Genomic DNA, 72089 nt, shown 5'->3' on the forward strand with positions numbered 1-72089 from the left:
AAAACTAATCCAACTCCGCACCCGGAAGCTACATGTAATAAATATCATGTGACCGATGAATGGGATGGTAATTAAAGGGAACCCGTCAGCAGGTCCAGTACCATTTTATTTGCTGTTTATTTAGTCTTTTTGTTCACCTGAGGCAAAGATTGTTGGCTCCCCTCTAGCTCCTTGGGCACATGCTCCACTATGCACCTAGGTAAGCCGCTGGTTTATATGAGCTGTATACAATGGCGCCGTAATCTTATGGGTGAGAACAATATGTCAACATATTCTACCTTAAAGTGATTTGGATTAAGAGTAACTAATACGTGATTAGGAAATCCTTGCTTTGGTTATGCTCAGTCCTAGGAAGCCTAAGACTTATTGTACTGAAGGGGGCGTCACTGGCCCAGATGACCTAGGCACCTGAATCTTGAACCACCGATCCCACACATTCTGCTGCCTGGAATCCCCATTCTATTGTAACATGAATGAATTCAGCTATTACCTTAAGAGGGTTGGTGAGGTCGGCCATGTGAACCGCTCTTGCCGGGCACATAGCAATGCTCGATAAGAAAAATTCCATTGTGTGAAAACACATTTACCAGCTACCATTCATGACACTAAATATATCTCGTGGCCGATTACAAATCACATTCCATCATGTTCTCACCCAATGCACTTTCTATTTAGGAAATGTCCCAAAGAGATAGCTGAAGGTGTCAAGAGGCCACGTGCATGGTGTCAGTGGAATTGGTAGCATGCAATATGGCTTATGTTCAAAGTCAGGGTGTTTAGAACCAAAGTCTTGCCCATATACTTCTCTGTGGGGCTTTATAAATGAAGTTATTATTATTATTATGATTATAATATTATTATTCTGGAAAACAAAAATATCAAATTTGGACTTTTATAGAAACTAATTCTGTATATTAGGTCGGCTCTATGTGTGGCTGTATGCAGTTACAATCTTCTTAGTCAAATTAGGTGTTCGGTACATCGATGATATTTTTCTTTATTTTCTGATATTCCAAAAGTTCTATTGTCTCTATTTTGGGGTTTGGTGACCATATACAGCAATATTTTAATGATTCATCATGCTAGATTACTGGAAATTCAGAACTATTGGACATCACACATACGTAGAAAAACGACAAATACACTGGTATGGACAGCAGGATGCTTTTCCTGGGTAGTCTCCACATAGAGGTAGTATAACAATACAAAGGATCTAGTGTTTTCCTATTAATAATTTACCGTTTTCTCATTAGCTCAATAATATGTAACACAAATTTCTCTGAAATATTGCAACATCTTAAAAAAAAAAAAAAAGTGCACAAGGACGTGCATTAAATGGATAGGCTGTTCCTCCAAGTAAGAGGGGAACTGAAAATTGGAAGCTGAGATTTGCACTGACCTTAAAAAAATGTCCAAATAACCCAAAATGCGTCCCCCCCCCCTTCACCGGCCAAAAACCGGAAACTAAAGATGTGTCCTCCCAATCCATGTATCTTCCTTATTGCGCAGTCCCCCATTTTTATTAGATATATTAGAGGTAGTTGGTTTGATCTTCAGGCAACTGGTGGCCAACACTAGAGATAAGTTAAAGGGGTATTCCGATTTCAGCTGCTGAAGGTTATTCATTGGTTAATAAAAAGTTACACAATTTTCCAATATATTTTCTGTATCAAATGATCACATTTTTCAAGATCTCTGCTTGTAAATGGGAACCTTCATTGCTTACTTTCAGTGAATAAAAGCTGTCCTGGTCAAGTGATGGACACACAGCTGCACAGCTCAATGGTGCCGGAGCCGGAGCCGTGGTTTCCGTTTCTGTCTGTTGTGCACCGTACCCGTCATTTTGCCAGAAGCAATAGAGAAGCAATAGCGTAGTCGACCACGCTATTGCTTCCGGCAAAACGATGGGTCCGGTGCACAACAGAAACAAACGGAAACCACGGCATCGGCTCCATCACCATTGAAATCAATAGTGATGGAAATGGAAACCTCTGGTTTCCGTTTGTGTCTGTTCAGGGTCCCGTTCTGACGGAAAGCTTCGACGGAACGTCAGAACGGGACCCCAACTCAGATGTGAACGAAGCCTAACCTGTAAACTAAAGTTAACATGTTATTATTACTGTACTATAAACAAGTAAAAAAAGAAAATGCAAGAAACAATGGCGTTATTTTTGCTTTCTTTGCATTCCCCCCAAAAGAAACAATAACAATTAATCAATAAATAATATGTAGCCAAAATGTTGCCATTAAAAAACACAACTTGTTCCGCAATAAAATATAAGCCCTGATACAGCTACATGGACAGGAAAATTAAATAAGTTGTGGCTCTTGTGAATGTGACGAGGAGAAACCCCCCCCCCAAAAAAAAGGCTTGGTCTTTAAAGGGTTAACTAGATCTGCGGACGATCACATTAAATCCATAAAAGACCCTTTAAGAAGAGGCTCAGAATGGGCTTTATCATGGGGTTTTCCAAGCCGGTGGGAAGTTTTGTCAGTGATGATGAGATCAGTGGGCTGGGAGTATAGACAGGCTGGGTGTAGCCCAGCACATCACATATATAGAGTGGCACGCTTATACATGGAGCTCAGGCAGTGCCAACCTACGAGTTAGACTTACACATCCAGAACCCCGCACCAGCAGCATTCACAGGTAAGGAAACAATTGTAGGACTTCATCATTGGAAGGAATGCACATCTGTAACATTTTCTTTGTACTGTTTCTTTAAGAAATGTAGCAGTGGTGCAATAGTGTCGCATAGTATCATTGCCATAAAGTACATATTCAGCTCTGCTACATTTAGATTATAATTTATTTTTAAATGCCTAATGCAAAGTCCTCCGCCTTCATCCTATGCCATGATTTGTGGATTTCTGCTGGTGATGCAGCGGGCACTTGAATGCACCAGTCATCAGAATTTCTTGGATGCTTTGTCATGCACTGACTGGACTGTAGACAACATAATTGTACCTGACATACACCTCTCAAATCTTACCTTTTCTCCATTTGCTGTGCGGATAGATGCATTGTATTGCTCCCTGTTATCAGCCAAGGGAGAGGCTGACTGTGGTGTTCATTAATGGGATGACTGGTAAGAAATCCCTGCCCTATGATCCCTACTGTATGTCCAGTATTGTGCTGAGGGCCTCCAGACACATTCAGGGTTCAGTCACACGCGGCAGATTTTGTTGCAGAAATTTCTGCGTTCCATCGATCCGAATAACACTTGCAGAAATCTACGCACCTGCTGCAGAAACAACCACATTCATATGAATGGAACTGAATTTTAGACGCAGAAAATAAAATCTGCCGCTTGGGACTGCAGCCGCACATGCTGACTTTAGCTGTACTGTTCCTTTAAATTTTCTCAACGTGTCTGCCACAATGACCCAGCCTTTGTTTCCAAAATCTTTCCTGTTGCAAAACATTGTATATTTGATGAACAAAGATCAAGTGTCTGGGAGTAATCACACATTTGAGTGTTTAGGAGTTTGTGAATGACTAAGACCTTAAGTCAAAACTCTATAGTGTCACCCATTTAAAGGGACAGTCCCTATTTTTGACCAATCAAGCAAGGATGTGCCGGCTTCCATAGGATTTAACATACTGTAGTCTATGTATTAAAGCATTAGGGCTTGATGTCCTCAGGCTTAGTAACTTAAGTTGAGATTTGGGTGGAGCCCCGTTAAAATCCAGTATTATATATATATATATATATATATATATATATATATATATATATCTCCTTTACTTTTCTACTTTTTAAACTTATTTTTCTGTTTATTTAGTTTACTCTATGCAATGTAGAAAATATATTTTAGTGCCTGGAAACCATCAATAAGCTGGCTAGCTGCTGTTGACAGATCTGTTTGCATTTTCATTATAATTATGGCATGTTTCTGTAACCAAGAATGGCCATAACACCCAATACTTGTACTAGGTGCTCAGATGTGAATGAACCAACCAGACCCACAAACCATTCACAGCAGGAGAGCATTATAGACTTAAAATACTACACAGAGGCAATTGATAACAGATCCGTCAACAGTAGCTTATTGATGGTTTCCAGGTAACAATAGCCATTTTTTTTTCAAAACTAAGCAGAATATGAAGAAAATCAAGTAAACACAAGCAAAAAGGTAAAGTAGAGATATCACAAAGTTGATGGATCTTACGGTTTTTGACCATAGAGCCAAAATTGTGTGCTGATTACTTTCTTACTTTATCTCTATAGCAGTCGGAGCTCTTTTATTCCTATACAGAGCTCCAAATCCCCTACATAGACATAGACTAAGAACTACATAGTAAAGCTCTGTCTTCCTTCAGCCACCACTAGGAGGCGCTCAGGAGCTTACTTCATACTGTCTGTACATTGTGCTCCATAATAACACAGTATGCAAGAAACTCCCTAGCTCCCCCTAGTGGTGGCTGCAGGCAAAGTGTACAAATACCACGATCTCCCAATCACAGGATTACTATAAAATAATCATATACCCTGTAAGTACAACATAAAATATTAATTAATAAAGCGTCCTCGATTGAAATCCTAAATTAGATTAATAATACACTATTATATTCAGGAACAACCGGTTCCCCTACCGCATTTCACAATCTCATGATATAAGCATAACATTTCTCAAAACATTATTCCCATCCCCCATCGGCAGGTGCCGAGCTATGGACATCATATTTTTTATTTGGAGTGCATTATAGAAAATTTGATTTCTATTGACTTAATCTTATTATAAGAGCAGGATGGTAGAATTGGCAGAGGATCAAGTTTGAGGCAGCCTCAGGTGATTGTGACTGTCAGGCGGTGGTGTGGGCGCTCAATCTCCCTGAAGGGGGAAAGCACACAAGGCCTCATACTATTATGGTTGTATGAAGAGGATATGGGGTTCCTTTAAAACATGCGGTTCACCTCTTTTGGTGCTGGCTGGGACTACCGCTAATTCCAAACACCTAATATCCGGGACCGGGGGTCCGGTGCTTGTCTATTCCTAACCCCATAGGATGTTTTCCCGCACCCTTGATTGCTATGCGGTTGTAAAGTGGGGAACCCACTGATCTATTGATGCCTTAATGGTATTTACAGTCATGGAAATTGATCCAAAAGCGACAAGTTTAGCTCCTTAGATCGCAGCATTAGAATGTGCAACCGCCTATTACACATTATTATGCAACAGACAGAGAAATGCCATCTGAATAGGGCACTTTGCCCCTAAAGGAATCCATAAATCATTGCTTGACTGTTTGATAGACAAAAAATGGCATAATGGCTGTGAGTCTCAAATGTGCTTTTGAACTAGGGGGTGGGGGTGGGGTGGTATGAAGTAATTGCTTATTTGCAAGGGCATGCATAACAATTTCGATAAAGGGAGGAGGGAGCTGCACCAGGGCGGGGGTGGATAGACGGGTTAGGCAATCAGGGGCAGCCAATCTGCACCATTTATGTTTATAGGAATTGGAGCACTGATTTACTTAAAATGGGCCCTGAATCCTCTGCTTATCGATAAAGAGTTAAATAACATCATTCCACCTGCCTTCATCTGCCACTAGAGGGAGCTAACTGCATACAGATTTATACAGCTCTCACTGAGTTTAATGGAGCCTATGACCCTCATTGCCCTGATAATTCTCACTCAGTTCCTGGTCGAAGAAACAAGCTATTTACTTTTCCTAAAAGTGATGGGAAGGTTCAAAGGGTAAAGAAGTACTGGGCCTTCCAATTGCAATATGTTGTTGGGATGTGTTAATGTGCTGTAATGTGCTGGGGGTTAGGCAGATTTTGGCCATGAGCCCTTTACAACTTCTATGTCTAGTGATGGCCTTACAAGACTCTGTGACACAATATAATCATCATATATATATATATATATATATATATATATATATACAGTCCAAAGGTAGATGAACACAGCACTCCAATGGTTTCCAGGAAATCAGGCCATGTGCTCGTTACCTGGGGTTGAATCAATTCCCCAAAGAGATAGACAGAAGCATAGAACACAGCAACGGCACCAGGACTTCAGAGTAGATGAAAGCAAAAAGTGGATTTTATTCACCTCAATACAGCAACGTTTCGGTTCAACAGGAACCTTTCTCAAGCCATAATGAACTAACAGAGTGTCAAATATTTATAGGAGGAGCATACATAAATCAGCAATAAAACAATTACATGTATATTTCCATCAAAACATAAAGAATAAAATATCTCAATCTTGTGACAATGCATTCAAAAAGTGCACAAAGTTCCTCTACTATAGATCATATAGGAGCTATACAGTATACATAACAGGTGCACTAGTAATCATATAAAACACTGTAAACCAAGGCAATTGGAAATGATTGGAAGCAGGCAGAAGCTAATTATAATTAGGCATAATTAAGCAAAGAAGTACTTACTGTACAGCGTTCAGTCTTGCAGGAAATAGGAAAATGCGCCTGACACACTCGTGTGTGTCTACTGCGCATGTCTCAAGATGGCGCCCATACCGGATATTAAATCCGGTGGAACGCATCAGGAGTCACATCGCCACCGCGCATGCGCCACGATGGAGCTTGCGTTCCACCCCTACTGCGCACGCGCTGGCCGGGATATGTTACAAAAATAGAGCAGAGGGATAATTTACTATGGCATCAAATAGATGTTTAAACACACTCTCCATGATGTAGTGGATCACAAGAGCGATCCCCCCGAGAATTATATAGGTTTTAAACCAAATTCTCAAATATCGGGAGGTTAGATCCAAAGTCATACAGACAGATTATTGTAAATGTAGTATAGCACCCCCTAGTGGTAAAAATGTAGATATATGTCATGATAACTCATCTAATTTGTCTGTAGACATCAATAGGGCAGAGTAGAGATATTATACATAAAGGAAAAATGAATATTCCAAAAAGGATATCAAACATTCATATTTGTATGCATGGCAAAAGAATGCAATTCCCAAGATAAGGCTGCATATATAAATGTCAATGCTAACTAACGGCCCATACTAGAAAGAAGACCATAATGGACATACATAAACATGACCAAAGAGGAAGTGCTAACATCCACAACAAAAAAACTGCTTTGGTCTAAATACACATTTTCGGATAGATGCTATTTTTTAATCAGTTATCTCATAGAGGCTTAATGAATATAAATTCTCTCCAGGCGTGACATGAACGTTTTTTGAACATGAAGACTTCTGCCGCTTTCCAATACCATTCCAAAATTGCTTGACATGTGGTTTTGTGTCTAAAACATACGGAAAAAATGTGACAAGAGAAAAAGGAAAATATGTTAATATACATAATATGTGAAATATAAAAACAGAATAAAAGATCTGTATGTTCAAAAAAAGGTCAAAATAAGACCTCAGTTGAAACACACATCATACACACAAATTACACCTTCGAGAACGTCAACCAATCCTATCTCAATGGATCTTTTGAAGAGACTAGTTGTCCCATCCCTATCTCAGATATGTGGGCCACAGGGATATTCGATATTCAACCCCTTAGGAGACATAGTCTCCAATTTAAAAATCCACTCGAGCTCTTTTCTTTTGAGTATCAGACCCCTATCCCCACCACGTCTCAACTGAGGCACCGAATCAATCACTCTAAATCTCAATTGTGATAAGCTATGTTTTTTCTCAACAAAGTGTCTTGACACCGGTAGATCTTGCCTCTTGGTATTAATATTTGATTTATGATTTCTCATCCTGAGACGTACCTCTGTAGTGGTCTCACCCACATAGTGAAGACCACATGGGCAACTCAACAAATAAATGACATAAGAGGATTGACACGTGAAAAAACCTTTTATGTTAATTGGCTGGCCAGTTTGTGGGTGATTGAAGACGCCCCCTTTAATCATGTTGTCACAGATGTTACAACTAAGACATGGGAAACACCCATGTTTCGGAGGTGCCAAAAACATCTGATTTTTCCGATGTGACCCAATATCGGCCTTCACCAAACTATTTTTAATAGTTTTCCCTCTCCTATACGCCATCATGGGCCTCTCCTGGAATTCAGTAACCTTTGGAAAGGCTCTCCCTAACATCTTCCAGTCTCTCCTCAGAATCTCACCAATCTGCGGGCTTAGTGAGGAGAAAGTGGAGATAAATGGTAGTCGGGCATTCTTATCCCTAGCCACCTGACCAACGAGGAGATCCTGTCTATCCAACAATTCAACCTTCCGTCTATTAGAATCCAAGACATAGTCCGGATAGCCCCGATCAGAAAACTTTTTACACATTTGGTCGAGTCTTGAGGATACTCTGTCCTCCTGACAAACTATCCTCTTCACTCTGATCAGCTGGCTATAAGGAAGTGATTTCAGCATTGTGTGTAAAAAGTTTTCTGATCGGGGCTATCCGGACTATGTCTTGGATTCTAATAGACGGAAGGTTGAATTGTTGGATAGACAGGATCTCCTCGTTGGTCAGGTGGCTAGGGATAAGAATGCCCGACTACCATTTATCTCCACTTTCTCCTCACTAAGCCCGCAGATTGGTGAGATTCTGAGGAGAGACTGGAAGATGTTAGGGAGAGCCTTTCCAAAGGTTACTGAATTCCAGGAGAGGCCCATGATGGCGTATAGGAGAGGGAAAACTATTAAAAATAGTTTGGTGAAGGCCGATATTGGGTCACATCGGAAAAATCAGATGTTTTTGGCACCTCCGAAACATGGGTGTTTCCCATGTCTTAGTTGTAACATCTGTGACAACATGATTAAAGGGGGCGTCTTCAATCACCCACAAACTGGCCAGCCAATTAACATAAAAGGTTTTTTCACGTGTCAATCCTCTTATGTCATTTATTTGTTGAGTTGCCCATGTGGTCTTCACTATGTGGGTGAGACCACTACAGAGGTACGTCTCAGGATGAGAAATCATAAATCAAATATTAATACCAAGAGGCAAGATCTACCGGTGTCAAGACACTTTGTTGAGAAAAAACATAGCTTATCACAATTGAGATTTAGAGTGATTGATTCGGTGCCTCAGTTGAGACGTGGTGGGGATAGGGGTCTGATACTCAAAAGAAAAGAGCTCGAGTGGATTTTTAAATTGGAGACTATGTCTCCTAAGGGGTTGAATATCGAATATCCCTGTGGCCCACATATCTGAGATAGGGATGGGACAACTAGTCTCTTCAAAAGATCCATTGAGATAGGATTGGTTGACGTTCTCGAAGGTGTAATTTGTGTGTATGATGTGTGTTTCAACTGAGGTCTTATTTTGACCTTTTTTTGAACATACAGATCTTTTATTCTGTTTTTATATTTCACATATTATGTATATTAACATATTTTCCTTTTTCTCTTGTCACATTTTTTCCGTATGTTTTAGACACAAAACCACATGTCAAGCAATTTTGGAATGGTATTGGAAAGCGGCAGAAGTCTTCATGTTCAAAAAACGTTCATGTCACGCCTGGAGAGAATTTATATTCATTAAGCCTCTATGAGATAACTGATTAAAAAATAGCATCTATCCGAAAATGTGTATTTAGACCAAAGCAGTTTTTTTGTTGTGGATGTTAGCACTTCCTCTTTGGTCATGTTTATGTATGTCCATTATGGTCTTCTTTCTAGTATGGGCCGTTAGTTAGCATTGACATTTATATATGCAGCCTTATCTTGGGAATTGCATTCTTTTGCCATGCATACAAATATGAATGTTTGATATCCTTTTTGGAATATTCATTTTTCCTTTATGTATAATATCTCTACTCTGCCCTATTGATGTCTACAGACAAATTAGATGAGTTATCATGACATATATCTACATTTTTACCACTAGGGGGTGCTATACTACATTTACAATAATCTGTCTGTATGACTTTGGATCTAACCTCCCGATATTTGAGAATTTGGTTTAAAACCTATATAATTCTCGGGGGGATCGCTCTTGTGATCCACTACATCATGGAGAGTGTGTTTAAACATCTATTTGATGCCATAGTAAATTATCCCTCTGCTCTATTTTTGTAACATATCCCGGCCAGCGCGTGCGCAGTAGGGGTGGAACGCAAGCTCCATCGTGGCGCATGCGCGGTGGCGATGTGACTCCTGATGCGTTCCACCGGATTTAATATCCGGTATGGGCGCCATCTTGAGACATGCGCAGTAGACACACACGAGTGTGTCAGGCGCATTTTCCTATTTCCTGCAAGACTGAACGCTGTACAGTAAGTACTTCTTTGCTTAATTATGCCTAATTATAATTAGCTTCTGCCTGCTTCCAATCATTTCCAATTGCCTTGGTTTACAGTGTTTTATATGATTACTAGTGCACCTGTTATGTATACTGTATAGCTCCTATATGATCTATAGTAGAGGAACTTTGTGCACTTTTTGAATGCATTGTCACAAGATTGAGATATTTTATTCTTTATGTTTTGATGGAAATATACATGTAATTGTTTTATTGCTGATTTATGTATGCTCCTCCTATAAATATTTGACACTCTGTTAGTTCATTATGGCTTGAGAAAGGTTCCTGTTGAACCGAAACGTTGCTGTATTGAGATGAATAAAATCCACTTTTTGCTTTCATCTACTCTGAAGTCCTGGTGCCGTTGCTGTGTTCTATGCTTCTATATATATATATATATATATAAAAATCAAAAAAATCAGAGGGGTAAGTCATGGGACCCAATAAAAGCTGTAACTGCTACCTCTACATCCACTACAGGCTGAATATGTAAAGATGTCATTGGCTCTCACTGTAATGATATCTAAGATACTCAGTGACATCACTGGTTCCTATGATGTCACCTATAAGTGAGATATCCAGTGATGTATTTTATTGTATAGGTTAATAACTTAGTGGTTGTTATTGTATTGATTGTCTGAATATCCTATGATGTCACAGGCCTCTATTGTTTTGATTGCCTAAATATGTTACGATGTCACTTGTGCCTATTGTATTGATGGCAGAACATGTGGCGATATCATCAATTTCTCTTGTATTGATCGTCACAATACACAGTGAGATTATTTGATGGTGTATTGATTGGTCACTGCTATCTCGGCATCCCCTATAGCTATAGCTCATATTATAATAATGCACATTTTTAATTTTCTGTTCACTTCCAAGCTCATATCGTGAAGCCCATGTATTTGCCTCATCTGTGGCTTAGCTGTCTTAGTAGATTGCAATGTGATTTATGCAGCACTCTATGAGGTATATCGACGACGTCCTGTGGTCAGTTGCACCCAGAGCGACATCAGTTCACAGCATAATTGGGATGCCGGGTGGAACTGACCATCAAACATGCAAAATCCAACCCTACAAAGATCTGATGACAACCACCAGGCTATAAATGATCTTCTTCATACCTGCGTGTGTCCAATTAATGCTTGATTTGCTTGTTGAGAATACTGCGTGATGGAAAAGTCTGACAAAGCTAATTATATAAGAGGAGCCTAATAAAAGTTGTAATCATGGTGTATAACGGCATTTGCCTCCAGCAGCTCTGTAGTCAACCGCTTGAGGTTACTCGGCCAGGATATGAAATACTAAACAGGAAAACAGTTTTCACTTTTTTTTCATTCTAATGACAGATTTATTGACATGAAAAAAAGCTGGCTGAAGCCACTTTAAACCATTCTTAGTTTTTTTGTTTCCTCTCGTTGTAGTGCATTTCTATACATGAAGAACATTAAATCCACAATGGCTGCAGTGGCACAACTGGTGATGACGGAAAAAAAAAATGGGAAAAAAAGAAACAGCGAAGACAAAGGTCAGAAGAAACATGGCGTCTTAAAGAGCATGATAAATGCCTTGTCGCCCAATAAATTTAAAGGACATAATCAAGAACCGGATGAGACAAAGAAGGAGCCAACAGGTAAGATATACCGTGATAACTGGTCTATATTCGTTTTGTGGATTCTTTGGAGGTGGATTATTAGATTATTGAGGTCGGTCAAATATTGAATGGTTCTCCTGGAGATACTAGGAGGAGAACTATAATATGTGCACTTCTGAGAAGCTGTGGGGTATTGATCAATTCCTTTCTGAGGAAAGAGAGAGCAGCTATAATAAGAATCTTCATTGATTTTAATTGTCATAGTCATGGTACTATGGTGTGGTTGGTCCAATCAGTAGGAACATAATTGTCATGGTAATATTACTATGGCATGTTGTTCCCATCAGTCAGAACATAATTATCATAGTCATAGCACTATGGTATGGTTGGCCCCATCAGTCAGAACAAAATTGTCATGTCATGGTACTATGGTATGGTTGGCCCCATCAGTCAGAACATAATTGTCATGTCATGGTACTATGGTGTGGTTGGCCCAATCAGTCAGAACATAATTGTCATGTCATGGTGCTATGGTATGGTTGGCCCCATCAGTCAGAACATAATTGTCATGTCATGGTGCTATGGTATGGTTGGCCCCATCAGTCAGAACATAATTGTCATGTCATGGTACTACAGTATGGTTAGTCCCCTCAGTAGGAACACAATTGTCGTGTCATGGTACTATGGTATGGTTGGCCCCAACAGTCAGAACATAATTGGCACGTCATGGTAAACCATGCCATGTAAGAACTTTTCCTGTGAGCATCCTGAGCCATCTCAATAATTAGTCTTCCACCTTAAGACAGGACACGTAATTAAACATGGACATGACACCATGGGGTAACTTATCTACTTATGTATATTATTTGTGTCCTAAAATGTGGTCCGCAGATTTAGCATGCACTTTTTTGGCATACCCTATGTGGTATCATCATCCTTAAAGGGGTTGTCGAGGATTAGAAAAATATGTCTGCTTCCCTCCAGAAACAGCGCCACACCTGTCCATGTGTTGTGTCTAGTATTGCAGCTCAGCTCTAGTGAAGTGAATGGGGCTGAAATGTAATACCACACACAACCTGTGGACAAGTTTGGTGTTGTTTTTGGAAGAAAGCAGGCATGCTTTTCTAATCCTGGACAACCCCTTTAAGCAGAGATAAATAGCAGGTGTCTGGACTGTCACTTGTTTATTATTTTCTCAGCAAAATGTTATATGTAATGCCATTGATCTGTGGTGGTGATATAGGATATGATCTAAGAGTATTTGTCTCAAATTTTTTTATTTTTTTTGTTTTTTTTTAGTTGAAGACATAGAAGAACAAATTAAGAAAAATCAGTTGTTGGACGCCAGCAAAAACTTGATTGATCTAGAACACAAGGTTCTTAAGGATCCTCTTCTAGAAGACAAAACCGAGGAACTTGAATCTCTTTATAAGAAGTTAAAGAGCGCAGTAATTCAAGTAATAAAAGACTCAATCACCGAAACAAAAGGGGATTTGCTTTCTCAAGCTGTAAATGCCATCGTGGAACAAGAGAAGGAAGATGCCAAATACGTTTCAGACAATGACTCCACGAAACGCTTACGGCCAAAGCAATGGAAGAAGTCATGGGAGAGCTCCATCAAGTTGTCTGTGACTGAACGAATCGGTGACTTGTCCGAGGTTTCGTCCAATGATTCTCCTTCTTCATCTGTGTCTCAAAGTTTTCTTACTTTGGGAAAAACTTTAAAGCAAGACTTAACTCATGTGGTCACCCATCTGATGGAGCATTACCCCCAGGATTTTGATGTTTGCAACACTTATGCCCAACATTATCATCAGTTTTTAGTATTACAAATGAATTCTGTTACAGAATTTGAACTGGGAGGTGAAGATACCTATTATCTCTTGTGCTGGGTGTGAAGGATGATTTATTTGCTTATATTCTCTGTATGAAATTACATTGTGAATTATCAAGCAGGAGGCCGAATTACTAAGATATGTATTATGTGAAAGTGATGATAATGTTTAAATGATTTAGTTTCATGCAGCAGCGTCTTGTCTGGAGTTCCCACCTTGGTTCTTTTGTAGTGAATAAGAAAGACATTGTTCCTTTAATACAAGTAATGTTGATTTCGTATGTTTTATCTTTGACCTTGGTTCCCATGCGAAGATGGACAGGGAGTGAGATGGGAGTGAGATGGGGGGATGGCAAGTATGCGTGAGGGAAGGTCTCCCCCCCATCTCCACGAGGACATTCTGTCCAAAAGAGAGATAAGAAACCTGTAAACATAATGTCTGAAGAATTATAATGATGTATTTTATTGTATGCTTTTTACTGAATAACAAATATTGTTACATTGTCTCTGATTGGTTTACCTCAAGCCTACACCCCTTCTGAATTTCAGTTTAACAGTTTGAGTTTGGTAATAAATCCTTCAGATGAGAATTTTGAACATTTCAGCGTGACTGTGTGTTTTCTTCTCGTCTCTCGATATATATCGGTGAAATATCCTAATTAGGATTCTGACTAATGGAGTCTGGCCTTGAGAGTCTGTTGGGACTCGTATAAATTTCAGTCTAATATATTTTGAGCGATGGATTTCCACGACAGTAATGGTGCCGATAAAACCCAGGAAGATTGCACGTCTGATAAGCTGTCACTGGAGAGGTCTGGCTTTGCATCTGTGAATTACAAAAAACCGCGGTAGGTAAGGAGCTTATTCTTACACCATTCACACATGTATTGCGTAAGCCTTGGAATCCAGCTGTCAGAACGTCACTTCTATGGACGAGACTCCTTAGTCAGTGGGTTGAAAGATGGATCCAAAAAGGTATGTTGAAGCTTTTTGTGTGATGAAGGATTACAGGTGTGTACGTGATCTTAAACTGTTGATATGAAAGACATGAGAGAATTTTTGCCAGCAAATACATAGTTAACCAGGAAAAATTGTGAGAAGCCTTTGGAATGCAGTAACGTAGCGCATGGCAGAGAGAAGTCGTAACTCACATGTGAAGTATTTGAAATGCAAAGAGTTGTTTTGGACTGTGAGGAAAAAACAAAACTTCTGCTTGCTGCTTTGTTGTAGCGTTATTTGTTATTTAGTTGTGTAAAATTGTTGAGGATTAATAGTTGTTCTGTTACCCGTTTGTCTGGGATTATAGTTGGGAGGTATTGACTGTTTGTAGGTGAGATAGTTGTGAGTAATATCCTGTAGTACCACAGGGGCTTCAATGGTTAAGTCCTGATAATGTAGAATCCAGTGCAAGGAGGAGCAATTGTGTCTATATTGAATTTGCACTCAATACCATTACCCAGTACAATAGGGAAAAACTTTGAATACTGTATTAGAAAATCATTTATATTTTCCTGGCTAATTGCCAAACAGTGATATTGTGTGTAAGGGTCCATAAACCAGTTGTATGCATTGCCAGACTGGCATAAGGTGGGAATCAGTACAGACTGATTTCTAGCACATGATAATCCGGCATATACACTTTGATGTAAAATAACATCCAAGTAATTAAGTCTGTAGTAGTATAACATCAGACCGCTGGATTGAATACCGTTGTAATATAACATCCTGTATTCAATGAATGACCCTGACACTTATCCCAGGTGCCACCTGTGTCGTAGTAGTAATTACAGTAAAGAACATTGGTATTGGCTCAGACCCATAGCCCGTAAAGAAATTATCACCAACATAGATAACAGCCCCCTAAACTACAACCCACAGAGTGAACGGCTGAGCGGGGAGGATAATATATATATGTTACCAAATATAATTTGCATGTGAAACCATTGCAAAGTGCTAGAGGAAAGAGTTTGGGATATATGTTACATCATGGGCTCTATGAACTGAAAGACACACCCCGGCAGCAAGTGTTCTGCATAAGTGAAGTGACCAACTCCTGCTTGAATCAATGGAGGTTCATGAATGTCGATTGTGTTGAAGAATTTGCTCTTGTAATTGTTGATTGGCAGCATTTTGTCTGTTCTTGATGTTCAATCCAGTGAGGGATCAGAGGATCCTGCTGCTAGAATGTCTGGAGGAACGACTTTTGATATCGTATTGGTAAGACAGTCTAGGAGATAGACTGGTCTGAGATATCTGTCGGCAAACGTGGCCTGTTTGCCTGGAGGTGGGGGATTTACCGGAAATCACCCTACTGCTCTCCGACCATGGGGTCAGGAGGAAGTTGGACAAAGATGCTTTGGGGAACTGGTCCCGGCCAACATTAGAATGAGCAAAAGGAGCTGGGGCTTTAATTATAAAGTATGTGAAGGCAAAATAACACACTGAAAAAAAAAAAAAAAATTGTTGAAGAGGCTGGCAGCCGTAAGATGGATGTTTGCATGTGATAAAGACAATGGTTTGTGGAAAGTTGAGAAAAGGAGTGGAGTGGCCAGGACAAGGCATAAGTTAAAAGGACAAAGCAGGTGATTACAGGTGGTTACAAGTAAGATGATGTGAGAAAGGACAATTTAAATACAGGTGTAAATTTTCATTGGAAGAGTGAAGAAAACGGAGCAGCCGGGTACATTGCAGTGACTAACGTGGGTCAGAACGGGGGGAGTGTAATGTGAACATGTGTGATGTGATGAGACATCTGTGTGATGTGTGATGTGTGTAATGTAACATGTGTGATGTGATGTGACATCTGTGTGATGTGTGGAGTGTAACATGTCTGAAGTTTGAAACTAATGGCCACAATAAAAGCAGAACTATATTGTATGTTTCCTATTTTTAACAGCAGTAATGTCTAAAAATGTTAGTGTTTTGTGTATGGGGTTAAAATCAGTTCTACTTTTTTTTTTTTTTTTTTCATTTTTTAATGGAACGTCTTTTATTTTCGCGCAGCGCAGTCGTCTGTAACTACACCAAGCGAGAAAAATATTACAGCCGGCTGGATCTGTTTGTAAAAAGATAAAGCTATACTGCAGATTAATGTGTTATAATGTGATAAGATTTAATGTTGGAATGTTTTAATGTTAATTCAAATGTATTAAACTACAGATATTGTGAGACACGGGGTCTTGAACATGTATGTGCCCCCTTTGTTCCCTATTCTTATGTACAGCTTATTGGTTTGCAGTAATTAATATTACCAGATATATTATTTTCTGTGTTATTGAATAACTAATTACAATTGTTTTGTTTTTGTTTTCACACATGAGGCACGTGCTATGGGGCTGCCTAAATGTTATTTTTGAAAATGTGAGATGTTTTACAGGTAAATGGTTGCAGGTCATTTTAAAGATAAAATGTATTTTTGTCAGGAGAAAGTAATCTTTTTTGTTCCAGGCTGTTGTGTATTACAGGGGGTTAAACTAGTGCCCCCCCCCCCCCCCCAGATAGAGTGTCTAATTTCATTATGTTAATATGTAGTTTTGAACCCTGCTACATTATTTTCGCAGAGTCCAAATAGGAGGGAATGTTGAAGGGACTGATTGGTAGTTTTTGTTTTTTTGTTCTCCTTTTTACAGGCAATTTTATAACCCCTTCACAGCCAGAGGGAGCTATGCCAAGCACTGCCCTATCCCAGTGGCTGAGAAAGGGTTGAAGATTTCCCAATGTTGAAGGGACTGATTGGTAGTTTTTGTTTTTTTGTTCTCCTTTTTACAGGCAATTTTATGACCCCTTCACAGCCAGAGGGAGCTATGCCAAGCACTGCCCTATCCCAGTGGCTGAGAAAGGGTTGAAGATTTCCCAATGTTGAAGGGACTGATCAGGTAGTTTTGTTTTGTGTTTTATTTTGTTTTGAATTAATGAATTTGGTTCTAGGAGATCTACAAAATGTGTATGAGTTTCAAGGCGTAACCCAGATTAAATGTGTATGAGCTTCAAGGAGTAACCCAGATTAAATGTGTATGACAGTAATTTATATTTTGAGGTTTTTATGTGTAGATGGTTCCAGATCCCCCTCCAGCCAATTTACACAGGAGGCAGAGGTGACGTCACTCACAGATGAGTCTTTACAGATTTAGATGGGGAGAAGGCAAAAAAAAAAAAAATATTGTTTCTTTTATGCCAGATTTCAGTAACATATTTTGTTTGTTTTTGTATTAATCAGGTATTTACAGGACCTGGTGGGTGGGATTTACAAGTGTTCTGGATCATCAGATAAATGTGGAACAATAAAACTCCACCCTTTTGAAATGTTCTATCTATATGTGACATGGGTTTCCAATGTAAATTTGTAATGTAGACATACTTTATCATATACAGCATGTGTAGAACAGGATACGAGGCACCAGGTAAATTACCCAGAAACCACTCTCACCTTCTTGTTCATCTCAAGGAGCGGAGTTGAAGGTGCTCGCTGAGGCTGTAACCTGGCAGAAGGTAAGACGGCCGACATTTACACTGACTCTAGGTACGCTTTTGGCATCGCCCACAATTATGGGCCCATTGGTAGTAGGAACTTTATTGGATCATTGGGTAAGCCAATTGAGAGAGCAAGAGAAAACAGAACTGACAACAAGGGTATATGCAGCCAGGTATCAGTAAATTGGCTTGTCCCTGGATACAATAATGCCACCACTAGGTTTGTAGCAGCCGGCATGATGTGCGCACGGCATGACATAGGTAAAACAGCAAAGGTACCTGTGAAAAGTGCAGCCTGGCCAGATTAACAGTCCCAGCGACTGCAGAACATACAACTACCCGAGGTAGACGTGTATGACGCGGTGCTCGTGTGTGTAGACCTGTTCTCAGGGGGGGCTGAAGCCCGGCCTGTATTTAACCCCACTGCAGACGTTGTGTGTAAGTGACAGGGGAACAATGTTATCCCAAGTATTGACCTGATGTTTGTACAATAAGATATCAGCAGTTCTCCAGATGTTATTCCAAAGTTAGTTTGTTTAACAATTGTATTTAAGAAGTGTTGTGGGAATATTAAATATTGAAGTTAAGTTTTATGTAAAGTTCTGGATCAGCCTTAGCATTGGACTATTAGAGTCATGCGTCAGATAAAAGGTACAGAAGTGGAATATTCCCATTTGAAAACATTTTTAGTTATTTGTTTTTTGTCGTTGTTATTGTGAAAGGAAAATTCTGTGCAGTGTTCGTGTCTGTGTGTATGTATATATATATATATATATATATATATATATATATATATATATTTATATATAAAGAAGAAAAATGAGTTTGCATGTATCACTTCTAGTTATTGCTCAATGTGAACGTTTGATGTAAAGATGTTATTTGTTAATGTTTTTCTTCAAATTAATTATTTGATTAAGATCAATTAATGTTTATACAATGAAAAAGTTTGTTCTCCACAGGAAGAGTCCAACTGGGAGCGGAAGGCGTGAGAACCAGATTCTAACAGAATGTGGACGGATAAGGGAACGTGAATCGGTAAGACCCAAGGCACTCTTGATGGCTTTTGCATTGATGGTGTATGACCTCACATAGGCCCCAAGACTGCAAGGATCGATTTGGTGAGATCTAATTGGTATGTCCCAGGCTTTACAGCTGTTGCTGCTAAATTCTGTTAGAGCTGTTTGATTTGCCTACAGAACAGTCCTGGTAGACCGGTGCCAACCTTATCATACCCGCCTCCCACGAAGAGAACAGACCTTGAGAGGCCTCCCCATGCAATACAAATTAGAGTAAGGAAAATTGGTTTGCAACATTTGTCAGATAAACATGTTGAATCTGTGTATATTTTGGTGAGCTGGAAATGTTCCAGGCAATCAGATCAGATCAAGGTACAAATCCTGCTGGAAAGCGTGACACCAAGTGCAAATGAAATGTACCCAATAATTACACATCTTCTAGGTGCCCTGTCCATTGGAACAGAGACGTTTTTCTTATATAAAAGGTGTTTGTTTGATTTAGTTTAAGGGCCTGACATTGTTACGTAGATGTTATCACCAGATTAGTAACAATTGACAAGGGTTGGGGTCCCCGAGCAAGTGGCAGTAAACATGAACTAAAAGATTTTTAATACGATGAACTCCATTACTGAGGTGCGGCAGGAGCAGCCGGAGCCAGTACAACGCGTTTGTCATGAACTGACGGCAGTGTCACAATTCCAAGCAGCCGCCCAGACAAGATAAGAAGACAGATGAGCGGAGGGTTTGTGGGGTCACAATAACACCCCACTAATCCGCCTACGTGGGATCTCACACCAGGCTCACAGCATGAGGTGTTGTGTATAGCCCGGTGACGTAAACTAAAAGAGATGGTGTCTGACAGATGAAAAGGACCAAATCAAGTCGTGATGACATCAGCAAAATTCCAAGTAAAGACCAAAGACCTGAGTGAATCCGTCAGCAGTATCAAGTGTTCTAATCAGAAGACAGGAGAAGAAGAGGACGATGATGTACATGACTTGTCGATACACTGGTGGGACCCCATACCCTAACCGGACATTGGTGATGGCATCATATTAGTTGTGGCCCTATTGATATATTGTTTGAGTTTCATAATCATAATATATCATTTCTGTAATTTAATATGAGAAAAAGGGAGGTTTGTGAAGGATGATTTATTTGCTTATATTCTCTGTATGAAATTACATTGTGAATTATCAAGCAGGAGGCCGAATTACTAAGATATGTATTATGTGAAAGTGATGATAATGTTTAAATGATTTAGTTTCATGCAGCAGCGTCTTGTCTGGAGTTCCCACCTTGGTTCTTTTGTAGTGAATAAGAAAGACATTGTTCCTTTAATACAAGTAATGTTGATTTCGTATGTTTTATCTTTGACCTTGGTTCCCATGCGAAGATGGACAGGGAGTGAGATGGGAGTGAGATGGGGGGATGGCAAGTATGCGTGAGGGAAGGTCTCCCCCCCATCTCCACGAGGACATTCTGTCCAAAAGAGAGATAAGAAACCTGTAAACATAATGTCTGAAGAATTATAATGATGTATTTTATTGTATGCTTTTTACTGAATAACAAATATTGTTACATTGTCTCTGATTGGTTTACCTCAAGCCTACACCCCTTCTGAATTTCAGTTTAACAGTTTGAGTTTGGTAATAAATCCTTCAGATGAGAATTTTGAACATTTCAGCGTGACTGTGTGTTTTCTTCTCGTCTCTCGATATATATCGGTGAAATATCCTAATTAGGATTCTGACTAATGGAGTCTGGCCTTGAGAGTCTGTTGGGACTCGTATAAATTTCAGTCTAATATATTTTGAGCGATGGATTTCCACGACATGGGTGCATAACTATTATCCAAAGTAAGTATAATGATAAGGTGTTCTAAAAGTGTCCTTGTGATGTGTATGTTATAAGAAAACCCAATTGGGCAAATGGCTAGGAAATTTTTTCCAAATTTCGTAATTTTTCATAATTCCTCTGGAGATATGTTTCCTATGTTATGGAATTGCAAGTTGAGCGACTCCCCAAAGGCTGCTGGAGACTGCCGGGGAAGAGCGTGCAAATAAAACCGCAACCTCAAATCTCATAGAGTCTAAGGCTACTCTTATAAGGTTTTCGCCAGAGCCGACCGCAAGGTGGGATGGTCTTTGCTGCATAGAACCCAGGTTGTCTTGGCAAAGTTCAGTGATGTATAAGAGTTGCAATGCAGGCAATACCTGAACAGGAACCAGCCGGGAGCAGATAATCAAAATCGGTAAAAATGGGGTTAACGAGAGACAAGCCGAGGTCTGTTTCCAAGAAATCCAGAAGTCAGAAGTACAGGGAGTGTCAGATCTTGATCAGAACACCAGAAGACTAGGAGTATCACAAGCCTGGTGGAGGAGACAGATATAAATACAACCCCACACCAAATTGGCAGAAAGACAGAGAAAAAAGATAGGCTACAAAGTAAAACAGAACCGACCAGAAGCTAGAACAGTAGTCATGGTGATCTTAAGGGAACAGGCATTTTCCTAACATCATTCTTCTATGGGATCACATAGTGTATCACTTGATCCCTCTCGGCCCTGGTGGAAAACTACAGAACATTGTGCATTTTGACCAACTTTACTCCGAGAAGATGCCGTTATTCAAGTCTTGTATATAATTTTGATGCCACATGGAAAACATAAGATATCCTGCCATGTTTTTCTTCTCTTGGTTATTCTTCCATGGGCATAAGGTCTGATTGTTGGGTGATTTTTCTGGAATGACAACTCTTGGGATGATTGTATGTCGAAGTTTTGTCTCGATAATGAGCAAAACATTACTGAGGTCACTGGAGATGGCAGAACTTCCATATGACACCACAATAGATCTGATTCAAACACCCCCTTTATTAAATACTGTACTTACCTCTTGATGAACAGCTCCTTAGAATAAATAATGACCAAATAAAATATGTCTTATCCCATGGATTTCATAACTAATATTTGTAACAACGTCTAATACTTGGACCCTCTCTATTGCAGCATGATCTTGAAGGACCCAATATTGATTGGACATATTGATGAGTCAAAACTGAACAATCTTCTCTCGCCTGACATTATCAGTAAATTTGAAGACCATTATAGTGCATATGAAATAGTGAGTACTGATAAAGCTACTATGTTGGGTTTTTATGTCTATTTTACGTCTGATAGGTTGTAGATGGGTGTTCTGGACACCCCCGGGGGTAAATATTTATTGTCTTCAAACTCATTGGGCACACTTTGACATGTATGATGAGTGGTATCCACCCCATGAAGGTCACCTTGCTGTCTGTTTTATTTTGTAAGGACTCTGTGAAGACATATATGAACAGAAGTTTGGAAATGGAGGTGGAACGCTGGAAGAACGAGAAAGAACCGGAGATATTGGGAAATTGTCACCATTCTGAGTTACATATTGATATAGTCCAGGTAAATTCTATCCCCTTGTAGATTCAGGGGTGTCTCTTTATACCTGCCCCACTAAATGCCCCGCCGTCTGCAACGAACAAGCTTCGGGAAGACTCCCGTGATGAAGGGTCTTCATACACTACATCTCCTCTTCCATTATAAGCATGAGTAGGAAGGGCAGGTTCTTCATCCAGCTGTCAGGTCCAATAGGGAATCCTTTTTTTGGGGTAAACTTGGATCAGTTTGGTTAGACGTTACAAAGAAAAGAAGAACCGGAAGGAGTTAGGCAGTCACGAGCCTCTCAAAACTCAATGGACTTTAATGGGGTTGTCCTCTTTCCATGAGTGCCTCTCAACACTAAAGACATTAACGGGGGTTTGCTTTTTGGACGACCCCCTTCCATGTACCCTAGTAATGCAGATGGAGCTAATTGAAGGGGTTCCCATAAATAGGATGAATAGCCAGAGTGGAGAGACATTACATAAAGGGCAACTCTTCTTCTGTAGGATCTGGTGACTTCATGGGCAACCCAAAGGAGCCGTGAAGTGTTTCATTTAAAGAACCCTTTAATATTTATGTTCCTAATCGAGATGTCGGACTGGATTACCTTAGTCAATAACTAAATTTTTGCATTCATTTATTTGCAGATTTACAATAGTGGAATCAAGAGAGCAGAAGAGATAAAGGAGGGGATGGCACAAAAAGTATCTTGCTTACTTCCTCACGAGATGAAGGAGTTTTTCAAGGGGTAAAGGAATTATTCATTAAATGAATGGATATTTATGTAGTTTTCTTTTAACTGGCAAGGCATGATGGGATTTGTGGTATTGGAGTAAAGGGAGCGTCATAGGTTTCTTATATTGTGTTGCTTATGATCCAATCCCATAAAAAAAATTTCTAGAAGGGAATTGCTATTTCAAAATAATACACCAAACAGACAATTCCTGTCTCATGCCCCTCCCCCTTTTGCTCCCCATTAGTTTAGCCTGGATTGTTCCTTTAAAGGGGTATTTACATATTATACAGCGATGGCATATTGCAAGGATATGTCATCACTTTATGATCGTTGGGAGTCTGACCTTTGAGACCCCCGTCAATCCTGAGAATTAAAGGCACGCAGTTCTGATTTAGTAGGGGCACCCTAATGAATGAATGGCCATTGGTTTTAAAAAACATTTTCCTTGAGTATTCACCTGAAGATATAATCCGATCCCACAAGATTCGAGCTTTCACCCCTCCCCCATCTTGACCTGCACAAAAGGGGGTGTAGAGTCAGGAAAACCCCTTTACAGCAGAATAATGTTCAAAGGTAGAACAAAGGCTGACAATCTAACCACAGCAGCAGCACACTGCATCAGATATCTCAAATCACTGTCTGTTATGCATCAATAAATCATAAATATTCTCTTTTTATGTAGATATAAGACCAGTCTTGAAGAATTCTTAGAAAAAAATAAGACGCATTCCTTCTATAGGGAGATCGCGATCACAAACCTAAACTGCTGCTACCACTTCAGGTAAAATTATTATTTATTATTACTAGAATTAATTATCAGTCATTATTATTATTATTATTATTATTATTATTATTAGTAGCTGTATTATTAATATTAATTATCAGTTACTTTTGTAATTATCAGTTATTATTATTATTATTAGTAGTATTAATAATAATATTATATATTAGTATTATCCGTTGTTATTATTAGTATTAATAGCTGTGGTATTATTATTAATATTATTATCAGTTGTTATTACTATTATATATTATTAGTATTACTCATCAGTTATTATTATTAGTATTATTATTTATTATTATTATCATCAGTTATTATTATTATTTATTATTATCATCAGTTATTATTTATTATTATTATCAGTTATTATTATTATTATTATTATTTATTATTATCATCAGTTATTATTATAAATTATTATTATCAGTTATTATTATTATCAGTTATTATTATTTATTATTATCAGTTATTATTATTATCGTTATTATTATTATCAGTTATTATTATTATCGTTATTATTATTATTATCGTTATTATTATTATTATCAGTTATTATTATTATCAGTTATTATTATTATCGTTATTATTATTATCAGTTATTATTATTATCGTTATTATTATTATTATTATCAGTTATTATTATTATCATCGTTATTATTATTATTATTATCGTTATTATTATTATTATTTATTATTATTATCAGTTATTATTATTATTATTTATTATTATTATCAGTTATTATTATTATTATTATTATTATTATTATCAGTTATTATTATCAGTTATTATTATTATTATTATTATTATTATTATTTATTATTATCATTGTCAGTTGCTATATCTATTAAACAGATGAATAAAAAAAAAATGTAGGATTTTTTTAAAGCTATTTTAATATACATTTTTGGTAATTTTTTTGTATTTCAGGGAATTTATTGAAAAAAAAGACACAAAGTTTGATCCGGTGATGCAGCAGCAGATGTTGTCCATCATTCTCCAGTGTGAAGACCTCACGTACGCTGCTTTGTTTCAGGAGCTTTTTCTGGATCTGAAGGTAAATTATGACAAACGCACAAAATAAATCCAAATTAAAATAAAAAAGAAATATAATTTTTACATATTGAATTTATAATTTATTCCTGTCCAGACACAATTCAGGAAAATGTCTCAAGGCAGCTCCCTGTGCAGCTACCAGACCATGCAGGACATCGTAAAGATAACCGAGAGATCCGTGTCCGACTTCAAGACGCTGTGTCCCCCCTGCTACAAGGTAAGAGCCCCTATAGCACATCTTACACTTCATTACTGACCATAACTATGAACATTATGAAGTATTTTCAGTTACCTAAGTCCTTGAGTCGTCCGCTTTTATCAAATTATTAAGAATTCAATCTTAAATTTATCAGATTCTGGGAAAGCTGGGTGGAAACCAATATGACTACCATTACCGAGGTTACCATCCAACTTTCCTATACCTGATTGGCAGAGTTGACTTGTTAGTTTAGTGTCCTCCTTCAACTTTTTTATACCGTTGCTTCATTTGGCAGATTTGCCGTTCAGGGTTCTGGAAAAGCTGGGTGACAAAGAGTTGTGGGCTGGGAGTAGTGACGCCACTTAATGTGACTGTAACCTCCTACAAGATCTGTAAACTCCTCTCCTGAAATACTCTGTGCTACTGTGGGAGTGTGCCTACTATGTAACTCTCAGTCTATGACCTTCCACAAGACTGACATACTCCTCTTGGGAAATACTCTGTGCTGCTGTGAACACTTCTCTTTCTTGTATGTAACTCTTATTCTGTGACCTGCCACAAGAGCTGAAAGCTTTAAATAGGGGTTTAACATTCAGGTGGGATGGAGGGCACTGCCAGGCAGGACCCATCGATACGCTGTGGTCATAGTCCAGGGCGTATGCTGTAGATTTCGGTGCGATATTGTGCCTATGGGGGGTCACATGAGATAGAGGTGCGCCCGCGCATGGTCTGCGGTGAGCCCTGGGGACTCGAAGCAGAGCGTGGGTCAGTGAGGGTACATAATATTACGCAATGCCACCCACTGTGCCACACTATACCCATCACTAATCTCTTCCAATTTTATCTCAGGAGATGATCATGAGGATTCATAAGCACCTGGTGAAAGAATATCTTACAAGACTTCTTAAGAGAAAAGTCAGTTATAAGAACGCGCTGCAGCTGCAGAAATTGGCCGAGCAGATCAACGAGAACGCCAATCTGATCCATGTATTCTGTGATGATCATGTAAGTAGTGTTTCCACTTAAGGGGATGAATACTATTGCAATCAACTTGCTCCAATCCCTCTAAAATAAAGAATGAAGCAACTTTGCAAATAGTTTTAATTTAAAAAAAAAATCTCTTACCGTTTGGTGTATACAGCTTCTATTCCGTCCTATGGGTCTCCATGGTTACAGACTACAAACAAACCCTGTGTAGTCTGATCCTGCAGTCAGGATGTGTTACTCCACTTCCCCGCTCTCTCTTCTTGAGACAGAGGAAATAGATAGAAGAGAATTAAACATGCAGGGTCAGACTACACAAGGTTTGTTTGCAGTCTGTCATCATGGAGATACATAGGTCTGCATAGGAACTGCATACAAGAAACACTTGAAGGTTTTTAATCGAGACCGTTTGCTTCATTCTTTATTTTAGATTCATTGGAACGATACACGAAAATGGTTGCAAAATTCTACACACCTTTTAAAATATTTAATACTAATAATAAAAATAATTTCCGATAATTAATACTAATAAATAACTAATAACTGATAATTTATAGAGGTTTTAGGTAAATAAAACGTATTAGCTTTGCGACCTTCTTATATGCTTCTTACATTCTTGTTTACATCCAGGGGCTGAAAATCTAGTATGACCTAGTCCTGCTCACACAGCTGATGGTTCGTTACAATGTATCAATGTAAATAAAACTTCAAAGCAGCAGTAGAAATCTCTCTCCAGTCCTGCACTCTGGACTGTAAGCTTTTGCACATTGTAGCAAACCTTCAGCTGTGTGAGCAGAACGGGGTTTTAGGTAAATATAAAGAATGAATGTTTCCAAACACTTACAGCAAGAATGGGTCTTAAAACTTGATGAGAAAATGGAATATTATACTGTGATTTGGCTTCATTTGCATAAGACTGCGCGGCCCCTTTAGGATCAATACATACAGAGTTTTGTTGCGCTGATTGTGAAGCGGAAACCGCGCAAGAAAACGGCAGAAATCGCCCCGCATTGATTTCAATGGGAGGCAGAGGATTTATTTTTCCCGGGCGGCTTCTGGCCGCTGGCGGTAAAAAAAAAAGCTGCGTGTTCTTTTTTTTTGCCGCAGTTTCCGCCTCTGACCTTTCATTGATAAAACCCGTGGCGCTCGTGTCGTTTCTGAGTGTTTTTCACTACGTTTTTTGCCCGCGGTCCTTGCTTTAGATACAATGGACATGGTAAAAAACACGGGGAGAAAAAAAGCGCAGGCAGCTCAAAATCGGCCTCAAAATTGCTAAAGGAATTCTGCGGCAGTTTTTTTCTGGCTGCAAAAAACTCTGTGTGAATAGGGCTTTACAGTTTTCTGGAAGACGCTCCTTTATTGACACCAGACTTACATGCCATTCCTTATTTTGTGAAGAGTCGTCCACCTGAAGACCGCTCCTGTAGGGCATAGAATAGGGGTCACCCACTCACAACCCCCCTCTAGTAGCCTGGGCTCTGGCACGTTCATGCATTACACAGTTGGCCTTTGGATTGCAGTTGGGTAAATATATGACCCTCGCAGATTGCCCTGGTGATAACAGCAGATCTCTGGGGATTTCTGAAGCCGGACCTGCTGCGATCAGCTGATCATTGGGTTTCCTTCGATCTCATTATGATCCACCCATTTTTTTCTGTGAACTGCCGGACTAGCCATTCAGGTGTCAATTTGCTCATCTCTGATTATTATACAGCAAAGTTTCTGTATTCCAATATTAAAGGGACCTGACATGTGCCGAATTATTAAAATATTCTGGATTATCAGACGATCATAGACGATCTGTGCTTCCGAATTTGTGAGATTTCAGATTGTCAGAAATTATTGGATTTCATATTGAAGGAATTTTACATTATTATGTTATTAGATACAAAGTATCAATATATCCGGCAGTCGAATAATGGATATTTCTTTCTATCGTTTACAGAAATCGGAGGAGGAATGGTTAAAACCGGTAATACCCAAAGTGGCAGAAATTATACGTCTCCAGGACTTGTGCGCCATTCAGCTTGAAGTAGCCACACTGGTTGAAGAATATCCAGATATTCGGTGAGAATAATACACAATGATCCCCGCTGATATTCATTACTGACGTAGTGCAGAGCGTTTCTTGAATTGTTGCACAGAGTATTTTAGGAGTGGAATGTGCTGATCTTGTGGCAGGTCACAGAATAAGAGTTAAATATTATGCGCATGCCCCAGTAGCACAGAGTATTTCAGTAGAGGAGTTTGCCGATCTTGTAGGGGGTTACAGACTGAAATAGTGCTGCTACATAGTGCCAGAAACAGGGTCCCCAGCAGCACAGAGTATTTTAGAAGATGAACATACTGATTTTATGGTAGGTCACAAACCAAAAGTAAAAGCGGGATCTCCAGCAGCGCAGAGTATTTAATGAACAGGATGTACTGGTTTTGTGGGAAGTCATAGACTGAGAGTTACATAGTGGGGAGAGTATGGTCTCCAGCAGCACAGAGTATTTATTGAACAGTCCGCTGATATTGTGTGGGGTCACAGACTGAGAGTAGGAAGAGCAGGGTCTCCAGCAGCACAGAGTATTTCAGAAGAAAAGTGTGGGGATCTTGCAGTGACCTTCCATTTGTGGTGATTTTAAGACTTTATGTTACAGGGTTAGAGCCATTTGAGGAGGGAATTTAAGAAAAGTTGGAGGTCACACAGGAGCACAGAGTATTTTAGGATGTTATCAAATTCTACTTCCCAAAGGCAAATATCAGTAAATGTAAATCTGTGGTATGAAGTCCCCCAAATTTACTATTTGACGTAAATATGGAGTATTGTACTTGGAACGCCTCTAACTTGTTCCAGATGATTCTGCAATCGTACACGGCAGGGCCTCGGTTTTTTACTGGAAATGTCTGTTTTTTTTGGAAATTGATTTTTTGGGAACTAGAACATGAAGCAAAATTCCCCAGAATTCTTAAATGACCTTTCTCCTTCCTGGCAGATTAATCGCACTTCCGCCTTGGTCTCTACTTGCTTTCTTGTATCACATCCAGAGTCCACATTAACCCCTTCTAGCACAGCTCTTCAGAAATTCTAAGGCGCGGCCAAGACAAACACAATTCCTTCTAATGACCTTCACAAGATCTTGTAGCCTCCGGCTACATTTAGAAGGAGCCAATTTTATATAACAATTATTTCTACCAATAATCTTCTAAGTTAAATAACATTGGAAAATTTGCAATTCCGAAGCCCCACGCACTTTCCCATAAACATCTAAATGTGATGAAAAGGGGCGCATGGATTCATAAATATGGCGTTCGTCCCAAATACAATATTGTTTACTGTATTTATGCCAAAAACCTATCATTTTGTCGATAAATATAATAGAAACCAGTGACATCACTGAATATTCAGCCCATATATACACAGTAGGAGCCAGTGACATCATACATATTACGCTGATCAATACACCATCAAATAACCCTCACCATGTGTTATGATTATCGATACAATAGGAACTGGTGACATCACTACATGTTCTGACTATCAATACAATAGGAAGTGGTGACATCACTACATGTTCTGACTATCAATACAGTAGGAACTTGGTGACATCACTACATGTTCTGACTATCAATACAGTAGGAACTGGTGACATCACTACATGTCCTGACTATCAATACAATAGGAACTGGTGACATCACTACATGTTCTGACTATCAATACAATAGGAACTGGTGACATCACTACATGTTCTGACTATCAATACAGTAGGAACTGGTGACATCACTACATGTTCTGACTATCAATACAGTAGGAACTGGTGACATCACTACATGTTCTGACTATCAATACAGTAGGAACTGGTGACATCACTACATGTTCTGACTATCAATACAATAGGAACTGGTGACATCACTACATGTTCTGACTATCAATACAATAGGAACTGGTGACATCACTATGTGTTCTGGCTATCAATACAATAAACCTATCACAATATGGCCTAGTTTTAATGTCCACAAACCATGTGTGGGCAAATTTTCAAAATGCAAAACCTAGAAAAAGTGAAACAGTCCACAAGGGTTTAATGTCACTATAGTATATACTATATCTAGCTAAACCATGATCAAAAGTGACATCACTATATATTTCACCTTTAAGTGGGAGCCAGTGATGTCACTAAGTAGCCTGGATATCAATACAATAATAAGAGCCAATGACATAATTTCCCTGTAGTGGGTGCAGAAATAGAAGTCAAACACCCCTCTGCCACATAAGAAGGCACCACTATATAAAAGGCACATGGTCGGTGGGGGACCCCGTTACATATTTTGCATTGATCCCTCGGAGCTTGACGTTACACTTTTAATCCTATCAATTTACTAGGGACCAGTAACTTAACTCTGTATTGTGACTACAGTAGGACCTGGATATATTGTAACATATTCAGCCAATCAATACAATAGCAACCATTTACATCACTGAAGCATCAACCTTAGAAAACAGTGATGTCATTGTATATTCGCCCTATAATATAATAGCAGCTAGTGATGTCACTGAGTATTCATGACATCAATACAATGAGAGACAGTGAGGTTACATCATACTCAGCCAATCAATACACTAGAGACCAATAAGAGCCAGTGACATCACTTCGTATTCCACCTATCAATACAGTCAGAAAGAGTGACAATCACTGCCCACTGCTGAACTAGGAAGCAGGGCATCACTATTCACCCAAATATGTCACCATCACTTGCTGAATGTTGAATCTGTCTAGCGGTGTAAAGCTAAATAACTGGGAAGATTGGACATACGTGATTGCTCGAGAGTTTAGACTGACAACACATGGGGTGGGAGCGGCGGGTATACTGGTTGTCGCTTAGTCTAGACTTAAAGTTAAATGTAAAGCTTGACAGAAAAGGTGACTCAAGGACTAATGGATTTTTTTGGGGGGAGATTTTTGTTTTTTTTAAATAATATTAAAATTATTATCCCTCATTTACAGGAACAAGCAAATTGAAGCCATTTTGTACATGAAGGGGAACCTTTCCCGACACGACATCAAGTCCATACTGAAGGTGTCTGATACCATCCAACGAAGAACTTTTAGTAAACCTAAACTTTTTGAATTAATCAAAACTTCATGATTGGAGCGGGATCAAAACCTGAGAAATATGAACAAATGGGACATTTTACTATAAGGTATCCAGTTTACATAAGACAGGGCAGGGCAGAGGGGCCTCAGCTATCCTCCTCATATTTGTGTCCGAATTTCAAGGTCTAGTACTGGCCATCGATCATGTCTCATCAAATGACTTCTAGATGTCATCGCACCTTCATTGGCCTCACCCTGGAGGGACCTTAATATTTGTAGCAGTAGTAATCAATGCATTGGGACATTAGTAATCCCTGCAAGGGACTCGCACTGAATATGAAGCCAATTTTATATATGTTTATTTTTACTTCAGTTTTTTTTTTACTGTCGACTATTGTAATTTTTGTTATTTTTTTATATTTTATGAATGTGTATTGTAGTAGATGCATGGTAAGCTACTAAGACTGTATACTATGAATACATATTGGGTGTATAGCTAGTACCCCTACTTGAAATCTACAGTCCTGATTATTAATATTTGCACTTCTCATTTTTGGATTCTGTCACATGACTGATGTTTTTATTATTGCATAGTGTAATTTCCAATAAGCAATGAAACCACTCCAATGCAAAATGAACCGTTCCTTTAAGAATCCTGTTGGATTTTTACAAATGGTGGTTCATTGTCATATATTTGGCTGTTTTTGAATTTTTTTTATTATGTAAAAAGTATTAATGTGCAGTAACCCATGTAACCAATGAGCTGTTAGATTTGATGTATCTAGTACTAGGTGGACAGTTAAAATAAATGCAAGCTGAAGACCTACAAAGTCATTGCACGGTCAATAGCCACAGCCTGTGATCACTTGCTGGTTATGTTCACTACCATGTTATTTAAAGGAATTGTTCAGTTTAGGACAACTTTTTGTTAAATATTCTATTAGGGTATATTTTCTAAAATAATGGGATTCCTTGTAATCTTTATGGGTTTATGGATGAAAACTTCTATTTCAGGCAGAAAAATGAGATGAGTAAAATCTAACCATTTTCTGTAGATTAGGAACCGCTATGGGCTTCACGGCAGGGCCATCCCCTGAAATCTATTGTAGCAGGGTGACAAATCCTGACCATATGCTCTGAAATAGGTTCATATTATTACGCAGTGGTTGTTATAATAACCATATCTATCTGAATGGAATGCATAATTATTATATTATTCTGCATGTATTTTATGTGTGTTATGGTTGTGTGTTATATTATTAGAACTTGTTCATATTGAAGCCAGTGACAAATCGTTGTAACTTTTTATTATTTTTGCAATAAACTGTTACATTTGTTTTTTACTTTTTGCAGTTTGTGCGGGTTTTTCTTTTTATGGAAAAATTTTACATTTCAAAAATGTTATGCCAAAAATAAAATATAAACCGATGGATTGAGAAAGATGATGGTAAACAATATTATGGTTTCATATAGTGGTGTTAGTTAGCAGCGCATCACACAGCGGTTACCCGCCAATCTTACAGCGCCAGCCACGCAGGACCAGCATTGACTAAAGTGCCTGAGGAAGGTCAATGTTTTGACCGAAACGTCGCACGCACTGTCACTGGCTACAAATAAATAAATTAATTACAGCTGTTTCTGTATTTGGAAGTTGGATCTTTGATTATCTGGATTAATAATGGGTTGAGAAGCTCCCACTTTCATGGAGGTGGTTGTCACCATCAAGACCTTAATGCTATGCCTAATGCTGGCGTGGGGCGATGGCGCATAACACAATGAATCCAAGAAAATCAAAGCGAGCATCCATGGCCCTCCCCTTAGGCCAGAATGAAGCATTACACAGTGTATGAGTTTTGCCTGGAGTGTTCCTTTAAATCTGCAATTTAAATCACCTAAAATTAAAAGTCGCAAATAAAATGATGCCCAGACCCTCCATGGCTGAGCATCATTGGACACTTTTTTGTGTAACTCAAGAGACTATTGCACCTGGTATATGCCAAATACTATGTATACTCATAATAAAGTATTCACCCTGTGGGTGGAGGATGGATTATACGGCTCGGAGGACTCATGTGATCATGGCCCAGGGTTCAGTAAAGCCTTAATTTGCCACTACCTGAATTTAATGGTTACAATAGATCCTTTTATACATCATATTTTTAGAAGAATTGATATTTTTTTTCTTCCTCGGAGGAAGTGGAAATGACTTCTGGGTTACTGGAATGTTTAGATGTTGTGTCGGAAATAGGACCTTTATACTGGAAATCGTTATTGACTCTCTAAGAAAAGTCATTAACCAAAGAGCAAGCAGAGTTTATTTACAGTATAACCAGCAGGTAATATTTCTCCACTTCCGCTGACAATGTAACATTACTAACAGAAAGTCTTATCGTGGCTCATTCATCTCTTCTACACAATGCCAGGATGGATGTGTAGAAACCTTACTGATGTGAAGAGAGAAACATCACACATTTTCTTACAACTACTCTAAACTTTCCAGTCTGAAAACACAAGAGCTCATTCACGGTAAATGAATTATTGCAAGGAAAACTGAGGTGTCTCTTATAAGATATACAATGTGACAAGACCGGAATCTGTATAATTTAAAGGGTAACTAAACGTTTGACAAACTTCTGACATGTCATCGTGTCTGTTTGGCGTTTTCTGGATACATTAATTTCCGGAAAAAGCCAAACAGAAACGAAGCGGCTGAGCGCTCACACAAGCAATTCCGCCGCTTCATTTTAGTGATTGATGGGGCTCTCAGTGCTCGGACCCCCACCAATCAAAACTTATGGCATGTCACTAAATTTTCTTAGAACAGTGGGTTGTGCGGGACTTATCCTGTACTGATCCTGAGTTACATCCTGTATTATACTCCAGAGCTGCACTCACTATTCTGCTGGTGGAGTCACTGTGAACATACATTACATTACTTATCCTTTACTGATCCTGAGTTATATCCTGTATTATACTCCAGAGCTGCACTCACTATTCTGCTGGTGGAGTCACTGTGAACATACATTACATTACTTATCCTGTACGGATCCTGAGTTACATCCTGTATTATACTCCAAAGCTGCACTCACTATTCTGCTGGTGGGTCACTGTGTAGATACATTACATTACTTATCCTGTACTGATCCTGAGTTACATCCTGTATTATACTCCACAGCTGCACTCACTATTCTGCTGGTGGAGTCACTGTGTAGATACATTACATTACTTATCCTGTAGTGATCCTGAGTTACATCCTGTATTATACACCAGAGCTGCACTCACTATTCTGCTGGTGGAGTCACTGTGTACATACATTACTGTAGTGACGGGGGTAGGGAAACGGACAAGTGAGCCCTAATCTACCCGCCACTCTGTCCCTGCCTACTTGCAACGACCCGCCCTAGGCGACGGGGTACAACTGGGCGGCGGTCCCTACGCTCAGTAAGTGCACGAGACAAACAGACAAGGGAACACAAAGCAAAGGGAAAGGGGCAGTTGCCCACGGCAACACCGTGAGCAACAAGAGTGGTGAACGAGCCGAGTCAAACCAGGAGTGCACGAGGTACCAAACGCAGAGCAGGAGAGTAGTCAGAAAGCCAGGGTCAGTATGGAGCAGGATCAAATAGATAGAAGCTGTAGCTGGGCCAGGAAACCACACGAGAAGAATCACAAGCAAAGGAGGAACAGGAAAGGCAGGTATAAATAGACAGAGGGTGGGAGCTAGCTCCGTCTGGCCAGGCTGCGATAGGCTCTCCCACTCCTAAGCCTGCCATCCTGAGTGGTGGAAGATGGAGTCAGTCTCAGAGACATAGACTCAGGTGCAGACTGATTACCTATGGGCGTATACACAGAAGTTGTGCCTGGCAGATCCTTTACAATTACATTACTTATCCTGTACCGATCCTAAGTTACATCCTGTATTATACTCCAGAGCTGTACTCACTATTCTGCTGGTGGAGTCACTCTGTACATACATGACATTACTTATCCTGTACTGATCCTGAGTTACATCCTGTATTATACTCCAGAGCTGCACTCACTATTCTGCTGGTGGAGTCACTGTGTACATATATTACATTACTTATCCTGTACTGATCCTAAGTTACATCCTGTATTATACTCCAGAGCTGCACTCACTATTCTGCTTATGGTGTACATCCCTGATGCAGTATCCTTTTATATCCCATGGTAACTGCAAGTCATTTTGCTCTTATGCCTTATAAATGTATACAGAGTAGCTAACAGCCTGGTCTCCAATCGGTTGCGACGTTTGTAAGTTGTCAAGTATTTTTTTATGTGTAGTTACGGCAAATAGAATATCGAAGGATCTGAGACATCATGTGATTAGGGCGTGTACGTGTAGCTTTAGAGAAAGTTTTTATCCAATTAAAGTGCGCCTTTTAAATGTGTCTATGTGATTGTATGTGAGATTTATTGTATTTGACAATAAAGTTCTTTTCTATTCTATTCTATATGGCAGTCATTCCGCTGATGACTCCATCATCGACCAATCCAAACATGTAATGATGAAGTAATAATATGAGTAATAATAGTTTGATGTTATATGAAGGATGACGGGCTGTGTAGCCAAGAGATTCGATTTTAATATACACTCACTATTCTGCTGGTGGAGTCACTGTGCACATACATTACATTACTTATCCTGTACTGATCCTGAGTTACATTCTGTGTTATACTCCAGAGCTGCACTCACTATTCTGCTGGTGGAGTCACTGTGTACATACATTACATTACTTATCCTGTACTGATCCTGAGTTATATCCTGTATTATACTCCAGAGCTGCACTCACTATTCTGCTGGTGGAGTCACTGTGTACATACATTACATTACTTATCGTGTACTGATCCTGAGTTACATCCTGTATTATACTCCAGAGCAGCACTCACTATTCTGCTGGTGGAGTCACTGTGTACATACATTACATCACTTATCGTGTACTGATCCTGAGTTATATTCTGTATTATACTCCAGAGCTGCACTGAGTATTCTGCAGGTGGAGTCACTGTGTACATACATTACATTACTGATCCTGCACTGATCCTGAGTTACAGCCTGTATTATACTCCAGAGCTGCACTCAGTATTCTGCTGGTGGAGTCACTGTGTACATACATTACATTACTGATCCTGAGTTACATCCTGTATTATACTCCAGAGCTGCACTCACTATTCTGCAGGCTTAAAGAGGCTCTGTCACCAGATTCTCAAACCCCTATCTCCTATTGCATGTGATCGGCGCTGCAATGTAGATAACAGCAACGTTTTTTTTTTGTGAAAAACTTTCATTTTTGGCCAAGTTATGAGCTATTTTATATTTATGCAAATGAGCTTTGAAATGGACAACTGGGCGTTTTTTTTCCGTTATGTCCAACTGGGCGTGTATTGTGTTTTTAACTGGGCGTGTTTATGTGTATGACGCTGACCAATCCGTGACCAGTCAGCATCATACACTCCTCAACATCTGCACGCTCCTCTCCTGAAATATTCTGTGCTGCTGTGAACTCTGCTCTTACCATTACGTAGCTCTCAGTCTGTTACCTCTCCTCCACTCCTGTCCTCAATAACACCTTCACATGATTGGCAAGTCACCACCCCGCACAAGGTCCTACTGCACGGCTGACAGCCGTCAGCTGTATAGATAACAGCACGGTTGTGTTGGAAGCGCGCCCTGCTGTGTCTCACATAGCAGCTGGGTGTGTTCCCTTCATCTAGCTGCTACGTTCTATCCTGACCGCCAATGAATTCTCCGTGCGGTCTTCGCAGTGCTGCTACCCCGTTTACCTACGCTGGGGAACCAGCAGCATTTAAAAAAAACAGGATCCTGACCTGTCCACAGAGTTTAAGGCAGCACAGAGTATTTCAGGAGCTGCGTTCTGCTCCCGTAGGTAAACGGGGTAGCAGCACTGTGGCCGTACTGTATGGGAACGGCCACATTGAATTACATAGGTCCGTGGGACGGCCGCTGCTTCAACGGCCGTCCCACGGATGTTTAACACGTTCGTGTGAATAAGGCCTTACGCAGCGGACACACACTGCGTGAAAATCACCGACTGTATAGAAGTGTTATTTGTATACTGTATGGAGGTGTTATTTGTTTACTGTATAGAAGTGTTATTTGTATACTGTATGGAGGTATTATTTGTATACTGTATAGAAGTGTTATTTGTATACTGTATGGAGGTATTATTTGTATACTGTATGGAGGTATTATTTGTATACTGTATGGAGGTATTATTTGTATACTGTATGGAGGTATTATTTGTATACTGTATGGAGGTATTATTTGTATACTGTATGGAGGTATTATTTGTATACTGTATGGAGGTATTATTTGTATACTGTATGGAGGTATTATTTGTATACTGTATAGAAGTGTTATTTGTATACTGTATGGAGGTATTATTTGTATACTGTATGGAGGTATTATTTGTATACTGTATGGAGGTATTATTTGTATACTGTATGGAGGTGTTATTTGTTTACTGTATAGAAGTGTTATTTGTATACTGTATGGAGGTATTATTTGTATACTGTATAGAAGTGTTATTTGTATACTGTATGGAGGTATTATTTGTATACTATATGGAGGTATTATTTGTATACTGTATGGAGGTATTATTTGTATACTGTATGGAGGTGTTATTTGTTTACTGTATAGAAGTGTTATTTGTATACTGTATGGAGGTATTATTTGTATACTGTATAGAAGTGTTATTTGTATACTGTATGGAGGTATTATTTGTATACTGTATGGAGGTATTATTTGTATACTGTATGGAGGTATTATTTGTATACTGTATAGAAGTGTTATTTGTATACTGTATGGAGGTATTATTTGTATACTGTATGGAGGTATTATTTGTATACTGTATGGAGGTATTATTTGTATACTGTATAGAAGTGTTATTTGTATACTGTATGGAGGTATTATTTGTATACTGTATGGAGGTATTATTTGTATACTGTATGGAGGTATTATTGGTATACTGTATGGAGGTATTATTTGTTTACTGTATAGAAGTGTTATTTGTATACTGTATGGAGGTATTATTTGTATACTGTATAGAAGTGTTATTTGTATACTGTATGGAGGTATTATTTGTATACTATATGGAGGTATTATTTGTATACTGTATGGAGGTATTATTTGTATACTGTATGGAGGTATTATTTGTTTACTGTATGGAGGTATTATTTGTATACTGTATGGAGGTATTATTTGTATACTGTATAGAAGTGTTATTTGTATACTGTATGGAGGTATTATTTGTATACTGTATGGAGGTATTATTTGTATACTGTATGGAGGTATTATTTGTATACTGTATGGAGGTGTTATTTGTTTACTGTATAGAAGTGTTATTTGTATACTGTATGGAGGTATTATTTGTATACTGTATAGAAGTGTTATTTGTATACTGTATGGAGGTATTATTTGTATACTATATGGAGGTATTATTTGTATACTGTATGGAGGTATTATTTGTATACTGTATGGAGGTATTATTTGTTTACTGTATGGAGGTATTATTTGTATACTGTATGGAGGTATTATTTGTATACTGTATAGAAGTGTTATTTGTATACTGTATGGAGGTATTATTTGTATACTGTATGGAGGTATTATTTGTATACTGTATGGAGGTATTATTTGTATACTGTATAGAAGTGTTATTTGTATACTGTATGGAGGTATTATTTGTATACTGTATGGAGGTATTATTTGTATACTGTATGGAGGTATTATTTGTATACTGTATAGAAGTGTTATTTGTATACTGTATGGAGGTATTATTTGTATACTGTATGGAGGTATTATTTGTATACTGTATGGAGGTATTATTGGTATACTGTATGGAGGTATTATTTGTTTACTGTATAGAAGTGTTATTTGTATACTGTATGGAGGTATTATTTGTATACTGTATAGAAGTATTATTTGTATACTGTATGGAGGTATTATTTGTATACTGTATGGAGGTATTATTTGTATACTGTATGGAGGTATTATTTGTTTACTGTATGGAGGTATTATTTGCATACTGTATGGAGGTATTATTTGCATACTGTATGGAGGTATTATTTGTTTACTGTATAGAAGCATTATTTGTATACTGTATGGAGGTATTATTTGTATACTGTATGGAGGTGTTATTTAGCATTATATGGAGCAATTATTTCTCATTATATGGTGGTGTTATTTAGGCATTGTATGGTGGTGTTATTTAGGCATTATATGGTGGTGTTGGTTAAGCACAATATAGCACTATATGGCAGTATCCAGTATAAATATTCGGGCAAAACTGTCTAATAACAGTGAGCAGGGGGCGGCTACTTTGCTTGTTGCCCAGGGCCCAATCCCCCCCATACAAAAGCAACCCTGCCAGTGTCATTTGTCCTGTACAGCAGCGCCCGTCTACTGAGACTTTGTGTTTTATCTCCTGCTTGCTGGCACATAACCCTCATGTGTTGCTTCATACTACAGATTCATTATTACATTGCTACCCTGTACTTATTTTATTAGTGGTGAAACCTGATTTAGGGCATTGATAGCAGAGTTACTGAAATATGATTATACAAGACTAAAGCAATCTGCTACTACCAGGTTATATAGTAGGACTCAGGCTCCTTGTGTCTGCTTTATATGTACTTCTGCTGCCATCTAGTGTTCATATGGTGCAGTGACAATTAAAAGGGGTCTGGTATTGCGGCTCAGTCCCATTCACCTGACCCATGGACAAGCGGGTGCTGTTATGCAAAAAGGGCACAATATTTTCCCTTAAAAAAAAACCAACTATTTTCTGATAAGTAAAATTATAAAAGGTGAACACATATTTGAAATATATTTTTTCTGTCTCATCATTGGTGCAAAAAAATACAGGAAGTGTTGTCATGGGGACACTGTCATAAAAGTTTTTCCCACAGCATTCCTGTTAATTTAAACTCTGATACAGGAATAAGAGATCTAAAAAAAAACAACAACCCATTTTTGAAATGTTTTAAAGCTATCAGTTTGCAATTAAAGTTGCCAATGCAAAAGGGGAAGAAGTGTTGTCATAGGGACACTGGGACAGCAGTTCTTCCCACAGGAGCTCCTTTATCTTCAGACACTGATAGTTTAATAGAAGGCCTGAATTAAATTGATCTTTTTAAAACACTCTATCGTAGTCAGTGGTGAAAGTAACAGCTGCCAGTGCAAAGGGACAGGAAGTGTTGTCATTGTAACACAGGCACAGAAGCTCTTCTTACAGGAGGCCTATAAATTTAACCTTTCATAGAGGAATGAGATATTTAAAACAATTGACATTTTTCAACACTCTAAAGCTATTAGTTGTGGAAATGTCTGCTGTCAACGCTAAGGCACAGGAAGAGTTATCATGGGGACACAGGCACACAAGCTCTTCCCACATAAGGTATTTGAATTCTAATAGAGGAGTAAGATATATAAAAAATACTTTTTCATACACTGTAAAATCTATAGAATTTTTTAGATAATAGTTATAACAATTTGACCTCTACTCTAGTCACATACAGAGCTGCACTCAAATTTTTGCTGGCTGCACCATTTATAACAGCTTAACTCAGCTCCCATAACACATTGCATTCTGGGGCAGAGCATGATTGGAGATGTAGGGCTCACCCAGGTTATGTAATGTAGTAAAAAAAAAAAGCAAAAAGAAAACAAAAAAAACCTCTCACAATGCACCACAGCAGAACATGCCTGCATTGTAGAGACTGAAGCAGCAGGACAAAGCATGCAGCCTGAGAGTTAACAGGAAACATGCTTGATGTGTATGGAGTATAATGCATTAATAAGACTGCCTCAATATAGACATATGATGTCATCAGAGAGGTCACAGACATCAAAGGGCCCCTGTGCAAGTATATGAGCCCCATGGTGGCAGTGAGCACCCTACCTACTTGACCCCTGTGCAACTATACAAGTTGCATATATGGTATATCCGCCCCTAGATATCCATATCCTTTCTATTCGATCACTTAGACATTTCGGAAGAAGACATTGATAGGAGTTTCGCACCTGGGGCCCCTGAGTGATGGGGTCCTTAACTTCTTCAATGCTAATCATTCTCTTTTTGTAGCTCATAAGAGGTGAGCATGGAAACCCAGTGATGTCATAGCAGCCATTGCCAGAATCGTAGCAGATTGTGGCTGTCAGAGCATGCTGGCTGCTAGGAGTTGTAGTTTTGCATAGAGGGGGTCCCACAAGAGTACCAGTGGATCCCCTAGTGGGCTCAGACTCTGATGTAATAACAGGACCCAGTCTATAAGATCCTGCAGAAGAGACCCCCATCTGTAGCTGACAATGGAGCTGCTCACGTGTCTAGTGGACTTTAGTGTCTCCAGTCCACCACTATGTACATACCATATGATGACATCACTGTGTACATACCATATGATGACATCACTATTATTCACTATATTCAGTATGTTATATTGTACAGACTAATCCTCATAATAAAGAAGAGGACCAGCCTATAAGATCCTGCAGAAGAGACCCCCATCTGTAGCTGACAATGGAGCTGCTCACGTGTCTAGTGGACTTTAGTGCCTCCAGTCCACCACTATGTACATACCATATGATGACATCACTGTGTACATACCATATGATGACATCACTATTATTCACTATATTCAGTATGTTACGTTGTACAGACTAATCCTCATAATGAAGATGAATGGAAGCTGCACTGAAGCTTCCCATCACTGGATGTCAGTATAGGCTCAGGATTCAGGCACCACATGGGTCCTTTTCCACAATTACCAGGTACATAAAACTAAGCGAAGAGCTTCATATGAATAATTAATTCCATCTCTACTCTTCTACTGGAAGAAATTGATTGAAGCTTTTAGACAAAAGCATTGAGTGAGAATAGAAAAGTGATTGGAAGATCTTCATTATATGACAAAATTAAAATAATACCTTAATAATGAGTATGACATCATGATGACATGTACCGGGACAATGCATAATTATTATGTCCATTTGCAACTTCCATACTGCCAAATAATGACCCATTTAGCACTGCTACCTCATTGTCTACACTGCCACCTCTCTTTTGACGTCCCATTGTAGGACTTCCCTCTAACCCTATGGTGAGACTCATGGTCTAAAGCTGTTATCCCAAGTCATCTCTGTGAGCACCCCGTGAATGATGATCACCCTAAAACTGTCCACACACATTAGATATTTATTGGTGGATCTCGCTGATTACAAAGAATCTGCCAACAATCCAAAATGTTGGGTAATAACCCAACTTAGTCAAGACAAGTTGGATTTTTACTTGTCCGATCCTTTGTCTTCCCCCTTGTGTAATAACATAAACCTCAGGTGCTGGTCTAGATGATGAAACCTTGGACATGCCATCCTGTTAGGATAGGACGCAATGTTTTTAATTATGGGTGTAACATCCAATTGGATAATGGACACCTAAAGATCATAATATCATTAAGGGTTTGAAATCATCGAGAAAGTGAGAAAAGAAAGAGAGAAGATAAAAAATGGATAGACTATACTGATTATTGAGGAGCTTCTTCATCATCCAAATGACTTATTAAGAATAATTTTTCCCATACATTTACTGTATTGTTGTCCATTTGGAAAACAGCAGATCCTACTGGTTCTTGTCCCTAATGGACAATCGAAGGCATCAATTATGTTACTGTAATGTTTGGATAAAGCCAACCTAAAATGTATCGGCTATAAAAGGTCTCTGAGGTCTAGTAAACTGCCCATGATAGTCTTTACTGGTCATAAGTAGAAGAAAACAATGTTACTCAGTTCCCTAGTTCACTAGAACCTCTCAGTGGGACCATAGAGCTCCTGAGCCCAGATGTCCATCCTATAATTGTTACCGCTTTTTCCTGAAGCCTCAGACGTTGGTCATTGTGGTCCCATCTCTTCTAAAGAACCTACAAGTTCCCCATGTGGTTCACTTTATCCAGCAAAACTCTTGGATTTGGGAAGACATGCTTCTATGGGACATATACCGTATCACATTCTGCAAGTGAGAAACCAAAGTCTAAATTTTCGATAATGAATATTTGGTTAAGTTCATTCAGTATCAGTTTTGGGTTTTAGTGGAGATGGCAGATGGACTTGACGATATCTTGAACCAAAATATAAAACTGATACTAGATGATTTAAAAACAACCATGTGATCTTGTAGTATCTCCAGAAGAGGAAGGGCCACCACAAAAAACATTGTATATAATGTTCAGAGTTGACCAGAGAGCATAGACTGAAAGTTATCCAATGAGAAGGACAGCGTATCCCAACAGTAGAGAGTGGACATTGTCTCTTGTGGTGGCCCCATCTGTTTGGGAGAACCTGGAAATTCACATTTGGTTCAGTTGATCTAGTCTTGGATTTTGGTGGGCATAGACTTGAGGATATCTTCAACCCAAATCCGAAACAGATACTAGGTGATGTCAGTCAACAATGTGAGCTTAAAGTATCTCCAAAAGAGATAGGGCCACCACAACAATCCTTGTCTGTGCTATGGACATAGCCTGCTCTTTCTATTCAAAATAATGTTTCTGACTAAGGGGCTGTTCACATGCCCGTTGCCCTTCCGTTGAGGGGTTCCGTCGGAGGTTCCGTCGGGTTAACCCCTCAGCGGAAAGGCAAACGGAAGCCTAAGCTTCCGTTTCCCTCACCATTGAACTCAATGGTGACGGAAACCTAGCTAATGGTTTCTGTCTGTCACTGTTGTGACAGGGTACCGTCGTTTTGATGGAATCAATAGGCCACTGGTGACATCATCCTTACCGCTATATAAATGTCGTCTATATACCCAAACATCTCTTTATTCCATCTAGAACAATGTAAACCAAGTTTTATGGAACTGGTCCCAAGAATCGGTCTAATTGCCGCCATTAACTCCCATAAATACTTCTGTCTATTATCTCGAGTCTTATTATGGTTCCAAGTCCCCTATAGCAAAGATGTCATTACCGACTTTAGTAATATACACTAATTATGTTGTCTTTTTAATGTCTTTGCATCACCATGGGCTCCTTGTGCTGCATAATCTGCTGGAAGAAGCCTATTAATGAAATGCTTAACATTTGCTCGCACATATGGAAGATTTTGGCTTTAGTTTTGTAGACACATAGTCTGGAGGCATCGACAGCAGCTCCGAAGCCAAATTAAATCTGTGTTCATTGAAGATAAGAATTTCTGGAGGACCCGAGTTTCTTGGTTCTCAATAAATGACAGCTATAATTAGCAGCGCGGCTAAGCCTATTTGTTGCTAAATGTATATTGTCCCAGCGGCCACACTGCACCGACAAGGTAATACGGGTCCTGACTGTCTACAGATGCTATATTTGCCTGACTGCAGGAATGGCGGCTTTCCAGCTGTTCATTATATGACTGTGATTATTATCAGCATTAACACGTATTTGCCAATCGGCATGGAATAAGTTGTAATTCCGCAGATAAGCTGGCAGAAGATTGTGTATCCATTGTACAGGACATCTCCTACACAAGAAAGGGACCAGATTGCTGCATCTTCTCGATTCTATGCACTTATTGTGACAAGAAGCTTCAGATGGAATTCATCACATTGGAGATCTTATATTAAAGGTTGTCACATACTTAAAGGAACCGTAAAATGAAGGTTAATGGTAAACAGAAGAAGCTTGCTCAGAGTGTTTGTCCTTATCAAAGATTTTCTGCAGCTTCTGGAAGAAAATTCCTTGTAGGAATATTCTAGAGAAGACAAGAGAAGACTTCCATTTCATCCAGCAGACATCTAAAGAGTGGGGCTTCATAAGGAGGTGGAGTTTAGTGTTCCTGGTGTCCTAATGCAGACAGGGGGAGGGCTCCTGCTGCAGCCAGTTGCCTTACAGCCAGTACTGATCTTAGGTTTGCCAGGAGGAAGGAAGAAATGGCTGATTTTTGGGGCACATTCTTTGTAATTTTTTTCTCTCACAGTTTTGATTGTATAATGAAAGTGTGTGCAATAAAAAATAAATAAAAATAGGAATCTATTAAAGGAACAGTCCAGGAAAACCGATATTATACCTAGTGCAAAACCTAAAGGAAATGTGTATGAATTTTAGCTTTGGTGTTCTTTGAATCTCTCATGCAGCGCCCCCTTATGGCCTGCACTAGGCATAACACCGTGTATCAGTTTTTCCTGGAATGTTCCTTTAAGGGAGAAATTATTGAGATTTTTTTATGCAATGGATTTGACCATACTCACGAAGGGGTTCACATACTTTTGGCCATGTGGTATATATTAGTAGAACTTGTGTAACCCATTGATCCAGACCCTTACCCTAGATACATATGAGCGCACACCTTTGGGACCAGTCACACCTCCAGTATGTCATATAGGTGTTTCATTTTCTTGGAGGACATCTCTCTTGGAACATAATACGCACTGATATAATAAATCTTATATTGCCGCTGAAGATCATTCCGCCACTTGCAGTGGAAGGTTATAAAGATAGTAGATTGCATTGTGTAAATGACATGTCCCTGTATTATTATGACTAGTATATTAAAATCGAATCTCTTGGCTACACAGCCCGTCATCCTTCATATAACATCAAACTATTATTACTCATATTATTACTTCATCATTACATGTTTGGATTGGTCGATGATGGAGTCATCAGCGGAATAACTGCCATATAGAATAGAATAGAAAAGAACTTTATTGTCAAATACAATAAATCTCACATACAATCACATAGACACATTTAAAAGGCGCACTTTAATTGGATAAAAACTTTCTCTAAAGCTACACGTACACGCCCTAATCACATGATGTCTCAGATCCTTCGATATTCTATTTGCCGTAACTACACATAAAAAAATACTTGACAACTTACGAACGTCGCAACCGATTGGAGACCAGGCTGTTAGCTACTCTGTATACATTTATAAGGCATAAGAGCAAAATGACTTGCAGTTACCATGGGATATAAAAGGATACTGCATCAGGGATGCACACCATAAGCAGAATAGTGAGTGCAGCTCTGGAGTATAATACAGGATGTAACTCAGGATCAGTACAGGATAAGTAATGTAATGTATGTACACAGTGACTCCACCAGCAGAATAGTGAGTGCAGCTCTGGAGTATAATATAGGATGTAACTCAGGATCAGTGCAGGATAAGTAATGTAATATATGTACACAGTGACTCCACCAGCAGAATAGTGAGTGCAGCTCTGGAGTATAATACAGGATGTAACTCAGGATCAGTGCAGGATAAGTAATGTAATATATGTACACAGTGACTCCACCAGCAGAATAGTGAGTGCAGCTCTGAAGTATAATACAGGATGTAACTCAGGATCAGTACACAATAAGTAATGTAATATATGTACACAGTGACTCCACCAGCAGAATAGGGAGTGTAGCTCTGGAGTATAATACAGGATGTAACTTAGGATCGGTACAGGATCAGTAATGTCATGCATGTACACAGTGACTCCACCAGCAGAATAGTGAGTGCAGCTCTGGAGTATAATACAGGATGTAACTCAGGATCAGTACAGGATAAGTAATGTCATGTATGTACACAGTGACATCACCAGCAGAATAGTGAGTGCAGCTCTGGTGTATAATACAGGATGTAACTCAGGATCAGTACAGCATAAGTAATGTAATGTATGTACACAGTGACTACACCAGCAGAATAGTGAGTGCAGCTCTGGTGTATAATACAGGATGTAACTGAGGATCAGTACAGGATAAGTAATGTATGTACACAGTGACTCCACCAGCAGAATAGTGAGTGCAGTTCTGGAGTATAATACAGGATATAACTCAGGATCAGTACATGATATGTAATGTATGTAGACAGTGACTCCACCAGCAGAATAGTGAGTGCAGCTCTGGAGTATAATACAGGATATAACTCAGGATCAGTACAGGATAAGTAATGTAATGTATGTACACAGTAACTCTACCAGCAGAATACTGAGTGCAGCTCTGGAGTATAATACAGGATATAACTCAGTATCAGTACAGGATAAGTAATGTAATGTATGTACACAGTGACTCCACCAGCAGAATAGTGAGTGCAGCTCTGGAGTATAATACAGGATGTAACTCAGGATCAGTACAGGATAAGTAATGTAATGTATGTACACAGTGACTCCACCAGCAGAATAGTGAGTGCAGCTCTGGAGTATAATACAGGATGTAACTCAGGATCAGTACAGGATAAATCATGTAATGTATGTACACAGTGACTCAACCAGCAGAATAGTGAGTGCAGCTCTGGAGTATAATACAGGATGTAACTCAGGATCAGTACAGGATAAGTAATGTAATGTATGTACACAGTGACTCCGCCAGCAGAATAGTGAGTGCAGCTCTGGAGTATAATACAGGATGTAACTCCGGATCAGTACAGGATAAGTAATGTAATGTATGTACACAGTGACTCCACCAGCAGAATAGTGAGTGCAGCTCTGGAGTATAATACAGGATTAGTAATGTCATGTATGAACAGTGACAGTTTATATATATATACAAATTGTAAAATAGTGCTCACCATGTAATGTTTATGTTCCATTCTTTTAAATGCTGTATTTTAATATTTTTAACGGAAAGTGAGACACATCATAAATATTCTACTCCAGTCGCATCCAGAGCTGTATTCAGATTTCTGCTGGCCTCCTTCCGAGCTCACATCTCCCATAATCCCACAACCCAATGTAATTTAAGATAATGACAAGAAAGGCATCAGCAAGGTTATTTAACTTAGATGATAGCGGGATAAATTGAAAATGGATGTGTAATAGTGTGGCTATGTGTTATGTGTGGATTTACTACCTGCCAGTGGATTTAGGTTTGTAGAGATGGAAATGTCCTGGTGATATAATTTGCGTTTGTCAGGTTCCTGGTCCATTTGTCATTTGTCTCGGCCATATATCAGGTCACCACTGCTAATGAGAATCCAATACTTTATTACACTGACGCCGTTCTGTTCCATGATGGGACGAGGTGACGCGCAGTATATTATCGACTGATCAACTATTTCATTATGAAAGTGTCCGGCAATATATCATCCATCCAGCCTAGGATGGGAGAAGCGGAAGAACATGTGGGATGCATGTCATATCTGTTTATGAGAAAACTGGGTGACAAGTAATATGGCCGCCACTACAGCCCCCGTATGGTTCGTCACCCAGTTTTCCTAGATCTATAAACAGCAATATGGCCACCGGTAAGGCTGCTGCAACGGTTGACCCTATGGAAAGGTCTCAAAAGTTGTGACCACTTTATGCAAACGAACTCTCATGAATCCTCTCAGCCAATCAGATGTGCCCAGAGGACTCATGTGGCTGCTTAAGAAATTATTACAGCACACTGAAGACCCCAGTATAGAGAACAGCGGGTCATTTAGTGGGTGCAAATGTTCCTACTAACTTCTAATTAGGACAGGGGGTGTAACTATAGGTGGGGCAGGGTGAATTGCACCTGAGCTCCTTTGGTGCCATCGGGGCCCAATGGTCTTCCTTCTTTGGGGTAGAGGGGCTCCTGATGGGGCAGTGAGGCCCAATGACCCCTCTACAACATAATTGATTTAATGTCCGCGGTCGTAGAACGCAGACTCCTATCATCCTGCAGACGTTTTCCTCCCCAGAGATGCCAGCACATGCGGCCGTCCTGTCCTGCAGTGACCACTAGGGTGCGCGCTCAAGCTCATTCCCGGCCTTAATGAGCCAGAGCACACACATGTTTTAGATTGACTGATTGCTCCCATGATTCCCTGGACTATAAAAAGGGCCCTGCCTCTTCCTCCATTGCCTGAGCGTTGTTAGTTTATCCCATGTCAGTCTTGCAAATGGTCCCTTAGTGTTATCTTGTTCCTGTTGTTACCCGTGTCCTGTTACCCGTATCCTGTATACCGTGCTCTGTTCTTGTTCCTGAGCCTGTAGTGTTGGAGTCGTGTTTTCACTGCATCTGCTGTCGTCTGCCACATCCAGTGTGATCCGCCACGTCTGGTGCAACCTGCTGTACCCACCTCCATCCGTGCCAAAGCCTCGGCTACTGTCTGGACTATTCAGGTACCCTAGTGCGGGACTTTGTATTGCTGGGGTACTCTGTTGTTTGGCCAGCTGCTTCCCCGCTACGGCGGTGCGGCCTAGTGGGTCCACATACTCACAGACCGTGATAATTGAGCACCTATAATATAAAAGGCACATGATGTTTGGGCGGCCCTGTTGTAGGTTTCACAGGAACTGCTAGTTAGACCTCTGAATAGGGCACCTTATAGATGCCATAACATTATAGGGACTGTCTGCTGGATGGCACCAGTGTGGGCAGGGATAAAAAGAACGTCCAAAATGGAATTTGTGTTGAATTTGTGTTGGAATTTGTGATGATCACGTCATGAAATATTCTAATAGCAGCGGCTCAGTCTGAGATCTGTGTGGTATAATCACCTGGCAGGTATTGTGCCCTCTCAGGCCGGGGTCTGTCTTGTCCTCCGCTACCATCATGGCTCTCTCCCAGAGGGTCCATCTAAGGTTGGCAGTGATCCACACCAGTAGCAGCAGCAGCACAAGGAGGCAGTGAGAGCTCTACAGAAGACACAAGGAGCTCTGCAGAGTATCAAGACCTTTAACAAGACGTCCCGCCTTTAGTTCTTTTCTCGAGAAGACTCGTTGGTGATACAGAAGTAATTGAAAAGTGTCTTGTAAAGAGAAATCGGATTATGTGGAGGAAGACCAAAGCTGAGCGCAAAGACTGAATATATATACGGGGGAAATATTTTTGCCAAAGAAAGTGCCGACCAGAAGAGGTAATGTCAAGTTCATTCCACGGGATGTCTATTCACAATCTCTGCACCTTGTTACTGTTTCTATGGTAGTTACAGCACAGCAAGCGTAATCTCGTTGTAACCTGTCATCTACAGCGTGCTCTTGCGAGATTACGCTTGCTCTGCTGTAAGCACCATAGAAACAGTAACGAAGTGCAGAGATTGTGAATAGACATCCCGTGGAATGTCTATTCACTGTCTAAACACTTCAGTATCGTTAATGTGTTAGTATAAGACAGCACCTAAGGATCTAGCAGGATCCCTATGCGCTGTCTAAATGAATGGAGAGGAGTGCATAATGCTGATTGGTCACTGATTGGTCAGCGTCATACACTCCCCTGTACAACGCCCACTTGGTCTATAGTAAAAACACGTCCACTTGGGCATTAAGAAACTCATTAGCATAAATCTAAAATCGCGAATAAAGTGGTGAAAATAGATCGTTTTTTTAAATAAAAAGCACTGCTGTCCCCTACATTATAGCGCCGATCACCTTATGTAGGAGATACGGCACTTATAATGTGGTGACAGAGTCTCTTTAAAGAGCCAGAGCGCACACATGTGTGAGATTGAGTTGATTGCCCCCAGATCACCCTGGACTATAAGAAGGACCCTGCCCCTTCCTGCATTGCCCGAGCTTTGTTTGTACCTTCTCGTGTCAGTCCTTGCAAATGGTCCCTTGAGTGTTCTCCAGTTCGCAGTATTCCCGTTCCTGTATCCTGTATCCCGTGCTACCCTGTTCCTGTGCTGTACAGAGTTGTAGTCGAGTTGTGTCGTCTGCTACACCCACTGTCTGTCTATCTATCTATCTATCTATCTATCTATCTATCTATCTATCTATCTATCTATCTATCTATCTATCTATCTATCTATCTATCTATCTATCTATCTATCTATCTATCTATCTATCTGCCACCAGCTGGTGATATTATGGGAACACCTGGGACAGAGACACTAAAGAGGGTACCTGGAGTAGAGGGGTACTAAAGGGGGCACACTGAGGGTTAAGTAACTTATGAGAGAAAAGCCGTCATTCAGGCACTTAAGAGAGCAAAGCAAATGGAAAGAAGATGGAGTTTAGGTTTAGTTTCCCAATAAATACATTGACACTGCCATGTGGGGCGCTATGTTAATTGTGTAGTACGATTGTTGGTGCCATCTCCATACAGTATGTGGGTGCAGGGCCAGGTTCACAGCTGCTCTATGACTACAGCGTCTACAGGGGATGATGAGACTACTCACAGGCTGCAATGTTTAGTGGAGCTGAATAAAGTTCCCTATAGAGACATTAATGAATGTGAATAAAATCCTGACATCATCGCGCCCAGAGGAGGCCACTTTAATGCACCAATAAATGTTAATGCTGACACCTTCCCTGGCGACACTGCGCCACGTACAGGGGGACTGTAAGGTTTGACGTCAGCGCCTCATGTCCCTGCAGTCTTACAGCAATTACCGGCATCAGAATATTCTTATCAGATTATCTCTCTGAATTTGTTCCAGATTTATAGGTTCAGGAAGTCCTTAACCCTTACAATGCTGATAATAATTTATTACTGAATTTGTATGGAGTATTTATGTTACCAATGAACCTGGCGCTGTCATCCGGTATCTACACAGTTGTATCTATAGGGTTGCTGTGCTAGCGATCACAGACGGGCCCTTACATTTTAGGGACCCATAGTCCACCCAGCCATATAAGAAAGTTATAGGAAGGTGGAGTCATTTTTTTAAAATTGCACAATGCTAACCAGAGCTCTCACATTATACTAATGAATACGGATGAGCGATTGTCTGAAAGTTCGCCGAGTTGCTGTTTTCCTTTTACGTAAATCTGCCGCGTGGATTAAAAGTTATAGGGCTTTTCTAGTTTTATTTAAATAAGCTTAATTACAATATAATAAAAATATTCTGCAACTTTATAATATACTTTGTCTATCAATTCATCACCATTGTCAAGATGTCTGCTTGCTTTTAGTGAATAAGAACATTCTGGTTAAATCCAGAGGATGAAACCCCCTCCTAACATGATATTTCTCACAGATAGGGTTTGTTACAGTTGTATCCAGTCTAGACAATCCTTTGTGATCTAATCAATCTGACTTATACATTTGACCTGTTCAGATACATTGTAGCAAACTATCAGCATGGGAGATGAGCACACAGATAGAATTGGATAGAATTGTGGCAATAACTCATCTGTGAGAAGTATTAGGTACGTACAGGTTTTCAGGCTCCGGGTGTAAACAAGAGTGTTTCCATTCGCTGACGACAAGCAGAGATCTTGAATTTTTTAAAAAAATGGAAAAACAAGTGTATAATAAAGTTGCAGAACTTTTTTTCATCTTATGCAATGATTATGCTTTATCAAAAAAACTGAAAAACACTTTAGGGTGATGCCACACTTTGCGTTCTTTTTGCACCAAAACTGCTACCTGTGGCATCACTCCTGGGTCCAAAAATGACCTTGGTTGTTGAGGGGGTTAAAAATGCTTATGCCTGCAGGAGGAACTGGCATTACAATGAAGGAATCAGATGAAAGAGAAGGGGTAAGCCTTTTGTAGGGTGCCATCAGTCCCGTGGATAGACGGGCATTTCGTAAGTGACGCCAATGAGGTTCAGCCGCCAATCTGCCTATTAGTATTCCGTGCAAACAGGGCAAACATCTCAAGTTTAACTTCATCTGCCTTTTTTAATGGATATTTTTCTGTCTCCGCTCCTATAAACTCCCCATTATATGCTTATCCCTGATTTACTTCCTCTGCTTAATACTATGGAGCTTGTTTAAGACTCGGCTTTATTCAGAACACGACATTGGCGGCTCCGGCCCCGTATTCATCTGCCGAAAGTATCTTTTGTCTGGATGAGTAGTTGAGCTTTAATGAGAATACTAAGTAGAGCTGGTTTTATGGCGCCAACTTTTACTTTGCAAATGGCCCGAAATGCGTAAGTATCCCTGCAGAGTCACATGTCGTAAAGCGTACCGCCAGTGATAAAACAACTTGTCATAAATGAATAGAACAGGTAAATATAAAATACTTTGTAATATGTTTTATTATAAAATTATGCTTCCTTCTTCACTTCTCAGGCTGCTTTCCTCCCCCTTCTCTAAGAATCCGTCATCAGTCTAAAGCCTCACACACAGAAGTCTATGGAGAGGGGAGGAGGAGGCTGCTAATCGATTTATTACCTCACTCTGAACACTGGTAGAGCATTATCTTAGTAGATATAGCAGTATAAAAAGTGGTAGGTGTAGCGGAGCTAAGAAACTGCAGTTTGTGTGTCTTCCAACAGCTTCCTCCTTCCCCCTCCCCTCTCCATAGACTTCTATGTTAAAAAAGAGCAAAGCAGCCTGATAAATGGTATAAGAACCATATTTCTTTAATAACATATATTACAAAGTTTCTTATATTAACCTGCACTATTCATTGATGAAAAGTTGTCTTATAATGGAGTTACACTTTAAAGGGGTATCGCAGTTTCATCAAATAAAGGGTATAATAAAAAGTTATGCTGTGCAGATATTGCCTATCTCACCCAATGCTGAAGAGCTGTAGAGGAAGAGTATATTATGGATGGAGTTACCCTTTAAATGTTATTCTCCATGAGCTCATCAGATTCTTCCTCTATTTTGACTGGTTAAAGAGGACCGGTCACCTCTCCTGACATGTCTGTTTTAGTAAATACTTGTATTCCCCATAAAATCACAAATTTTTTCTTATAACTCTGCGTTGTTTAGTTCCTCTGTTGTTCCTCCTGGAAATGTATGACTAAATTGACAACCGGGTGTTACCATTCCACTTGTCAATAGGGCATGTCCCTGCACTCTCAGGGTATGTGCACACACACTAATTACGTCCGTAATTGACGGACGTATTTCGGCCGCAAGTACCGGACCGAACTCAGTGCAGGGAGCCGGGCTCCTAGCATCATAGTTATGTACGATGCTAGGAGTCCCTGCCTCGCTGCAGGACAACTGTCACGTACTGAAAACATGATTACAGTACGGGACAGTTGTCCTGCAGCGAGGCAGGGACTCCTAGCATCGTACATAACTATGATGCTAGGAGCCCGGCTCCCTGCACTGAGTTCGGTCCGGAACTTGCGGCCGAAATACGTCCGTATATTACGGACGTAATTAGTGTGTGTGCACATACCCTCACTCTGTCAGCACTGATTGGACATCGTCAGACTGTTATAGACACACCCGCAAATGGCAACACCCAGCTGTCAATTTATTCATACATTTCTAGGAGGAATAACAGAGGAATGGCACAATGCAAAGTGCTCCAGAATTGTTATTTCATGGGGAATACAAGTATTTACTAAAATAGACATGTCAGGAGAGCTAACAGGTCCTCTTTAAATTAATATTCCGATTTCAGCAAATAAAGTTTAATAATTGTATAATGAAAAGTGATGACAATTTTACAATATACTTTATCAAATCTTATTAGTTTTCAAAATCTCTGCTTGCTGCCATTCAATAGGGACCTTCAATGTTTTCCTACAGCAGATAAAAATCCCACAGGTGCATGGCTGGTTGGAGCATTTTCAGTGACATATTTATGCGTGCTGGTCAAAAATCGCTGCGGCCATATTAGTGAAGCCTGCATGTTTTAGTGTTTGCCATTTTTAGGGGTCAGTGTCTCTTTTATCAAAGCGCAGCTTCTCTCGCAATGGTACTTTTTCTGGTAATTTTTTTTATAGGTACCAGCAGTGAATCTGTGTGATCATAACCTGACCAGGACAAGTTTTTATCCACTGTAAGTAAACAATGAAGACTTCCGTTCAATGACAGCTTGCAGAGATCTTGAAAACTATGTAGAATTGATGTAGAAAGTATACCGAACAATTGTATATATTTTCATTATGCAAATAATCATTTTTATTTGCTGAAACCGGAATAACCCCTTTCAGGAGCCAAAATAGAGGATGAAACTGTGGATAATATTATAGAGAATTCCCGATATTTAAAGGGAAACTCCATCCATACTATACTCTTCTTCTATAGCTTTGAGCATTGTGAGAGATTGGTAATGTCGTCACAACATTTATTCTGTTTCATTTATTTCATGAGTGACAACCAATCTCCCAACATTTCATGGAAACAGATTAAGGGCATGACCACACGTGGCGGATTTCCTCCGCAACTGTCCGCATCAATGCCGCACAGAATCTGCGTTGCAGATTCTGCTGCGGATCTGCACAAAATGTGCAGTAAATTGATGCGGACTAGCTGCTGCGGACTGCGGGAAAAGTGCTTCCCTTCTCCCTATCAGTGCAGGATAGAGAGAAGGGACAGCACTTTCCCTAGTGAAAGTAAAAGAAATTCATACTTACCGGCCGTTGTCTTGGTGACGCGTCCCTCCTTCGGCATCCAGCCCGATCTCCCTGGATGACGCGGCAGTCCATGTGACCGCTGCAGCCTGTTATTAGCCTGTGATTGGCTGCAGCCGTCACTTAGACTGAAACGTCATCCTGGGAGGCCGGACTGGAGACAGAAGCAGGGAGTTCTCAGTAAGTATGAACTTCATTTTTTTTTACAGATACATGTATATTGGGATCGGTAGTCACTGTCCCGGGTGCAGAAACAGTTACTGCCGATCGCTTAACTCTTTCAGCACCCTGGACAGTGACTATTTACTGACGTCTCCTAGCAACGCTCCCGTCATTACGGGAGCCCCATTGACTTCCTCAGTCTGGCTGTAGACCTAGAAATACATAGGTCCAGCCAGAATGAAGAAATGTCAAGTTAAAAAAGCAAGACGCATCCGCAGCACACATAACATGTGCATGACAGCTGCGGACTTCATTGCGGAAATTAGAATCTCCATTGAAGTCAATGGAGAAATTCCGCCATGAGTCCGCCACTGATCCGCAACAGCCCTAGCATGCTGCGGACACCAAATTCCGCTCCGCAGCCTATGCTCCGCAGCGGAATTTTACGCCTCGTCTAAACGAACACTGCTAAATTAAAGTGTAAGTCAATGGACAAACGGCTCCGCTGCGGATTAACGCTGCGGAGTGTCCGCAGCGGAATTTAAGTGAAATTCCGCCACGTGTGAACCCAGCCTAAGAGGTTGTCACAGCTCCTCCTTTGTTACTTTATTGGCTTGTTACTTGAAGAAGACCTACCTTAAAGGGGCTATTCCAACTGGACAACCCTTGGCCAACCATACATATAAACATACCTCCGCTTCTAGCGTTCTAGTCTATGAATAGAATTCCAGAACTGCAGTTTAGACTGATACGAGAATGTTTACAATACCTTCATGTTTTTTTCCTGTATTTACCAGCTGTACTTCTATTCAGTGTGACCCTCGTTACCAGCATCAGACTGTTGATGAACAACCTCCAGCAGTTTACCTACAGTATACTGCCCATTATTTAGTTAATAATTAGAGAGAAAATCTCTGTACCTTTGCATGTAGAGTTTTTTATTCTCTAAAGTGACTGTAATCGTGGGCAAATAAACCCCCCTGCACCCGTTACTTAGCAGAGCTCGACCTTAGAAAGGTTTTATATATATACCATTGTCTTAAAGCGATCTCCCCGCTGCACCTACCCAGCTCGCTAATACCCTGCAGAGTCACTGAAAAGGCTGCAATATACATTATAGGCAATGTAATCAAGTCAGAGCTAAAACTGCAGCCCCCGGTGCTAGTAGGTGCCAGTATGTGCCTCCGTATACTCGCTGAGTCCACTCACCCACTGTTTAACCCTTCGCTGCTACAACAGTCGGCTGGAAATCTATTTTTCAGATTCCTTCCATCTGCGCTCCGCTGGAAGCTTTAATTCCTGATAATTCTACCGCTTCATTTGTTTTTGCCTCTGGTGGAATAAAAAGGAAAATGCAAGTTTTTATATAATTTATAATTAATGTCATCGTGTTGTTTAATCATTATATTTCTGTTCAGTAGAATGCGCCAGTCAGACTATAAAGCTGGATCCATACAACACTGTCCTATCTATCTATCTATCTATCTATCTATCTATCTATCTATCTATCTATCTATCTATCTATCTATCTATCTATCTATCTATCTATCTATCTATCTATCTATCTATCTATCTATCTATCTATCTATCTATCTCATATCTATCTATCTCTCATATCTATCTATCTATCTATCTATCTATCTATCTATCTATCTATCTATCTATCTATCTATCTATCTATCTATCTATCTATCTATCTATCTATCTATCTATCTATCTATCTATCTATCTATCTATCTATCTATCTATCTATCTATCTATCTATCTCATATCTATCTATCTATCTATCTATCTATCTATCTATCTATCTATCTATCTATCTATCTATCTATCTATCTATCTATCTATCTATCTATCTATCTATCTATCTATCTATCTATCTATCTATCTCATATCTATCTATCTATCTATCTATCTATCTATCTATCTATCTATCTATCTATCTATCTATCTATCTATCTATCTATCTATCTATCTATCTATCTATCTATCTATCTATCTATCTATCTATCTATCTATCTATCTATCTCCTCATGACCTCTAGGGGGCAGCTACTGAACGGAGAATGGGAGTCATATACTCCACTGAGTCTCGATGGTGTTCCACGGGGAGAGGTGACTGAGACCTCCGAATATAGAGGGTTGTTGCTTCATCCCCCTTGGTCAGGACATATTCTGAAACATAAGTTACATGTTAGTTGAATGTTATGTGACAGTTATTACTCTAATTTCATCTAATTTATCTGTCACACCGGACCTGCCCATTAATGGGCGACCTGGCCTGTAGAATACGTAAAGGGGTTATGTGGGGACCAAAAATTATTATCCGTGTAGTCCCTGCAGTATGTAATCTACTCGCTAATATACATTCCGGTTCCCCGTCACGCTGATTCATGAGATTTTAATAGATTTTCATAGCGCTGGCGGGGGACCGGAAGTCTAGTTGCAGTCTTCTTCTGTGGCGATACGACTCTTCATCGTGTGACTGATCCCGCTGTACATTATGCAATTGCTGCACTACTGCTCCTGCTTGTACCTAGAGTATAGAGGGGCCGGTCACATGATGAAGAGTCTTATCGCCATCTATGCATTGTGTATGTCCTGAAAAAGGACCTGCAGACATAAGGTCACATGACCGCAGGTCCTAGAACAGCAACAAGACTCCAGAGAGAAGACTGTGAGGTGAATTGCTAGGTAAGTATAAGGTGATGGATGTGTTTAAGGTCTGGGGTCTGTATTTAGGGGGTCTGTATTTAGGAGGTCTGGGTTCTGTATTTAGGGGGACTGGTCTGGTGTCTGTATTATTTTAAGGGGTCTGTATTTAGGGGTATGGTCTGGGGTCTGTATATTAAGGGGTCTGGTGTGGGGCCCGTATTAGTTTAATAGGTCTTGGGTCTGTATTTAGGGGTCTGGTCTGGGGGTCTGTATTAGTTTATGGGGTCTGTATTTAGGGGGTCTGAGGTCTGTATTAGTTTAGGGGTCTGTATTAGTGTAGGGGCTCAGGTTTGGGGTCATTATTAGTTTAGGGGGTCAGGTCTGGGGTCTGTATTTATGGGTCTAGTCCAAGGTCTGTATTTGTTTAGCGGGGTCTGGTCTGGGGATTGCAAAAGTTTAGAAGGTCTGAGGTCTGTATGTATTTTAGTATCTGGTCTGGGGTCTGAATTTATTAGTCTAAGTAAAAGGGTTGTCAGGGCACATCGATAGGTCATCAGTATGAAAATCCAGTCCGTGCACAGACCCTGGAACTGGTTTACAGAAGTGAGGGGCAAAAATGTCTCATCAGGAGAAGTCGCCATAACTGTCTGTGTCAGATAGAGAAGAAAAGAGAACGATTCCCATCATAGAAGACATCACCTGTGAGTCACTGGATCAATTGGGGATCTATCCCCTTTCCTGACTTGTCTGTTGCAGGAAATCCTTGTAATCCACCTAAAGTCTTTGTGCACCCAGGACAAATGAGTTACCATTCCCATTGTCAGGAGAATGTGTCTCTACACAGTGTGATGCAGTCAGCGATGGTTGGAGGCTGTCAGTATGTAGAGACACAGGCCTTTGACAGGGAGAATCGTAACACCCATTTGTTAATGGTCGCACAGAAAGTTGGTGTTCACTATAGGACCGGCAGGGCGGCGGTGGGGAAGGGGGGGTCCAAGTTTGGGGAACAGCCTAAGGCCTATGGTCTACTTAATCCGCCACTGCATCTATCTCATATCTTTTTATCATTATTGAGAAGGGCTCCCTTCTCAGCTGTCTCAGATCTGCATTTCTGCAAGGGTCATGTAGGACTACACAGTCCCTTCAGTGCTACCAGTCACAGTCCCAACCCAAAGATATTGGTGTAGGTACCTGGATTTTTTAATTAACCCGTCTAACAGCTCTTGCACATGACCAAGATCGGGCCGTGAAAAACGGTCCGTGTGTTGGCCGGATTTGCTGGCCCGACCGCGGTACAGGTGAACGGGACTCCTGACATCATAGACATTTATAATGCTAGGAGTCCCCACGGAGCTGCTGTTTCGTACTAAACAAAATGATAAAGTACAGGACAGCAGCTCCGTGGGGAGGCAGGGACTCCTAGCATTATAAATGTCTATGATGCCAGGAGTCCCGTTCACATGTACCGCGGTCGGGCCGGCAAATCCGGCCAACACACGGACCTTTTTTCACGGCCTGACCTTGATCATGTGCAAGAGCTGTTCGTGTGCGTCTCTAGATTACACCTACAGGAAGATTTTCTGGAACTGAATGACCTTATGAAATACAATTTTAAGACTAAGTACAGATACACAGCATATCCGCCCCGCCGGCCGCAGGGCATTCCGGCCAAAAAACTGCACCAAATTGTGGCACAATAAAAAAACCAAAAACACATACCGTAGTTACGTATCCATGGTGAAGCGTCCCTCTGACGTCTTGCAGGCCGGTCTCCTGGGATGACGTTTCATCCCATGTGACTGCTGCAGCCTCTGATTGGCTGCAGCGAACATATGGGATGAAACGTCGTCCTAGGAGGTCGGCCCGGATGTAGAAGCACAGAATTGTGGGTAAGTATGAATTTTTCTTTTTTGTGTTTTTTGCTGTGGAATCGCAGCTTTTCCGCCACAAAAATCACATTATCTGCTATTTGTTGCAGGTTTTACCTCCACATTGAAATCAATGGGGAAAACCCGTAACAGAAGAACAGCGATTCCGCAAATACAATTGACATTCTGCGGATTAAAAAGACGCACCGCAGGTCAATTTTTTAGCGTTTTTTTCCGCTCATCATTTCCGCAGCGTCTGGAGGACATTTGTTCATATCTCATCCACTTTACTGCTACTGTATTATGCTGCGGATTTTCAGCAATGAAATCCGTTGCGGATAATCCGCAGTATTTACGCTACGTGTGAACTGACCCTTATACCATATGACCAGACCAGTCTCCATCATGGAACTAGTGGGTGATTGTGTGACTGAGACCTCACAGAGGGAACGTTCGGTACAGTGTGTCTGCAGGTTCCCGTGGACTCGGGATATTGGAGACGCTCCGAGAACACTTGAGGTTTTCTTTGTTTATTTAGAACTTCTTCACAAAGTATCAGAACGGCTGGATTTCTTGGATACTTTGTTGCCCACCAGCCCTTAGCCCTCTTATTCCCCTTCTATTATACAGGAATCCTTTAGCCGCCCCCATTGTTACATAAGTTCTTATTTGCGCTTTGTTCACACTTGTAACAATCTGTAACTTTCTTAGAAATGCAACAATTTCCCTTTTATTCCCGGTCCCGGTTGTGTCTTGTGTGCAGCGTCGTGGAGTCTTAGAGACACAATGACGACTCCGCACCGTCACCGTTCATCCTGCGCATCAATACCAGTTCTTAGAAATCAATGTACAGCCTTTATTTTCCTCTCAGACGTTGAAAACCCGGCTGAATATTCTTTGTATTTTCTTATACGTTGTCTTATTCTAAAGGAAAAGGAAAAATTATATTTTTTGCGGCGGTAACGATTCCCATGATCTCATTGGCTGCGGGTTGTTCTACCGCCATGTACTTTATGACCCTTTGTCAGATAAACGGATAGGTCACGGGCTCAGCGAGATTAGCACACTCCTCCTCTTAAATACTCTGTGCTTCTTAGGGGCCCTGCTCCTTCCTGTATGTAACTCTCAGGTGGTGATTTCCCACTTGTTTCTATTCTCCTCCTCACACACTGCCACTTTCACGTGCAACCCTGTCATAACTAACATAGTAGATCAGCACACTACACAATCTGCAACTTCTCGACTTCCCTTTCTTAAATACTTTGTGCAGCTGTGGGACCCTTCCCCTTCCTCTATGTAACGCTCAGTTGGTGATCTCCCACTTGTTTCTATTCTCCTCCTCACACTCTGCCATTTTCATGTGCAACCCTGTCATAACTAACATAGCACACTACTCTTCTTAAATACTCTGTGCTTCTTGGGGGCCTTGCTCCTTCCCCCTCAGTCTGTGATCTCTCACTTGTCTACAATCCCCTTCTTATATCATTCTACTGTCCCAGTCCTATCAATCACAAAGGGGCAGATTACTGCCCCCCCACAAGGTTAGCACACTCCTCTCCTGAAATACTCTGTGCTACTCTGATTAAAGCTATGATCTGACTGACTGCAGGGTGTTCTGCTGACTTTTTGCCTGCAATATCTTGCTTGACCACATGGTGTGCTGCTGAGGGACAAGATGTCCATAATATCCCTATCCCTCTTCCTATCGCCTCCCCACACTGATCCTAGGGCCGGGTGGGTAGGCAGTTGTGAAGGTTTCTGCACATGGAGGACACTTTCTGGCTGAGACGGGCATATCTACATCACAAATCCCCACTCTCTATAAGCAATAATTGGGCATATATTAGAGTTGCATCCTTTCCCGCTCGCTGCCAATAGGGCATGAAAGTTTCTTGTGCATATAGGAATGTTTTTAAAGAAGACCGGTCACCTCTCCTGACACTTCTGGTTTAGTAAATAATTGTATTCCCCAGGAAATAACAATTCTGGAGCATCTTTTCTTATAACTCTACGTTGCACCGTTCCTCTGTTATTCCTCCTAGAAATATATGAATAAATTTACAACTGGGTGTTACCAGTTGGGGGTGTCCCTATACAGACTGACAATGCCCAATAAGTGTTCACAGTTTAAGACTGTGTTGGGACACACCCCTTTGACAAGGGAAATGGTAGCAACCAAATGTCTTACATTTCCAAGAGGAATAACAGAGGAACGGCACACAGATTTATAAGAACATTCCAGAATTGCTATCTCATAGGGAATTCAGGTATTTAGTAAAATAGACATGTCAGTAGAGGTGACAGCTCCTCTTTGGAAAAACATAGTATCAATAAATGATAAGAAAAAGAATATTTATTGTATCTTGTAGAATATTATAGGGAAATCAAATTGCTGGGTTTTCCCTTTACGGAAAATGAATCCCACACTGGACCAATAAGCTTGATAATGGACAGGCAGACTACAAATAAGGCGTGTGAATCAGCACTAAGTAGTTCTACCACTAGGTGGCACTTTAGAGCACTGCAATACATGTTCTTAAATGAAGTTTTTTTTGTGGGAATATTATTCATAGATATGTTTTGTCTTAACAGCGCTCCTTGTGGTGAGGAGAGGTATTAAAAGTAAAAAAAATGTAATACTGTCCACAAATATGCAGATGATATCATCTGTTACAGTCTCCAGGACACCAACACAGAAAATAACAAGAGTTTTATTACCTGTAGCTATTTTATTTTCTGCTTTTTTCTTTCTGGAAGTTATCAGATTTCTACTGCTTCACAAATTGCTTTTACCAGAAGCATCGCAGAGCTTGTTATGACCTGACCCACATGTCCTCTCCACATAGTAATCCAAAGTAGGAGAGTTTATTTTCTCACCTGGGAAAAAGAAACATAAGGGAATAAAGCTGAAAATAGATCCGTGTTTGTCTATGAAACAAAAAAACATATGAAATTCCGGAAGCTTCTCTAGAAAGGTCTATGTAGGAAATATATGTGTCCCCTCTTAAAGGCCATTAGTTGTCTAATGATACATGACATCTTATGTTTTTAGTACTGAGGCTTTTTTAAAGGGGACATTGCGTAGCGCAATCCATTTAATGACATCATCAAGAGGGAGCCGCATAACAAAACTAAAAATGCGTTGACCTCCTGCGTCATACCATTATCCTCTACTTCTCACCCCATGGCAGAAGATCCAAAAGCGTTTTGCACCCCGGAAGGGCAGGGACATGGTTTCACCTTTCCTTGCATGTTGTCACGGCTGTGGGGTATGTGGACCCACTATTCCGCTCTGCCGTAGCGGATTAGCAGCTGGCCAAGCAAAAGTCAATGACAGTCTCTAGGACAAGAGTACCAAGATAGATGATTCAGCGTGGCAGACACGTGGCCCAGATGACACTTTTGACTCCGACACTACATAACGCACTGCAACAAACACAATTATTGTATACGGGATACAGGAAACGGGAACACTGGATACAGGATACAACTATGAACCATTTGCAAAGACTAACATGGTCTTACGTCTATGGCCGGGGGTCATCGTTCCGACTTACCTCTTGACGATTCCAGCCATGGACGTCTCTCTTCTCGGCGTTCGCTCCCTCCAGGGAGACGCCGGCACTCTCTTCCGGGTCCTCGGACTGTGTCCCGCAGGTCGCCCGCGCGTGCACGGCCTTAAAGGGCCAGTACACGTCCTGCGGCCTAACATCATTATCAGCCCAAATGGCTGCTGGACTATAATAAGGGACCCTGCCCACTGGTTCCTTGCCTGAGCGTTGTTGTATACCCTAGTTTGTCTTGCTAAAGGTCTCCCAGTGTTTTCCAGTTCCCAGTGATACCCGTTCCTGCTGCCTGTATCCTGTATCCCGTGCTATCGTTACCTGCTGTGAAAGTCAGGTCGTGTCTTCCCGCTGCATCCGCGGCGTCACCTGCTGTGAAAGTCAAGTCGTGCTCCTGCCACTGTCTACATTGCCTCAGGTACCCGTTCAGAACTATAGACATTGTTTTGTACCTTGTTGGCCAGCTGCTACCCCGCTACGCGGTACGGCCCAGTGGGTCCACACCCCACGCCGTGACACATGGGCAGACACAATAACGCTCAGGCAAGGGGAGGAAGGGCAGAGCCCTTTTTAAAGTTCAGGGTGTAAAGAGATTGGCTGGGGAACTTTGCACTGATGCGCACGCTGGCCCTTTAAGGCCGGGAGTGAGCACCTTACAGGACACAGAGGGGAGCTGCAGCCGCATGTGCCGGCGTCTCTGGGGAGGGAGACGCCGAAATGAAGAAAGGGTCCTGCGGTTGCGGCTGCCGGTAAGTAGGATGTGCTGGCCGTCAGTGTCCACGGGCACAACACATGTACAATTATACCTTTAAATTTCAGTCCTGAACTGATACGCTCTCATATTGTGATAGCTGTGTAGGGGAGGAGCTTTTCACAAGTTATTACCGCCCATGAGGAACAGCTAGAAGTCAGTCCTGAGCTGATACGCTCCCATATTGTGATGGCTGTGTAGGGGAGGAGCTTTCCACAAGTTCATACCGCCCATGAGGAACAGCTAGAAGTCAGTCCTGAGCTGATACGCTCTCATATTGTGATGGCTGTGTAGGGGAGGAGCTTTTCACAAGCTAAAACCGCCCATTAAAAACTAAAATGAGCTGGGGCACTGCTTCTCTCCTATTGGAGCTAACTCTATGGTACATATTCCTTTTGATTTCCTATTTTTTCCCTCAAGAGTCTCACTTCATCTGCAAAATAATATCCCAATTCTTATATTATAGCTATGCTAAGCATTATATTACCGATGATCTGTGACCATATCACAATATAGAGTAGGAGATAGTGGATGCCTGCTCAAAGGCGAAGACCAGGGGTAGTCTCTTGACCATGCACCATACATGGACTATGGTGTACTCTGCCCCTATAGACGTAAAAACTTTTGCAAGAAACTAGGACATAGACATGAACAGTATATAAATGGGTTGATAGCAATAGCAGCTCAGGACCATCCCATCCATGCATTTACATCATAGATCAGGTTGGATATAATGTATCTCAGACTCGTTGAAGTGGAGAAGACTCTCTGGTGCCAATTTAGCATTACGAGTTAGGTCACACATTCGGGGAATTATATTTTCAGCTTAATCCATTTAAATTTTTTCACTAATAAGCTTTTTATAATAATGGGTGTTTGGGGCACAGGATTTATCCTCTAAACTAAAATGCAATAAACCCTCCAGACTGATTAAATTAATCTTTAAAGAGGGCATATAGATTCTTTCATCCGGACTGCGAGGATCGGTATTCTAATTAAGAACAGATTTGTTTGTAAAACTCCTCAATGTAATGCACATTAAAATCATTTACATGACTGATATAAAACCAGCCATTGTATGTTGTTACTCACTGCACTCATTAGAAGCTAATTAGTCGAATTGCCAGCTAAAAACAGCCGCACCGCATGCAATAAACCGACGTCATTGATTCTCGTACAAATGGTAATTACATAGTAAATAATGACACTAATAGGTGGAAAAGCTGAAGTTCAGAAAAATAGACCAGGGAGAAAAAAAAGAAAGGTTGACTTCATTGTAAGATTGTGGACGCCGGGGGTATAGCCATATGCACTCCGCTCCAACGCCTGGTAATTTGTTTAATTATTGCGTAGAGGAGGCATGACGGCTGGGCGATCGTTGGTGGACATGGGCTAGAAGAATAATTAGAGGCAAGTTAAAGAAGAATATATGAGGTCATATATAGGGCAGGGGGGTACCCCAAGAGTAGCATAATCAAAGGGTTCCCACCTGATGTTCACCCTATCACGGTCTACCGAATGCCCTCTTCTAGAAGCCCAGACTTAGGGTCTAAGACTTCCCCATCTTTTGAGCTTGACAATGTTGGTGCTAACCCCTAACAGTTTGTAATCTCGTTGGCCCCTTTTCCAAGTAGCAATTTTGGAATCAAGAGACGTCACTTGGACGAGGCACATTTCAACACTATCATAGCTCCTCCACCACCCACACCTAAGAGCAGTGACGTGGCCTCGTGCTATGTCACAATGGTTTAGGTTCTGCAGTTTCGATGTCCTTGGGGCCCCCACCATGTAGGGGTCTACACCACCCCATTCACAGCTCATGCAATCGACTCTAAACCTCTTCCCTGGAGGTTCCATTAAACAATACATTTTATGGTTTTGGTATTCTTAGGTGACCGGGTGACGAAATACTAGCCACTATAGCTTCCAAAATGGCTGACTATGTTTGCAGTTACTTTGCCCAGTTACAAACGGAAGAGCAGCTCTGAAGCACAAACTGTGGCTCCAACAAGTGGACTACTAAGAGAAAAGGAACACTCACAAGAACATGGAGGTTTTGGAGATACACTATTAGCATTTATTCTGTATATACTGGATATTACAACACAAAAGTAATCGGAGATCTATCACAAAGTAGCAGATTGCAATAATACCTGCTGCATCTGTATGTCTGCTGATATGCGAGGAGTTGAATACCTTGTTCTTCCTCTGAGGTCTGTGATTTAGTGCAGAATACACAACATTTGCTCGGAGTCATCTAATGAGTCTGTGATGACTGGTCCTGGTACAGAGATTGGATTGGGGACAACAGCAGATTCCATCTCCATTTCTTTGATGGAGACCTCATCGATGCTTCAGTTTTCTGTATATGTTTTTCCTCCAGAGCTGCTGAATTCTATTTGCTGATATTATTATTCCTGGATGAAAGGTACAAGATTGAAATCAAACAACATGATAAGAAATCAGCTGGTAAAAATGTAAGTACAGAATGAGAAGAGACATCTGACCTTGTGACTGCACGACCGGAACATTCTGCCGAGGAAAGATAAGTTATAACATTGTATGAAACATCAACACCCTGCACAGAAATATCGTATATCAGTATTTAACAGGTTAACGTCACCGGAGATGTATAAATCTCCTATCGATTTATTACTTCATCCTGGTTCACCTGTAAAGTCTTGTCACATTTTCATCAGCTGCTCATAAGATCCGACAAAAGTATCTATCTATCTATCTATCTATCTATCTATCTATCTATCTATCTATCTATCTATCTATCTATCTATCTATCTATCTATCTATCTATCTATCTATCTATCTATCTATCTCATATCTATCTCATATCTATCTCATATCTATCTCATATCTATCTCATATCTATCTCATATCTATCTCATATCTATCTCATATCTATCTCATATCTATCTATCTATCTCATATCTATCTAATATCTATCTATCTATCTATCTATCTATCTATCTATCTATCTATCTATCTATCTATCTATCTATCTATCTATCTATCTATCTATCTATCTATCTATCTATCTATCTATCTATCTATCTCATATCTATCTATCTATCTATCTATCTATCTATCTATCTATCTATCTATCTATCTATCTATCTATCTATCTATCTATCTATCTATCTATCTATCTATCTATCTATCTATCTATCTATCTATCTATCTCTCTATCTCTGATAAAACACATGTGATATTTGCTTGTCTTCTGCTGGACCTCAGGGTCTCATTTCTGTGTTATGACCTGGATCCTCTTGTGGGCCAGTACAACCCCAATCATTCTCAACTTGCACTTTGTGAATCGTAGTAAATGAGTTTGTCGAGATTCCCTGGAGGAATATTTGGTTGAGAAACCTGAGTGTAAAATATGCTTTAGCCTTTTTGTATATGAGCTACAACAAGAAAGGGACAAAATCCCAAAACATCCTCCGAAGCGTCTTTAAGAAGCGTCACTTTACATAAACACGGCCACGGCTGCACATTTTAATCACAGCTGGTTGTGTCAACCTGTTCTTTAGGGGTTAATTGGCATTCTGTGATTGTGCAGCCCGCAGGGTCAATATACTATGTATATAACACGTCTTCAGCAGTCAGTCTTCATTCATGTGATCCACCAAAGATTCCCCCGGGGTCAGCACCAAAAAAAGCAAGAAGAACACAGAAGGGATTTTCTCTTTGAACAAAGCAAAAAGAATCTTTTCAAAGTGAGAATTTGATAACGCTGCAGACACAGAGAAAAGTGAAGAGCTTAAAAATCAGCAAAGAAATGCATGGAAAAAAGTTACATTGAACAAAAGAAAGGTCAAATTATTGCCTTTTCTATTAGCGGGGAGTCCGACCCTATGCAGATGTTGTAGGGATAAGGGGGATATCAAAGGAACGCCAACTGTAGTAAGAGCACGATTCATTTTAACATTATCTTTGCCAGTTTTAAAGTGGACAATGGCAGGAAAACTTCTAGCCAATGACGTTGTAAAAGTTTGCACAGCAGCACAGAGTATTGCAGCAGTCTCATGGGCAACTTTGTCATGGTAGCATTGTGGCAGGATGACTCCTCCATATGATAAGTCGACCCAATTGAATTACGGTGGGATTGACCTGATGACGTATTTTATGTTCTGCTCATAAGTCGGTTAATTAATGTGGATCTACGGTTATTGATCCTCGTCACCGCCGAAAACGCCTAGAAGGATCACGTGGGCATGAGATCTGGAGCATGGAGCAATGGAAGAAGGCGCCTGATCTGATCATGTGGACGGCCGGGTGCGCTTGCGTCGCTTACCTCGGGAAGAGATGGCACCAGGATGCATTATGGGAAGAAGACGGCGGGGGAAGGGTGATGCTCCAAGCAATGTTCTGCTGGGAAACCTCAGGTCATATGGATGGGAAACATACCACCGACCTAAACATCACTGTAGACAACTGCCCCGTAATGGCAGTGCCCTCTCTCAGCAGGATAATGCCCCCACCACACTGCGGACATTGTCCAGGAATGGTCTGAGGAAAGTGACAAAAAGTTCAAGGCGATGACTTGCCTCCAAATTCTCCAGATCTCAATTAGATCGATAATCTGTGGGATGTGCGGGAGAAACAAGTCCGATCCCTGGGGTCCGCACCTCACAACTTACAGGACTTAAAGGGCAACTAAACGTGTAAAAAACTTTTGACGTCATAAGTTTTGATCGGTGGGGGTCCGAGCACTGAGACCCCCACCGATCGCTAAAACAAAGTGACAGAAGCGCTAGGGGGAGCGCTGTGCCGCTTCGTTTCTAATCGGCTTTCCAAAAGCCGAGCCAGCATTGTACGGGTTAAGTCTATGAGTCCGTACACCACTGAGGCAAGCCAATCAGACGCAGAGCGGCACTGCGCTCATCAGAGGGCTTCTTATGCTTCGTTTTAGAGATCGGTGGAGGTCTCAGTGCTCGGACCCCCACAAATCAAAACTTCTGACATGTCAAAAGTTTTTAAAAAGTTTAGATACATTTTAAAGGATCCGGAGCAAATGACTTGCCCCTAGGGTTTATTTCTTATGAGTTGATTCCCCGAATTCCTTTGTGTGGAATGATAACAAATGATACGATGAATGGGCTCCCAGAATCAGCTCCTCTGTTGGGCCCCTGGAACCTCAGTCCAATGCTGTCGATAAAGGGCCCAGGAACATAGATAATGGGAGCACTGAGGGATTATTGGAAACAAAGTTTACTGGGATTTTTTTTATATTAAATCTACTACCTTGTTCCAAAGTCATGACAAGGGAGACATTCCCACCAAAGTGGGTCACCGTGTCCCGAATATAGACCCAAGCCTGGTGGTTATTAATCATACAAAACAGTCAGGACCCTCTGCCATCTTGCAAAATTTTTTATAGTATGTCTCTTGGGCCTTGCATGAGACAGAGACCTTGTGACAGGGCATGAAAGATTTCACCCAGTCATTAGGGGAGAAGATGATATTGAGCTATCAAAAATGTTGGCACCTAAACGGATGACAAAAAATGATTTAGTTGAGGCTGTAGTAGAGGTACATAGCTGGTCAAAAAGGGCTAAAGGGGGTTTCCAGCATTAGAAAAAATTCTGCTTTCCTCCAGAAACAGCGCTACACCTGTCCATGGGTTAAGACTGGTACTGCAGCTCAGCTCCATTGAAGTGAATATGGCTGAACTGCAATACTAGAAGGAACCTGTGGACAAGTGTGGGGATGTTTTTGAAAGAAAAGAGCCATGTTTCTCTAATCCTGAACAACCCCTTTAAGTATTGATGTAATTAGTGGTGGCAGGGGTCTAGTTAGGCAGGGTGGCACAGCAGACAAGGGCTGCCAATAATCCACTATGCCTTGGCCAGGGAATTTAGAAACAGCTGGGCAGTGACTATGACCTTGCAGGGGGGTGCAATTTCCCAATTGGGACTGAACTGGTTTTATATATATAATAGTAAGGCCCCTTTCCACATCACTTATTAGAGATCTGCCCTCCTGTTCATCTGTTTTGACCAAAAGGGAGGAACGAATTGTGACAAAAGGGAAATATTCCCAATGTGTAAGGGGTCGAAATAATAATGGGGCTTATGTATCAGCATCAGATAGTAGGTGCTATAAGAAGACCATCCATCATCTAACCCTAAATACTGACCGGTCTGACAGGATGAGGCGAGGTTGTCACCTGTAAAAGATGCCATTAGTCCACGTACCAGAATGGGCCCAAAAAAGCTGAAAAAATATACAATGGGCTTGAGCTTTCATACGATAGATCTAGTTCTAGGTTGGACTCGCCTAGATCCTAGGTTAGACTTAATATACCCCTCTTCCCATTAACAAGAGAAGGAAATATTGTCCAGAAATATTCACCACCATGAGATCCGCGATGTCTGGCAGATAAATTCATTGGATCACGATTTACTTCTTCTGTGTGGAACTTGGAGAAGACCTGGAACCTCTTCCTTGGAGTCTTCAGGTTTCCTCAATGGATCTCACAGTGATTATGGTCTATGAAATTCTCCGGAAGCTTCCAAGTTCTCTTTCTTCAAAGGTCCTCTAGAATCTCAGAAGGCAACTTAGGCTTGAGATGTCGAGACTTCACCTTCTTTCAGGTCAATAACCGTTACACAGGAGATGAGATACAATAATGTCTATTGGGCAAGGTCTCGCGCTTGGAGGGCGTATTGTAATTATAACGTGGTAATTGGCTGTCAAAGTTATCGCCCGTGTTCTTGCCGCTATTAAACGCAAGACAAGTCTTCAAAAAAGGAGAACATTGATCTGTTTATTGTTATGCACTAATTAAAACCAAACTGACAGAAACAGAAGTTTATAACAAGATTAGGTGGGTTGTGATTTTCAATTATCTTTGTGTTCATGGAAAATAACTGAGAAGTGAGGACGGATAAATCCTTCCAGAGGAACGTGTAAGCTATAAAAACTGAAGGTAGTAAATTACATTCCCTCCCGTAAACCAATTTGGACAAAATAAAGGAGAGAAAGTAACTATTATTCTACCATCGTACAATCACGGACACGAAACACTTCTCAGATCTTCAAGAGCGGCGGAAAGAATGTGAGGGAAGGTTCTAATAGAGGGAAAATGTCCCGAGTCCTCCGTGTTACTGGAATTAGTCATTATGGACCCATCGTTTCCCCTGCAAGGTTGACATTGACGCCACCACTGAAGTCCATGGCTATTATTATTATTATTATGATGGATGATGCAACGTTGGTGAACATAAATCTTAGCACAGGGTGAATATCAATGCCACCAAAATAATTGGTCTAATGAACGTTACGTGGGACCCCAAAATAAATAGTCTGCTTCACCTCCTCTGGTCCAGACTGATGACATTGAGTGTTAGTTGGTTGGGACAGAGCAGCATCTTCCTCCACCTACCTGTCGATTTGTTAAAATAATTGGACCAACAGCCAAGGTCAAACGAGAAATCAGAACCAGGTAGTCGGGAAAACGCTTGGTGTTGAGTTGAAACAGTTTGAGAGTGCGGTGGAATTAATATGACT

The 72089-nt window shown here is 40.4% G+C and overlaps 1 protein-coding gene across 1 annotated transcript; it reads left to right on the forward strand.

The window, feature by feature from the left end:
- Positions 1-2576: 2576 nt before the first annotated feature.
- On the forward strand, positions 2577-32732 carry LOC142664872 (tumor necrosis factor alpha-induced protein 2-like). The gene is made up of 13 exons (XM_075844276.1): positions 2577-2650; positions 11643-11851; positions 13112-13704; positions 20954-20994; positions 22147-22261; positions 22453-22575; positions 23202-23302; positions 23973-24071; positions 25000-25126; positions 25220-25342; positions 26174-26329; positions 28254-28375; positions 31300-32732. The coding sequence occupies exons 2-13, from the start codon at positions 11656-11658 to the stop codon at positions 31439-31441; spliced, it is 1938 nt and encodes a 645-aa protein (XP_075700391.1). The 5' UTR covers positions 2577-2650; positions 11643-11655; the 3' UTR covers positions 31442-32732.
- Positions 32733-72089: the final 39357 nt, after the last annotated feature.

The sequence above is a fragment of the Rhinoderma darwinii genome, chromosome 12 (genome assembly GCF_050947455.1).
Source record: "Rhinoderma darwinii isolate aRhiDar2 chromosome 12, aRhiDar2.hap1, whole genome shotgun sequence".
NCBI classification, from domain to species: domain Eukaryota; kingdom Metazoa; phylum Chordata; class Amphibia; order Anura; family Rhinodermatidae; genus Rhinoderma; species Rhinoderma darwinii.

What these genes read in the sequence shown, in the direction of transcription:
- LOC142664872 (XM_075844276.1), top strand. Translation starts at nt 11,656, where the DNA reads ATGAAGAACATTAAATCCACAATGGCTGCAGTGGCACAACTGGTGATG. An exon ending in ATTATAGTGCATATGAAATA is followed by an intron (nt 22,262 to 22,452) that starts GTGAGTACTGAT and finishes TTATTTTGTAAG; the next exon opens with GACTCTGTGAAGACATATAT. An exon ending in TGTGTCCCCCCTGCTACAAG is followed by an intron (nt 25,343 to 26,173) that starts GTAAGAGCCCCT and finishes ATTTTATCTCAG; the next exon opens with GAGATGATCATGAGGATTCA.